The sequence below is a fragment of the Entelurus aequoreus genome, linkage group LG23, assembly GCF_033978785.1.
Source record: "Entelurus aequoreus isolate RoL-2023_Sb linkage group LG23, RoL_Eaeq_v1.1, whole genome shotgun sequence".
Taxonomy (NCBI): domain Eukaryota; kingdom Metazoa; phylum Chordata; class Actinopteri; order Syngnathiformes; family Syngnathidae; genus Entelurus; species Entelurus aequoreus.
Genome location: NC_084753.1, coordinates 41,636,974 through 41,709,062, shown reverse-complemented (window position 1 = coordinate 41,709,062; position 72,089 = coordinate 41,636,974). Strand labels below are relative to the sequence as shown.

General features: G+C 35.3%; 2 protein-coding genes across 4 annotated transcripts in view; both read right to left on the bottom strand.

The window, feature by feature from the left end:
• The window catches only part of LOC133641001 (ubiquitin-conjugating enzyme E2 D3-like), a 36,233-nt gene extending 13,595 nt beyond the window's left edge, over nt 1–22,638 (bottom strand). Inside the window, exons 1-6 of the mRNA XM_062034777.1 lie at nt 22,260–22,638; nt 10,954–11,017; nt 7,370–7,401; nt 7,205–7,282; nt 2,993–3,098; nt 2,713–2,806 (exon numbers count right to left, since the gene is read on the bottom strand). Coding sequence (XP_061890761.1) covers nt 2,713–2,806; nt 2,993–3,098; nt 7,205–7,282; nt 7,370–7,401; nt 10,954–11,017; nt 22,260–22,283 — 398 coding nt within the window. The 5' untranslated portion in view covers nt 22,284–22,638. The remainder of the gene's footprint in view (nt 1–2,712; nt 2,807–2,992; nt 3,099–7,204; nt 7,283–7,369; nt 7,402–10,953; nt 11,018–22,259) is intronic.
• A 13,523-nt stretch (nt 22,639–36,161) lies between these two features.
• On the bottom strand, nt 36,162–69,745 carry LOC133640553 (RING finger protein 145-like). Of its 3 annotated transcripts, none has more exons than XM_062034033.1 (11): nt 69,422–69,745; nt 68,980–69,265; nt 64,030–64,138; nt 63,836–63,927; nt 61,889–62,130; nt 61,618–61,793; nt 61,420–61,560; nt 55,628–55,810; nt 52,819–52,966; nt 52,376–52,732; nt 36,162–40,349 (listed from the first exon to the last, which is right to left on the bottom strand). In XM_062034033.1, exons 2-11 carry the CDS (start codon nt 69,146–69,148, stop codon nt 39,843–39,845), a joined length of 2,124 nt encoding a protein of 707 aa, XP_061890017.1. In that variant the 5' UTR covers nt 69,149–69,265; nt 69,422–69,745; the 3' UTR covers nt 36,162–39,842. The 3 variants fall into 3 exon arrangements, with proteins under 3 accessions (XP_061890017.1, XP_061890018.1, XP_061890019.1); XM_062034034.1 differs by having other exon boundaries at nt 61,895–62,130; XM_062034035.1 differs by lacking the exons at nt 68,980–69,265; nt 69,422–69,745 and adding an exon at nt 64,326–64,652.
• Nucleotides 69,746–72,089: the final 2,344 nt, after the last annotated feature.

Sequence of the window (72,089 nt, the reverse complement as noted above, 5' to 3'; positions counted from 1 at the left end):
TCTGATTGGTTACAACACAGAGCGGTAACAGCCAATCAGCAGTGTGTATTCGGAGCGCTAACAGCCAATCAGCAGTGCATATTCAGAGCGCATGGAGTCAGTGCTTCTGCGTCGTCATGAGCAGGTAGGTGTTTAGCAGGTAAGCATCAGGCAGCGGACTCTCCCCAAATGATAATAAACACCTTCCAGTCAACTACTAGTAACATCACTATGAGCCCGTTGACGTTCTAGAAACATAACGGTAGCTGAGCTCGCTCGCAGTCCTGGCTTGAGGTGAAGGCTAATTAGCTTTTAGCGTAACTTTAGCTCATTTTGCGGTGTGTGTGTGTGTTACGGACAGCAAAGCCCTGTCTGTTATTTCACTTTACCTTTTTCTGTGTTGAAGCAGCAAAAAAGGACATTATGTTAAATGAAGAATTTGTCTCTGATAGTTGATATAATAATGTAACTGCTTCATAAATCCTACATGAACTCCATGGTGTTCAGGGATGAATAGTCTCTCCTATTGCTATTGTACTATTTTTTCAGCTATAGTTACGTTAATCATTAGTAATGGAGCAGCCTAGTTTTGAATGGCAGGGTCCCTGCTATCACATGTTGATAAAAATATAACATTTACATCAGGGGTGTCCAAAGTGCGGCCCGGGGGCCATTTGTGGCCCGCAGTTGATTGTTTACTGGCCCACCACACATTCTGGAAATGATATTGCAAAAATGTAAAAAAACATTTAAAAAAGTGGAATGAGTTGACATCTAACTAGAAAAAGTTGCAATGTTGACACAAAGCTGCCATGCAGGCTGTTTTTCTTTTCTTTTGTCTATCTTTATTTTTTATTTTGTTTGCCATTGCTCAAAAAAAAAAAAAAAAAATCAATGTTATAATGGATTATTGACCTATTCAAGGCTCCAATTATTTCAAATATTTCACTTTAAAATGTTTTATGTGGAAAATATTGCAGAAAATATTGTGAGGTTGCCATACAAAAACATCAACGTTTTCTTTGGATAAAGAGCATAAAACAAACAAAATAATAGTTCAAACGTAAAATGGACAGATATATCTGAAGTTGATCTTGTAACTTAAGTGTTAAAAGTAATTTAAAAAAAACACTAATAAAAATGCATCACTTTCTGAGTGGGGCACCTCTTGGATCCCAAATATATTTAATGGGATTTTACTTATCTTTTCACTGTGATTACTCAAAAATAATAATAAATTAAAATCAATGGTGTCCTGCATTATTGATCTTTTTAAGGCTGTAATTACTTCACATCTAACATTGCTTTCTGAATGTTTTGGGCAGTGGGGGAAATACTGCATATTTCAGTTTTATTATGAAAAAACAAAGTTGTCTTTGACAGAAAAGGCATAAAACCTTTTTTTTTTTTTTTTTAACTTTATATCAACCGGAATTTGATATACTGTAGAGATTTACTGTAAGCGTTAAATAAAAAATGTAATTGTTTTTAACATTTTAATGACTTAGACCCTTTATGGGTCTAAGTCAGACCCCCCGGGAGCCCTAAAGGTAAAAATGTTTTTTAATTTTTTAAATCATATATTTTGTTATTGTTTGAAAATGAAAAACATCAAAATGTGTCTGTTTATCTGTGTTGGCCCTGTGATGAGGTGGCGACTTGTCCAGGGTGTACCCCGCCTTCCGCCCGAATGCAGCTGAGATAGGCTCCAGCACCCCCCGCGACCCCAAAAAGAACAAGCGGTAGAAAATGGATGGATGGATGGATGGCCCTCGCATGTTCTAATTTTTCCGTGTGCGGCCCTCAGTGGAAAAAGTTTGGACACCCCTGATTTACATAATAAAAATCAACTCCAGGCTTCCCAAATGCTGCAATAAATTAAGCATGATGAGTTGACTTGAAACTGTTTAGTGTTGCACTTATTATATGTAGAAGAAAAGTTTTGTCATCTTATTTAATCTGAGCAACAACTTGAGGCAGTTTAATGTTGATTAACGTGGGCAGAATTATTATAGTGTTCCCAATGTTAAAAGGATAAAGCCGTTGTTTACAAATTTTGTTGTTTTCTTACTGTACCGAAAATTAACCGAACCGTAACCTCTAAACCGAGGTAGGTACCGAACCGAAATTTATGTGTACCGTTACACCCCTAATATAAGGCGTTTAGTTTTTTGCGGCTACAAACATATTTGTTTTTTTGTATTTTTGGTCCAATATGGCTCTTTCAACATTTTGGGTTGCCGACCCCTGGCATAGTTGCACCGGGTGCAAGGGCCTTTTCAACGCTGACTTTGACTTTTGTCGTTAGTCCAGGATAAAGATCGCGTCATTCTTTGGACCGGCAATCTAGACCTGCTCTGCAACCTGGCGTGTTCACTAATGGGCGGGGGAAGTAAACTAGGGTTGGGTGTGCGTGTGTGTGCGTGCTCCTTTACCTGAAACTAACTGAAAAAGACGTTGCCGGAGAGCAAATACATGTGCACACACAGATTAGTATCAGTCGCATGTACAAAAAAAATCCATACATATACTTTGTAAACACTTAGTTGTGTAGATTAATCAAATACAAATCAATCCCAGGGCGCCAGCCAAGATGCAGCAGCGCTTACCCCCCTAAAGCATGGCGTACTTGGCTGTCCACTCCTGAGCTAGTTTATTGTACCTGAGAGTGAAAGCATGTTACGTCCCCACACATTTTGGTATTTTTGACATTGGTTTGAAAGAAGTACCCACTTGCAGGTATCTGTTTTGTAGATTCGTGCGATCTCTGGCACTAAGGGGTCATCAGGGTTGGGGTCACATAGGAGTGAGCAAATGGAGAGAAGAACTACATGGAGACAGAGTGGGGAGTGAAAACAATTATTAGCAGGTGTGATCTAAAACACTGACGAGTCATTCCATGAAATGTCAAAACAGTTCCTGGTAGTCGAGCCAACATACTAGCCAATTAAATCATTTGCTGACAAACTTCCTCGTCAAAAGTTTACAAGCAGATGACAGTTGGCGGTCTTACCTTTAGAAATGGTAAGTGCCGGAGACCACTGTGATCTGAGAATGTCCAGACAGATACTGCCGTTACTGTTAATATTTGGGTGGTAAATTCTTGTTGTGAACGCAACCTGCAGAGAGAAAACAAAAAAAGAAGGAAAATTCACGCCGAGCTAGAAGATCTTGATTCTTTTCACACAGTGGAATGTCAGGTATGACAAGGGCAGTTCAGGACAAGTCTCCTGAAAAACATGTTCGCTGTTTTTACAAACTATACTTTAACATTTGAATGTCATGACGCATTGGCCATATTAGGGCTAAACAAGTATGTCAGCATACAAACATCACATGAAAACCTCTTCATTTCAAGGCTGCTGTCCTCTCCTTATGATGGTCGGTGAGCTAGCACGTACCAATGATCCTAGGAGCTACAGTAAGTTGTCGGGGGGACTTCTATCCCCAGAAAAAAAACATGTCCTAGGTGAGGGTCCAGAAAGAAAGCAGCTCAAAAGATCCCTATGAAGTCAAGAAAACATGGACACAAGTTCCCCGCCTTATCTGGAGTCAAGCCTGAATAGTGAGCGTCTGGTGACCGTGGTCACGGGGCAGCCCGAAGAGGCAAGGTGGGCTCACCACTCATGGGAAGGGATATACGGGTCGCGTGTATCGTGAGCTGGGTGGCAGCCGAAGACGGGGACCTGTCCGGTCTGACCCTCAGCTTCAGAAGTTAGCTCTAAAAACGTGGAACGTCACTTCTCTGGGTAGGAAGAATGCCGAGCTGGTGCGTGAGGTGGACAAGTTCCGGATAGATGGAGTCCGACTAACCTTGATGCACGGCCAGGGCTCTGGAACCAGACTGCGACAAGGGATGAACTTACTTCGGCTCTGGCATTGCAGCTAGGGAGAGGAGATAGTTGGGGTGGAAATACTTGCTGCTCCCCAGCTCCCCTACTCAGTGGCCTAGTGGTTCGAGTGTCCGCCCTGAGATCGGTAGGTTGTGCGTTCAAACCCCGGCCGAGTCATACCAAAGACTATAAAAATGGGACCCATTACCTCCCTGCTTGGCACTCAGCATCAAGGGTTGGAATTGGGGGTTAAATCTCCAAAAATGATTCCCGGGCGCGGCAACGCTGCTGCCCACTGATCCCCTCACCTCCCAGGGGGTGAACAAGGGGACGGGTCAAATGCAGAGGACAAATTTCACCACACCAAGTGTGTGTGTGACAATCATCGGTACTTTAACTAACTAACCCAAAGTCTGTACCTTGGAGTTTAGCCCGGTAGACGAGAAGGTAATGTCCCTTTGCCCCTGGTGGGATGGGGAAGGGTCCTGACTGTTTGTGCTCACACACCAAACAGCAGTTCAGAGTACCCGTCCTCTTCGGAGTTCTTATAGTACTGGAAAGTGCTCCCCGACTGATTCCTTTGTCCTGCTAAGGGACTTCAACGCTCACATTGGCAGCGACCGTGAGACCTAGAGAGACGTGATTGGAAGAAACTGCCACCCCGATTCAAACCAAAGTGGTGTTTTGTTATTGGACTTTTGTGCCGGTCGTAGATTGTCCACCATAAACATGTTCAAGCATAAGGGCTTCCATGTGCACCTAGAACCAGGAAAACCGGGGCCGCAATTAGATGATTGACTTTGCGGTTGTGTTGTTGGACTTGCGTCCCATGCCTTGACAGTTCTTTTAAATCAATCGCCACCTAGTGGTGAGTTGGCTCCCATCGTTCGGGGGATACTAGTCAGACTTGACAAGCCCAAAATGTATTGTGGAGGGTCTATTGGGATTGGCAGTCTCCCATCAGAGTTTCAATTCCCACCTCTGAAAGTGTGTCAACCATGTTCCGAGGGAACCTGGACATGGAGTTAGACGAAGCCTTGAAGAATGACATGTAGACAGGTTTGAAAAGATGCTGTCTCAGGAAGGGGAAGGAGTGCACTGTCAACACCGTCTGTGTATGGTGGGGATGGTGTGCTGCTGACCAGGACTTGGAATGTCGTTAAAAAAGGTAGAAGGTTGAAGAGGCCTCAATCCCAAAAACCTGTCTTCCTGAAGAAGCAGTGCCTGGGGATTCTGCTTTTGGGCTCTTCTGTCTCAAAGGCTGAAGTGGCTTGGGTAGTTAAGAAGCCCATTGGTGGCAGTAGGGATAGGAATAGAAAACCGGTTCTTGTTCAAGAAGCGTTCCTTGGAATTGTTTGCCAATTGTTCAAACAATTCCCTTACGATGCCATAGGATAGGGATGATGTAATTACACGTGTATTATCAGCAATTCAACTTCAATGTGAAACTAATGTGATCAACTCATACAAAGTGAGATATGTCAAGCTTTTGGAATTTTGATGATTATAGCTTACAGTTTTTGTAGACCCCACATTTTCTGAGATTTTCAATTCAAGGTTTTTACAAGCTGTAAGCCACAACCATCAAAATTATATTAAAAAGGAGGCTTGAAATATCTTGAGTTGCATGCTATGAGCCTGTCGTACATCACTTTCACCGTGTCAATCTAAACAAACCATTCCAATGCATTGACTTTCACCAATGTATTTTCTAGGAAGACGGAAAAGATTCTCAAGTTTTGAAAATATTACTAAAATGTTTTCAAATTTGTTTTTTACTTTGTTATATTCTACAGAATATTTGTTTCGTATTTATTTTCAAAAGTTATTTTTTCTATGCTATGTTTGTGCCTCTTAAGACCTCAGGTTGCCTCTAAACTTATTGATGTTAATCCACCTTTTGCTTTCTTTTTTATCAAATCAAGAATCGATGAGAACTGATAAAGAACCAAATCGTTAAGCAGAATTGAAAGTGGAGTCGGAACCAGAAAAATCTTATTAATTCCGCCCAGATTTCCTTAAGGTACGGGTCTGGATACTGTGGGGCTGTCTTGGATGACAAGACTCTGCTGCATTGCTTGGACATCAGAGGCGGTGCCTCTGGATTGGTAGTTCCCCTTTAATAAAGGGGTACCGGAGGCTCTGTCCCAACTATTGTGCATCACACTTCCCAGCCTTTCTAGTAAGGTCTATTGCGATGTACTGAGGAGGAGGCTACACCAGATATTAAAACCTTGGATTCAAGAAGGACCAGCGTGGTTTTTGTCCTAGTCGTGGAACTGTGGACAAGCTCTATACTCTCGGCCGGGTCCTTGAGGGTGAAATGGGATTTTTCCCCAAACGTGTCCCTTGGGAAGTCCTGTGGGGAATACTCCAGAAATATGGGGAATCAGGCCGTCTGATTGCGTGCGTCCACTCCCCGTATGATCAGAGTCAGAGCTTGTTCCACATCAGTGAGTCGGACCAGTTTCCAGTGAGAGTTGGACTCTGACAGGGCTGCGCTTTGTCACCCATTTTGTTAACAACTTTTATGGACAGAATTCCCCTAAGGTGGCATCAGGATTAGGTCTCTGCTTTTTGCAGATGTGGTCTAGTTGTAATTTTTAAGTCTCACAAGATCGGTTTACAGCCGAATGCGAAGCGACTGGGATGAGAAACACCGCTTCTAAATCAGAGTCCATGAATTTCGGGGTGGAGTGTCAGGGAAGAGCAAATCGTGGGATCGACAGACTGATCGGTGCGGCGTCGGGAGTGATGCAGACTGTGCTTTGGCCCCTTGTGGTGAACAGGGAGCTAAACAGGAAGGCAGAGCTCTTCATTTACCAATCAATCTAGGTTCCGACCATCACCTACACTCATGAGCGTTGGGTTGTGACTGAAAGGGCCAAGATGGCGGAGATTGAGCTTGAGTCGGGTGGCGGGGCACTCCCTTATAAATAGAGTGAAGCTCCGTCATTCGGGTGGGGCTCGGAGCCAAGTCACTCCTCCTCCACATCGAGAGCCGCCAGATGAAGTGGCTCAAGTATCTGGTAAGAATGCGCCTCGAGACGCCTCCCTGGGGAGGTGTTTAGGGCATGTGGGACCGGTAAGAGGCCACGGGGAAGACCCAGGACACACGAGAGCCAGCTGCCTTGGACGATGTAGCTAGGCAGAGGTCTGGAAGTCTGGCCTTCTCTGCTTAGGCTGCGACCCAAACTTAAAACTAGTTGCCTGACTTGTAAAGGAACATTTTGATGGTGGGAATTTGACCGAGAAACTATTGGACAATGGAACAAAATATTTCCAGGAGAGACTGACATTTTCTATTGCCCTTAAACATCCCACTGGGTGAAAACTGGTCTACATTTCAGAACATAGAGGTTACACTGCATTATGAGTTAATTGTAGCTTACCTTGGGTGGTTTGAAGGGGTAGTCTGTTGGGAAATGAATATTCAGGAAGAAAACACCCCCCTGATATGGACTGTCACTCTGAAAGAAAGACATTTGACACCGTCCACACGTCATGTCAGCAGCTTCACAATGTTGACACTTTAGTGAAGGGACATTGCTACTTACAGGGCCCATGATTGTGGCTTGCCAGTGAAACACTGTGGATAGAAAGAACAATCAAGGGTCATAACAGTGTGTGAAATTTGAAAATGAAACATCCTATGTAATTACTTGAGGAATTTGCAGACAGACTAGCGCAGGGGTCGGCAACCCAAAACGTTGGACCAAAAATACAAAACACAAATCTGTCTGGAGCCGCAAAAAATTAAAAGCCGTATACAAGTCTGATAATTAAATGTCTATATTAGCTATAATAGCTTACAATCAAAATGACTGCGTCGCAGGCTGAAGCAAATCTTAGTTGTCAGAAATTTATTTATTGTACACATTTTTACAACATTAGAAACCATTAGTAAATCAGAGGCTATTCAGAAAGTGAGATAACTCCTGGAAATTAATAGCTTTTATTGGCCAAAAGGTATAGATGTATGTGTCCAAGTTAAAGGCAACGACAGGCTGTCTTCTTTTAATGGATTTATTACAATCTTTGGCAAGCTAGGTAATGTTTGCTGTGGTCTGGAACAACATGGCACAGAAACAACGATCTGACATGCAGCCAATATTACATACAGATAATGCAAAACTAAATTATATACAAAGAGGATAAAAGTAACTGATATTAAATGAGCTCAAATATACCTACAAATGAGGCATAATGATGCAATATGTACATACGGCTAACCTAAATAGCATGTTAGCATCGATTAGCTTGCAGTCATGCAGTGACCAAATATGCCTGATTAGCACTCTAACAAGTCTGTATATAACACCAACAAAGCTCACCTTTGTGCATTCACGCACAGCATAAAACTTTTGGTGGACAAAATGAGCTACATGTAAACAAACTGTTGCGTCACAGTCCACCCTACGGCGAGTCCAAGAACCGCCGAAATTAGTAGGACCAAACGATGTTCACCAAATACTCTCATCAGTGAAACATACACAAAACATATTAAACAAGTGGGCTTTCTAACAATTGGGAAGGTTTGTGTCATGTTTGTCCTCAAACAAAAAACATACTAAAACAAAAAACAATTGCCCGCACCCCCCCCCCCCCCCCCCCCACATATTTCTCCATTTTCAATCCTTTTTTAAAAATGCTAGGGCGGCACTTAAGAGCCGGGGGTTGCTGACCCCCAGACTAGTGGTATGTAACAATGTCAGTCATAGTGCAAACAGCAGAAAGTTATCACATACAGTATGTTCCATAAGTGGTGATGCAACCTTATCTAGTGCAACACATGGACATATAAATTAACGCCTACACAAAAGGACGCCCCTGTCAACAAACGGCAAGGCATGCTGACTAACCCCCAAAACATGACACTTTATTAGCAAGTAATCAGACACTAGCAACAAGTCTTATTAGACACTGAGATGGACATGAACGCATGTATGGCTCGCAGTCTGAGTCTAAAAACGTGTTTGTGATACAAACATTTTTTATTGGAGAATTAATTTGTTATGGTTACTTTTCTATGCATGTATGCAAATGACACAAAGGCCACTAGCACCCACACAAATACATTGCGGTCCTGTGTAAAGTAATCTATTGTTGCCTTTAACCAATATTGTTTTAAAACATCCCTTCCATGAAATGTTTAGGGATGATACTCGAAACCGGTTTTCCCGGTTGCTCGATACGAAAAAAACAGAGTCCTCGGACTCGAATCCTTTTTTGAGAACCGGTACCCGTTATCGAGACCACTATAGTAAAGAAAAAGAGTTGGTTCTTTATTCGAATCCCTGGAATCCCGTCCCGACCAGAAATGCTCCGTGTGACATCACAAGAAATGACGTCATGTAGCTCAGTCATTAGGCGCAGATAGCGAAAGCAGGAAAACAATGGACCGGAAAATGCGCTCCAAAGGTGTAATAAAGTACAAAACAAAAGGTATAATCCAATGAATAACTTTACTGAGAGATTTGAGCAGGGTAAAACACATGACCAACACTTTTACAACCAACCGGAAACATAGCAACCAGGCTAGCAACGCACCTCCTTTACGGCAGCTGTCGCAACGTTCTTAAAGCAACCGCAGCAAATACATATTTATGACATCTCCCTTTTTTAACTTTTGTTTTTCTTTTCTTGTAAACAAAACAAAATCACACTGTATATGTGTTGTCTGTCTAATGACTGAGTTCTTGACATTTACTTTCACAGAGTGCTCATAACCTCATTCTTAGCTGCCGGGTGGCGACATGCAATAACACTACCGCGCATGCTCGTCACTCCCGTTGCTCGCTGGGTAGTGTAGTTGTTATTTTCCCTAGCTCATAACATCACATCTTTCCCCCTATAAAGAAAGATTTTAACTCAATAAAGTGTATTTATTTTTTTAGCTTTAACTTTTCATTTTTTTAGCATTGTAACCACATTTGCAAACAACTTTTCTCTTCATAGAATTTTCTTTCAATAAAGAAATAAAGTGCAAAAATGTCAAAGCATTATAAAAAAAACAGTTATGTCAAATAGCAGCAGAAGTGCACTTTTTGGAGAGCTGTATTATTTTCAGTTATGTGCCCAAGGGACTGATTTTATTTAACACTATATTATTATTTATACACCTATAGTGATCACAGAGACAGCTTGTTTTTGTGTTACTGTATATATTTAGTTTTCTGAAAAATCCCACTTAATATACTTTGGGTAACAACAGTCAATATTTATTTATTTATTTATTAGATTTAATTTTTTTCTTATATAATAAAAGTGAGCTTTTGTTAAACCAAACCTTGTGTGTTTTTTTCCATATACAACAACCTATCTGGACTCGATAAGCAGTGTTTCCCACACATTCATTTATTTGTCGCGGCCTGCCACGAAATAATTACGTCCGCCACAAATAATTAATTTTTAAAAAATATATATAATTTTTTTCCTGTCCAGCTTCTCAGGCAAATCATATAGTTGATGTAGATGCCCATATAGGCTGTTCAGATTTACTTTACAAAAGAAGTGTAGGATACTTCTCTTGTTGCCTTATTTGTATTTGACCACTACTGTTTTCTGTGTATTTGTTATTGACTGTGGCAGGACACCTCTGCCTCTGTTTCACTTTATGTTGCTGGTAAATAATATGGTTGTAGTAGTAGGCTAAAGTTAAATTATTTAGTATGCACTAATTAAAGGGGCAGAGCTTTAAGAGACATTTTAGCTTTTATATTTTATAAGATATATTTTTTGTAAGAACCACAATTAATAAATATATTTCAGTGAATAACTTATTGTTCAAATCTGTATATAAATATGTACATAAAGTGTTGTAATTATATTGTTGGACGAATGGATGGATGGACGTTTAAAACAAAACTGTTAGTATTAATTAGCAAGTATACATTTTTTTAGCCTTTTTAGAGAAAATCATATCATTGTAGCAAATTATGCAAATTACTCGATGATGTCATGGTGACCACGCCCCCACCGCCACAGGTATCTTGGCAGTTTATGGGAAACACTGATAAGAGAATCGATAAGGAATCGGTTCGATAAGAGGATTCGATAATAGGCTTGAACTCGATAATTTCTTATCAAACATCATCCCTAGAAATGTTTGACTGATTTATGAATTAAAAAGCAGACTTACTGTCATCACCCACTGGGCCAGCGGAGCACTGTGCTGGGGGGTCACGAGCCAGGTCATGAAGCTCCTAAAAAGCAATAAAAAATGATTATTAAACATTGATATTGTTTTTCATTTGACAGTGACAATGTCTTTCTGGGTTATGGCTTTATGTACTTCCACCAGTGTTTTTTGGACAAGACTCCAAAAAACAGATCTCAGTAAGATTGTTCAAAGGATACATTTACTAGTGTCAGCAAAATTATGTTCTTAATTGTTGTTGACGAAACTTGAGATGTTGGGAACGTAACAAGTTAAAAAAAACTATTTTGGAGAGGATGCTGGTATTTGCCGTAGTTTAATTCAGTGTTTTTCAACCACTGTGCATAATGTGATACAGTCTGGTGTGCCGTGGGAGATTATCTAATTTGGGTCAAGAATATTTTTTGCAGTAATTATAGTCTGCAAATGATGTAATGTTGTTGAGTGTCGGTGCTGTCGAGAGCTCGGCAAAAAGGTATCTAACGCTTAAACCAAAAATAAACAAAAGGTGAGTGCCCCTAAGAAAAGGCATTGAAGCTTAGGGAAGGCTATGCAGAACAAAACTAAAACTGAACTGGCTACAAAAGTAAACAAAAATAGCATGCTGGACGACAGCAAAGACTTACTGCGGCGCAAAGACGGCGTCCACAATGTGCATCCGAACACGACAGGACAATCAACAATGTCCTCACAAAGAAGGATGAAAACAATTGAAATATTCTTGACTGCTAAAACAAAGTAGATGCGGGAAATATCGTTCAAAAAGACATGAAACTGCTACAGGAAAATACCAAAAAAAAGACAAAAAGCCACCAAAATAGGAGCGCAAGACAAGAACTAAAACACTACACACAGGAAAACAGCAAAAAATTCAGGGTGTGATGTGACAGGTGGTGACAGTACACCTACTTTGAGACAAGAGCTATAGTGATGCATGCTTGGTTATGCTTTAAAGCAGGGGTCACCAACGCGGTGCCCGCGGGCACCAGGTAGCCCGTAAGGACAAGATGAGTAGCCCGCCGGCCTGTTCTAAAAATAGCTCAAATAGCAGCACTTACCAGTGAGCTGCCTCTATTTTTTAAATTTAATTTATTTACTAGCAAGCAGGCCTCGCTTTGCTCGACATTTTTTATTATAAGAGAGACAAAACTCAAATAGAATTTGAAAATCCAAGAAAATATTTTAAAGACTTGGTCTTCACTTGTTTAAATAAATTCATTCATTTTTTTACTTTGCTTCTTATAACTTTCAGAAAGACAATTTTAGAGAAAAAATACAACCTTAAAAATGATTTTAGGATTTTTAAACACATACCTTTTTACCTTTTAGATTCCTTCCTCTTCTTTCCTGACAATTTAAATCAATGTTCAAGTAAATTTATTTTTTATTGTAAAGAATAATAAATACATTTTAATTTAATTCTTCATTTTAGTTTCTGTTTTTTCGACGAAGAATATTTGTGAAATATTTTTCAAAAAGATTCGAATTAGCTAGTTTTTCTCTTCTTTTTTTCGGTTGAATTTTGAATTTTAAAGAGTTGAAATTGAAGATAAACTATGTTTCAAAATGTAATTGTCATTTTTTTGTATGTTTTCTCCTCTTTTAAACCATTCAATTAAGTGTAAATATCATTAATTATTAATAATAACATAGAGTTAAAGGTAAATTGAGCAAATTGGCTATTTCTGGCAATTTATTTAAGTGTGTATCGAACTGGTAGCCCTTCGCATTAATCAGTACCCAAGAAGTAGCTCTTGGTTTCAAAAAGGTTGGTGACCCCTACTTTAAAGTCATATCCAACAATTGCGACGACGACTTTTTACTGTCAACTCAGTTTAGTTTTTTAATGAGATCCGCTGGTGGTGTGCCTCCGCATTTTTTCAACGCAAAAAATGTGCCTTGGCTCAAATAAAGGTTGAAAAACACTGATCTAATTCAATATATACATGTATATATTTTTAATGACACTTTGCAGAGGTCTCATACCGATCTCCCGAGAGCAGGTTTTCACCAAAAACTGAGTCAGGACGCTAAATTGGTCGCAAGTCCATTTTTTATTGTGTCTCTGTTGGCCCCCAGAGTAACAATGCTAATACTGATCATTAGGCAGAATTACTTGAGTGTTATTTGTCAGTTCATGCCAATGTAATAGATTACAATGAAATATTTTTACACAAATTAGAACAGACTACAAAAGTGTGAATTTATGCCTTTGACAGGCAGAAATGATGGGACTAAGGATAATGCTAAACAACGTTGCCAAATAATCGCATTGTGTCGTGCCACTTATTGCTTCTGCAGTATTAGAATTGGAAAGCATATACAGACAATTGTTTACAATTAGGGATGTCCGATAATGGCTTTTTGACGATATCCGATATTCCGATATTGTCCAACTCTTTAATTACTGATATCTACCGATACGATACTGATATATACAGTTGTGGAATTAACACATTATTATGCCTAATTTGGACAACCAGGTATGGTGAAGATAAGGTCCTTTTTTTTTTTAAATTAATAAAATAAAATAAGATAAATAAATTAAAAACATTTTCTTGAATAAAAAAAGAAAGTAAAACAATATAAAATCATTACATAGAAACTAGTAATTAATGAAAATTAGTCAAATTAACTGTTAAAGGTTAGTACTATTAGTGGAGCAGCAGCACGCACAATCATGTGTGCTTACGGACTGTATCCCTTGCAGACTGTATTGATATATATTGATATATAATGTAGGAAGCAGAATATTAATAACAGAAAGAAACAACCCTTTTGTGTGAATGAGTGTAAATGGGGGAGGGAGGTTTTTTGGGTTGGTGCACTAATTGTAAGTGTATCTTGTGTTTTTTATGTTGATTTAATAAAAAAAAAAATTAATAAAAAAAACCGATACCGATAATAAAAAAAACGATACCGATAATTTCCGATATTACATTTTAAAGCATTTATCGGCCGATATTATCGCACATCTCTATTTACAATGTAAACACTGCAGGACTGCTCATTTTCGGCCTAGAAACGGGTGAAGGGTCACAAACAAACGTGCATCGTATGTATCCTCTCACACTACTTAAAAGAGGTAATCCAAATAATTACTTGAGTGCACATCTATTTTTTGTAAGATTGTTAATAGATGTACACAAATGCAATTTTTTTTTTGTCAGAATGTCTGCTGGCGTGGATCAAAACAATAATTTAACATTTTTGTTATGCCGATACATACATGTATTTATATAGAAAACATTTCGCCATCTGATCAAGCCCACTGCCCGTCAATTGGTTCTGGAGACAACCATGAAAGTTCAATAATAAGATACGCTCATCCATCATAACCGATTTAGCTCTGGATTCACAATGATTAATCAATTAGACTTCCTTTTATTGTCATTCAAATGTGAACTTTACAGTAAAGACGAGAACGAAATGTTGTTGCATTAGCTGGTTGTAGTGCAGGATAAAAGAGCAATAAAGGTGCAGATATAAATAAATAGATTACTGTCCAGATAAATATATTGCACTTTTTCATATGAATCCACGTTTATGGATGTATGTTATATTTAGGGATGATACTCGAAACCGGTTTTCCCGGTTGTTTGATAAGAAAAGAACCGAGTCCTCGGACTCGAATCCCTTTTTGAGAACCGGTACCCGTTATCGAGACCACTATAGTAAAGGAAAAGAGTTGATTCTTTATTCGAATCCCGTCCCGACCAGAAATGCTCCGTGGGACATCACAAGAAATGCCGTCACGTAGCTCAGTCATTAGGCGCAGATAGGGAAAGCAGGAAAACAATGGACGGGAAAAAGCGCTCCAAGGTGTAATAAAGTTAAAAACAAAAGCTATAATCCATCCAATAACTTTACTGAGAGATTTGAGCAGGGTAAAACACATGACGAACACTTTTACGACCAACCGGAAACATAGCAACCAGGCTAGCAACGCACCTCCTTTACGGCAGCTGTCGCAACGTTCTTAAAACAACCGCAGCACATACATATATACACAACATATCTCCCTTTTTTAACTTTTGTTTTTCTTTCCTTGTAAACAAAACAAAATCACACTGTATATGTGTTGTCGGTCTAATTATAAATAATGCAGACGAGGCGTGTTGGCTGAGTTCTTGACGTTTACTTTCACAGCGTGGCAACATGCAACCCTTTTCGGGGATACCGCGCATGCTCCTAACTCCCGTTGCATGCTGGGTAGTGTAGTTGTTATATTCTCTAGCTCAGAACATTTTTCCCCCTATAAAGAAATGTTAACTCAATAAAGTGTATTTCTTTTTTTAGCTTTAACTTTTCATTTTTTAGCATTGTAACCACATTTGCAAACAACTTTTCTCTTCATAGAATTTTCTTTCAATAAAGAAATAAAGTGCAAAAATGTCAAAGCATCATAACAAACAGTTATGTCAAATAGCAGCAGAAGTGCACTTTTTGGAGAGCTGTATTATTTTCAGTTTTGTGCCCAAGGGACTGATTTTATTTAACACTATATTATTATTTTTACACCTATAGTGATCACAGAGACAGCTTGTTTTTGTGTTACTGTATATATTTGTTTCTCTGAAAAATCCCACTTAATATACTTTGGGTAACAACAGTCAATATTTATTTTTTTTATTTTATTTTTTTAGGTGGGTAACAGTCAATATTTTTTTATTATATAATAAAAGTGAGCTTTTGTTAAACTAAATATTGTGTGTTTTTTTTCCATATACAACAACCTATCTGGACTCGATAAGAGAATCGATAAGGAATCGGTTCGATAAGAGGATTCGATAATAGGCTCAAACTCGATAATTCCTTATCAAACATCATCCCTAGTTATATTATCTTTATATTCCAGACAGTTAATCCTTTTTTGGGGGGAATTGAGGGAATTATTTTGATGCGTTCAAGAGTCTTATGGTCATTTATGGAGTGTAACTAATCGACATTAATACAATCAGGACCGCATGGAGTGCCCGGAACTTAGTCCAGACATAGCTGTCAGAGGCCTGGGCTGATTTTCAATAAGTCAATTAATTAACCAATGATGAATGAAAATTAAAAATCGGTTAAGTTTTTCAGCGTTGCTAAATCGCCATGTGCATGCATCATTCATCGATTTCACCAGGTGCAAAGAAGGGGGTGAATTCTCTTGTCCTTCATTAAGTATCTTTGACTCTTTGTGAGGCGAGTCCATCTCTTACGCTCGAATCAGAGTTTGTGTTTTTTCAATAAATGTGCGTGTTCAGCGAGTAAGACGATCTGCAAGAGCGGTCACTCTTTTGCGTCGGTTTCTGCGACTACGGGTGTTCGTACTGAGAGATGATGTTCGAAAACCGGTTCTCCCATTTGTTCGATAAGAAAAGAACCGATTCCATGGATTCGAATCCCTTTTTGAGAAAACGGCTCCCGTTATCGCAGCCACTATAGTAAAGAAAAATATTTGGTTCTTTATTCGAATCCCTGGGAACGAATCCCGTGTCACAGGAAACGTCCTGTGGCACGTCACAGGAAACGTCCTGTGGCACGTCACAGGAAACGTCCTGTGGCACGTCACAGGAAATGACGTAGCTCAGTCATTCGGCAGCAGATACAGAAGCAGCAACAATGACGGACCAGGAAAAAAACGCTCCAAGGCATGGTTTCACTTTACTAAGAAATACGACGAGGAAATGGCTATCTGCTATTATTGCCAGGCTTGGCTTTCCTGGAAAGGGAGCAGTACAACAAACATGTTGAAACATGTTCAGGCCGTACATAACCTGAAGGTTAGAGAAGCAGCGACAGAGATGACGAAGCACGCCCCACTTCCTCTGCTTCAACCTGCAGTCCCAGTGATAGTGCCGGTGAGTAACTAACGTTAACTGTTGCCGGTTCATTTCCATATCTGCTCACTTGTAGCCTTTAGGCTAAAATAGCATTACCGAATATGTCAACCAGGACCGCAGTAATGTTAGCTAGACTAACGTTACCTAAGCAGTCAGTGGCTAACTGTAACGCTATCTTGTAGCCTACACCACTCCAGAGTTTGCAGGTCTGTCTAATAAATAATACAAATGAATGCAGGATTTTGCCTGCATGTATTTTTCTGAAGTGGCCCAATTAAAAGGGGCACTAACAGTCAATATCTATTTATTTTATTTTTTTCTTCAAAAATATAAGCGAAGGCTGCCAAAAGTAAATTTCTGTTAAACCAAGTATTGTGTTTTTTTCCATATACAACAACCTACCTGGATCCGATAAGAAAATCGATAAGGAATCGATACTGGCAACAAAATCGCTAATTTCTTAACAAACATCATCCCCTATTCGTACTACAAATAAACGGTAGTAATGACAACCGCTTTAAAACTCCTGACGGTTAGTTTTTACCGTATTAAATGAAAATGATCAAAGAACCGTCATTCATAACTGCACTTTGATACGGACGGACTGAATGCTAACATGTCTTCCCCCATTATCCTGTCTAACCTTGTACAAACAGTACCGTGTCAACAACTGGGGCCGTACTTATCAAGCTTCTTAGAATGACTCCTAAGAAGTCTGCTAAGAGTTGACTTAAGAGTAAATAAATTCTTCGCTGAAAGCTGCACTTAAAAGTTAGTTATCAAGCGTCTTACTCACACTTTCAGCGAAGTGTAGGACTGAATCTTAAGTGTCACACTCAGAGCTGAATTACGACATTACTATGTGCCGTAAACGGAATTTTAGGTGAAGTCATTTCTGTGTCCATAGAAATGACCAATCACAGAAGGGAATCCCCTGTCTAAGAATAAAGAAATATCTTGGAAATATTTAAGTGGACAATGGGAGTGTATATTTTGACAAACTACAAAATAATACAAAACAAACTAGTCCCCGCCGGCACTCACGCTACCGCTCCCTCTCTTCTCTCGCCCACACACTCACTGACGTCACTCACCTCACTGCCACACACATACGCTACTGTCATAACATTTTCTTTCCAATTCATTAATTAGGCAACTAATTTGAAACTGGTGTGGGTGGCTCTATATATACTAGCCCACTGCAGCCACATGCAGAAATCAACAAGGAATCGAAAAGTATTAAATCTGTGACAAAAATAATATCCGCTCTGTCTAAACGATACCGTTTGATCAGCTGCTCGTCATCAAAAAAACCCAAAACATTGTTCCGTTCCCTGAACGTTCGCGCACGTCTCTCTCGCCTCAGTGCCATCCCCTGCTGACAACTCCTAACCACTTAAGACACCTCTGAAGGTCTCTTAAATATCGTGGAGAGTAGGAGTGATTCTTAGACTTAAGAACGTTGATAAAAAGCTTTTATTCTTAAGTTTGAGAGTAGGACTAAATTTCGCAAATTCTCAGGACTTAAGTGTAAAATGGCACTCTAAGAAGCTTGATAAGTACGGCCCCAGATATACAGTATTCTCATTAAACACAAAAGGATGTGCTGTTTTTGCACAAAATTATCAATAAACTCAAAAATGTCAAGTTGAAACAATCTCCGTTCCACAGGAAGGGAACTCATGAGACGTTACATAAACCGGAAGTGAAACAACTGATCACACATTACAATAAAAGATATTTAAAACACACAAATGAAAATAATACATCTCATATGAAGCCAGAACAATATATAATGTTTCCTCTGCCAAGAAAGTATATTTATTTTATTTATTTAAAAAGAATACAACTTGGTTCAAATATTTTAGTTTGTCTAAGTACTTTTTGAGTACATTCAACAATAATCACGATTATTTTGGTCAACATTACTTTATTTAGCCATTTTGTTTAATGTTTTGCTTGTGCATATTTGAGGGGCCCCCATTACTCATTAAAGACAGAACCTATTTTATTGATTTAGATCACACGTGTCAAACTCATTTTCTTTGAGGGCCACGTGTAACAGTGAATAATATACGCATCTTAAATTGCTTCATTACACAATTTTTTGTTATGTATTTTTTACGTACGCCGTAAGAAAAATATGTAGATTTTAGAGTAAAGTTTAGCTGCCCGAAATGTTACCATAAATTGTACCGTGTTTTTCCACAATGTATACTGTAAATCTACGTTTTACAGTGTATTGCTGTAAATGGAAAAGCAATTACACGTTTTGGTTTTGACGGTAAAATTCTGGCAACTGAGCTACCAGTTTTTTACCGAAATAATTTTTACATGGTACAATTTGATGGATAAGTTGCCTCAAAATCAGGAGTCAAGCAGATCTTTAAGTACTTATTGTGACATTCGGGATGTGTGACATCATGTTTGTTGCAATATTAGGTTAAGTTTAAAATATATGACACTGCATTTTTTTCTGTCAAAATAGAAAGTTGACTACATTTAGAAACAAATAGACGCATGGTAATTCCAGGCCTCCGGGCCAGATAAAAATGGCCCCCGGGGCCTTGAATTTGACACCAGCGATTTAGATTTTTTTATTCAAGTGCAACATTTTGCTTACAAAGTAAATTTTATTTGTATTATGTTTTTGTCTTGTTTAACTTGGTATTTAAAAGTCTACATTTTAATTACAATGTTAAAATATAAAAGAAACAAGGACATTTTAAAGGGTATACTATTAATATGTATTGTCATGACATCAGTGGTTAATTTGGTCTCCAAAAAATAATGGCAATAATATTATTTTATCGGCCTTTTTTTTACCCATAAAAGCAGCAGTAATTTTTCCATTTACAGCAATATACACTACATTTTGAGGTGAAATTATTTCAACTAACCATATTTTTTTAATATTTTAATTAAAAAAACGTAATAAAATGCATACAAAAATTGTGTAATAGTATTCATTTACAGTAATAAACTGAAAAATCTACAGTCGTTGATTTGCGGTTAAAAAAAACAAACAAAAAAAACCTGGCAGCTCAAGTGCCAAAATGTTACTGTAAAATTGCATTTTTTGTATTTACAGTAAAAAAACTCATGCAAATTTTACAGTAAAATTGTGGCAACTGACTGCCTTTTTTTTACCCATAAAAGCAGCAGTAATTTTTCCATTTACAGCAATATACACTACATTTTGAGGTGAAATTATTTCAACTAACCATATTTTTTAAATATTTTAATTTAAAAAAAACGTAATAAAATGCATACAAAAATTGTGTAATAGTATTCATTTACAGTAATACACTGAAAAATCTACAGTTGTTGATTTGCGGTTAAAAAAAAAAAACCCAAAAAACCTGGCAGCTCAAGTGCGAAAATGTTACTGTAAAATTGCATTTTTTTGTATTTACAGTAAAAAAACTAATGCAAATTTTACAGTAAGATTGTGGCAACTGACTGCCTTTTTTTTACCCATAAAAACAGCAGTAATTTTTCATTTATAGCAATATACACTACATTTTGAGGTGAAATTATTCAACTAACCATATTTTTTTTATATTTTAATTTAAAAAAAAAAAACGTAATAAAATGCATACAAAAATTGTGTTATAGTATTCATTTACAGTAATACACTGAAAAATCTACAGTTGTTGATTTGCGGTTAAAAAAAAAACAAAAAACAAACCTGGCAGCTTAAGTGCCAAAATGTTACTGTAAAATTGCATTTTTTTGTATTTACAGTAAAAGAACTAATGCAAATTTTACAGTAAGATTGTGGCAACTGAGCTGCCTTTTTTTTTTACCATAAAAACAGCAGTAACAGTAACATACACTCAATTTTGAGGTGAAATTATTTGAACCTACCATATTTTTTGACATTTTAGTTTAAAAAAAATGTATACTAATAAAATGGCCTCAGTGAAAAACCACTTTGACACCTGTCAAAGCAAGTTATCCATCAAATTACGCAATTTAGAAAAGTTGCAATAGATTTCACGGGGAAAACTGAAATTTACTATGGTTTTTACAGTATTTTACTCTAAAGTAAATTTAAAAAAACAACTACTTATTTACTGTAAAATATTGTGGTGTCGTTTCAGCATGTACAGTAATATACTGAAAAATTTGTTATTTGCGGTAAAAGAAAAAAAAAAGTGCCAAAATGTTACTGTAAAATTGCAGTTTTATTATTTACAGTAAAAAAACTAATGGAACATTTTACAGTAAAATTCTGGCACCTGAGCTGCCTTTTTTATACCATAAAACAGCAGTTACAGTAATACACACTCAATTTTGAGGTGAATCTATTTCAACCTACCATATTTTTTGGACATTTTAGTTTAAAAAAAATGTATACTAATAAAATGGCCTCAGTGAAAAATAAATAAAAAGCAAGTTATCCATCAAATTACGCAATTTAGAAAAGTTGCAATAGATTTCATGGGAAAACTGAAATTTACTATGGTTTTTACAGTATTTTACTCTAAAGTATATTTTAAAAAAAACCTACTTATTTACTGTAAAATATTGTGGTGTCGTTTCAGCATTTACAGTAATATACTGAAAAATTGTTATTTGCGGTAAAAGAAAAAAAAATAGTGCCAAAATGTTACTGTAAAATTGCAGTTTTATTATTTACAGTAAAAAAACTAATGGAAAATTTTACAGTACAATTCTGGCACCTGAGCTGCCTTTTTTATGCCATAAAACAGCAGTAACAGTAATATACACTCAATTTTGAGGAGAATCTATTTCAACCTACCATACTTTTTTGGACATAGTTAAAAAAATGTTTTACTAATAAAATGGCCTCAGTGAAAACAACTTTGACACCTCTGGGTTAAAGAAAGCTGAGACATATAAACACACACACACACACACGCCATTTATTTTTAGGCCCCGTCTGCTATTTTAAAGCCAGCTGACCCCACCCGGCTTTTCGGTAAACACATTTCAGCGTTTAAAAGAAGGGACTTCGGTTAGTTGGTCCTCGCTGTGTGTGTACATACACGCACGACAACATACCAGAGACATGTTTCACCATTGACGTGCAAAACACACTCACGCTGAAATATGACTCACGCTTTCTGGGAACCGCGCATGCGTGGACCGTCGCTAGATTGGCCGAACACCAGCGATGTGTTAATTGTGAAATGTACGCAGTGTTTATATAAGAAGCGTCGGGCCTCTTTCTGTTAGTTCGACGCTTACCGACATTTCTACTTTTCACACGGTTAAGTTATAGCGGCGTTTAACGCCACCAGCTAACATTGCTGGCGTTTTTTTGGTTTGTTTTTTTTAAATAACTAACGTGTTTTACGACATACGAACATGTTTTACGACGTACGGGTCGCTAGGGGCGATTTAGCCAGCTAGCCCAGTAAGCTAGCCCAGTAAGCTAGCCCGGGCTAGGAAGCGAGCAAGCGCCTAATGTCGGCAAAGTGTCGGCCTTACCTTGTTAATCCTTTTCAAAGCCATCCTATCTTGTAGTTGTGGTTCCTCTCGGTGAAGGCCAGGCGTGCTGTGCCAGGATGCTTCGTCGGTTAACTGACGCAAGTGTCAACTCGACGGCCTTTCTCCTCGAGCTAGCGCGGTTAGCCTACAAGCTAAAGTAATTACGTATGCGCCTTTAAACCGCCTTGTTTGTCGTTATTATTATTATTATTAGCTGTAGCACAAACCACCGGGTCGTCTCAGTAGTCTTCCCCTAATGGTGGTTTCCTCGGGGGAGGCAGATATATGTGTGTGCCAGGTGGAAAGTACCGGACCACGAAGCTGCTGCGGCCGATGTCGTTAGCCAACTAGCGGTCGTCCGTCTGAGCGAGGCTTTATGACGCGGAGGCGGTGCAGCTGCTCCACGACTGGCCGCCCGGATGTGACTTTTTTTTTTCTTTTTTTTTTTCAAAACTTTATTTTGATAACAGTATAATATAAACCCCTAAGAATTCCAATAACGATAATCAAGTATTTTCCTATGATAACAAGAAGAAACACATATTATTCACATGTGAATAATGCTGTATAATAGTCTGTATTTATGTTATTCACATGTGAATAATGCCGTATAATAGATAATGTGAATAATATAAATACAGTCTATTGTACAGCATTATTCACATGTGAATATATATACAGTCTATTATACAGCATTATTCACATGTGAATAATACAAATAGTCTGTTATACAGTATTATTTACATGTGAATAATATAAATACAGTCTATTATACAGCATTATTCACATGTGAATAACATAAATACAGTCTATTATACAGCATTATTCACACGTGAATAATATGAATACAGTCTATTATACAGCATTACTCACATGTGAATAACATAAATACAGTCTATTCTACAGCATTATTCACATGCAAATAATATAAATACAGTCTATTATTCAGCATTATTCACATGTAAATAACAAATACAGTCTATTATACAGCATTATTCACATGTGAATAACAAATGCAGTCTATTATACAGCATTATTCACATGTGAATAATATAAATACAGTCTATTATACAGCATTATTCACATGTGAATAATATAAATACAGTCTATTATACAGCATTATTCACATGTGAATAACAAATGCAGTCTATTATACAGCATTATTCACATGTGAATAATATAAATACAGTCTATTATACAGCATTATTCACATGTGAATAATATAAATACAGTCTATTATACAGCATTATTCACATGTGAATAAAAAACAGTCAATTATACAGCATTATTCACATGTGAATAACATAATAACAGTGTATTATACAGCATTATTCGCATGCGAATAACATAAATAAATACAGTAAATTATACAGCATTATTAACATGTGAATAATATAAATACAGTCTATTATACAGCAATATTCACATGTGAATAACTGAAATACAGTCCATTATACAGCATTATTCACATGTGAATAACTGAAATACAGTCCATTATACAGCATTATTCACATGTGAATAACATAAATACAGTCTATTATACAACATTATTCGCATACGATTAACAAATAAATACAGTAAATTATACAGCATTATTAACATGTGAATAATATAAATACAGTCTATTATACAGCATTATTCACATGTGAATAACAAATAGTCTATTATACAGCATTATTCGCATGTGAATAACATAAATACAGTCAATTATACAGCATTATTCACATGTGAATAATATAAATACAGTCTATTATACAGCAATATTAACATGTGAATAACTGAAATACAGTCATTATACAGCATTATTCACATGTGAATAATATAAATACAGTCTATTATACAGCAATATTCACATGTGAATAACTGAAATACAGTCCATTATACAGCATTATTCACATGTGAATAACATAAATACAGTCTATTATACAGCATTATTCGCATGCGAATAACAAATAAATACAGTAAATTATACAGCATTATTAACATGTGAATAATATAAATACAGTCTATTTTACAGCAATATTCACATGTGAATAACTGAAATACAGTCCATTATACAGCATTATTCACATGTGAATAATACAAATATAGTCAATTATACAGCATTACTCACCTGTGAATAACATAAATACAGTCTATTATACAGCATTATTCACATGTGAATAACAAATACAGTCTATTATACAGCACTATTCGCATGTGAATAACATAAATAAGGTCAATTATACAGCATTATTCACATGTGAATAATATAAATACAGTCTATTATACAGCAATATTAACATGTGAATAACTGAAATACAGTCCATTATACAGCATTATTCACATGTGAATAACATAAATACAGTCTATTATACAGCATTATTCACATGTGAATAACAAATAGTCTATTATACAGCATTATTCGCATGTGAATAACATAAATACAGTCAATTATACAGCATTATTCACATGTGAATAATATAAATACAGTCTATTATACAGCATTATTCACATGTGAATAATATAAATACAGTCTATTATACAGCATTATTCACATGTGAATAACTGAAATACAGTCCATTATACAGCATTCTTCACATGTGAATAACATAAATACAGTCTATTATACAGAATTATTCGCATGCGAATAACAAATAAATACAGTAAATTATAGAGCATTATTAACATGTGAATAATATAAATACAGTCTATTATACAGCAATATTCACATGTGAATAACATAAATACAGTCTATTATACAGCATTATTCACATGTGAATAATATAAATACAGTCTATTATACAGCATTATTCACATGTGAATAATATAAATACATTCTATTATACAACATTATTGACATGTGAATAACATAAATACAGTCTATTATACAGCAATATTCACATGTGAATAACATAAATACAGTCTATTATACAGCATTATTCACATGTGAATAACTGAAATACAGTCCATTATACAGCATTATTCACACGTGAATAACATAAATACAGTCCATTATACAGCATTATTCACATGTGAATAATATAAACAGTCTATTATACAGCATTATTGACATGTGAATAACATAAATACAGTCTATTATACAGCATTATTCACATGTGAATAACATAAATACAGTCTATTATACAGCATTATTCACATGTGAATAATATAAATACAGTCTATTATACTGCATTATTCACATGTGAATAATATAAATACAGTCTATTATACAGCATTATTCACATGTGAATAATATAAATACATTCTATTATACAGCATTATTGACATGTGAATAACATAAATACAGTCTATTATACAGCATTATTCACATGTGAATAATATAAATACAGTCTATTATACAGCATTATTGACATGTGAATAACATAAATACAGTCTATTATACAGCATTATTCACATGTGAATAACATAAATACAGTCTATTATACAGCATTATTCACATGTGAATAATATAAATACAGTCTATTATACAGCATTATTCACATGTGAATAATATAAATACAGTCTATTATACAGCATTATTCACATGTGAATAATATAAATACATTCTATTATACAACATTATTCACATGTGAATAACATAAATACAGTCTATTATACAGCAATATTCACATGTGAATAACATAAATACAGTCTATTATACAGCATTATTCACATGTGAATAACTGAAATACAGTCCATTATACAGCATTATTCACACGTGAATAACATAAATACAGTCCATTAAACAGCATTATTCACATGTGAATAATATAAACAGTCTATTATACAGCATTATTGACATGTGAATAACATAAATACAGTCTATTATACAGCATTATTCACATGTGAATAACATAAATACAGTCTATTATACAGCATTATTCACATGTGAATAATATAAATACAGTCTATCATACTGCATTATTCACATGTGAATAATATAAATACAGTCTATTATACAGCATTATTCACATGTGAATAATATAAATACATTCTATTATACAGCATTATTGACATGTGAATAACATAAATACAGTCTATTATACAGCATTATTCACATGTGAATAATATAAATAGTCTATTATACAGCATAATTGACATGTGAATAACATAAATACAGTCTATTATACAGCATTATTCACATGTGAATAACATAAATACAGTCTATTATACAGCATTATTCACATGTGAATAACATAAATACAGTCTATTATACAGCATTATTCACATGTGAATAACATAAATACAGTCTATTATACAGCATTATTCACATGTGAATAATATAAATAGTCTATTATACAGCATAATTGACATGTGAATAACATAAATACAGTCTATTATACAGCATTATTGACATGTGAATAATATAAATACAGTCTATTATACAGCATTATTCACATGTGAATAACATAAATACAGTCTATTATACAGCATTATTCACATGTGAATAATGCTGTATAATAGACTGTATTTATATTATTCACATGTCCATCCATCCATTTTCTACCGCTTGTCCCTTTCTGGGTCGCGGGGGGTGCTGGAGCCTATCTCAGCTGTACTTGGGCGGAAGGCGGGGTACACCCTGGACAAGTCACCACCTCATCACAGGGCCAACACAGATAGACAGACAACATTCACACTCACATTCACACACTAGGGACCATTTAGTGTCGCCAATCAACCTATCCCCAGGTGCATGTCTTTGGAGGTGGGAGGGGCCTATCCCCAGGTGCATGTCTTTGGAGGTGGGAGGGGCCTATCCCCAGGTGCATGTCTTTGGAGGTGGGAGGGGCCTATCCCCAGGTGCATGTCTTTGGAGATGGGAGGGGCCTATCCCCAGGTGCATGTCTTTGGAGGTGGGAGGGGCCTATCCCCAGGTGCATGTCTTTGGAGGTGGGAGGGGCCTATCCCCAGGTGCATGTCTTTGGAGGTGGGAGGAAGCCGGAGTACCCGGAGGGAACCCCCGCAGTCACAGGGAGAACATGCAAACTCCACACAGAAAGATCCCGAGCCCAGAATCGAACTCAGGACTACTCAGGACCTTCGTATTGTGAGGCACATGCACTATCCCCTGTTGCACAGTGCTGCCCCTATACTATATATTATACAGCATTATTCACATGTGAATAATGCTGTATAATAGACTGTATTTATATTATTCACATGTGAATAATGCTGTATAATAGACTGTATTTATGTTATTCACATGTGAATAATGCTGTATAATAGACTGTATTTATGTTATTCACATGTGTATAATGCTGTATAATAGACTGTATTTATGTTATTCACATGTGAATAATGCTGTATAATAGACTGTATTTATGTCATTCACATGTGAATAATGCTGTATAATAGACTGTATTTATGTTATTCACATGTTAATAATGCTGTATAATAGACTGTATTTATATTATTCACATGTGAATAATGCTGTATAATAGACTGTATTTATGTTATTCACATGTGAATAATGCTGTATAATAGACTGTATTTATGTTATTCATATGTGAATAATGCTGTATAATAGACTGTATTTATATTATTCACATGTGAATAATGCTGTATAATAGACTGTATTTATATTATTCACATGTGAATAATGCTGTATAATAGACTGTATTTATGTTATTCACATGTGAATAATGCTGTATAATAGACTGTATTTATGTTATTCACATGTGAATAATGCTGTATAATAGACTGTATTTATATTATTCACATGTGAATAATGCTGTATAATAGACTGTATTTATGTTATTCACATGTTAAAAATGCTGTATAATAGACTGTATTTATATTATTCACATGTGAATAATGCTGTATAATAGACTGTATTTATGTTATTCACATGTGAATAATGCTGTATAATAGACTGTATTTATGTTATTCATATGTGAATAATGCTGTATAATAGACTGTATTTATATTATTCACATGTGAATAATGCTGTATAATAGACTGTATTTATATTATTCACATGTTAATAATGCTGTATAATAGACTGTATTTATGTTATTCACATGTTAATATTGCTGTCTAATAGACTGTATTTATGTTATTCACATGTTAATAATGCTGTATAATAGACTGTATTTGTTATTCACATGTTAATAATGCTGTATAATAGACTGTATTTATATTATTCACATGTTAATAATGCTGTATAATAGACTGTATTTATATTATTCACATGTGAATAAAGCTGTATAATAGACTGTATTTATATTATTCACATGTTAATAATGCTGTATAATAGACTGTATTTATGTTATTCACATGTTAATATTGCTGTCTAATAGACTGTATTTATGTTATTCACATGTTAATAATGCTGTCTAATAGACTGTATTTATGTTATTCACATGTTAATAATGCTGTATAATAGACTGTGTTTGTTATTCACATGTGAATAATGCTGTATAATAGACTATTTATGTTATTCACATGTTAATAATGCTGTATAATAGACTGTATTTATGTTATTCACATGTGAATAATGCTGCATAATAGACTGTATTTATATTATTCACATGTTAATAATGCTGTATAATAGACTGTATTTATGTTATTCACATGTTAATAATGCTGTATAATAGACTATTTATATTATTCACATGTGAATAATGCTGTATAATAGACTGTATTTATATTATTCACATGTGAATAATGCTGTCTAATAGACTGTATTTATGTTATTCACATGTTAATAATGCTGTATAATAGACTGTATTTATATTATTCACATGTGAATAATGCTGTATAATAGACTGTATTTACGTTATTCACATTTGAACAATGCTGTCTAATAGACTGTATTTATGTTATTCACATTTGAATAATGCTGTATAATAGACTGTATTTACGTTATTCACATCTGAACAATGCTGTCTAATAGACTGTATTTATGTTATTCACATTTGAATAATGCTGTATAATAGACTGTATTTATATTATTTACATGTGAATAATGCTGTATAATAGACTGTATTTATGTTATTCACATCTGAATAATTCTGTATAATAGACTGTATTTATGTTATTCACATGTGAATAATGCTGTATAATAGACTGTATTTATGTTATTCACATGTTAATAATGCTGTATAATAGACTGTATTTATATTATTCACATGTGAATAATGCTGTATAATAGACTGTATTTATGTTATTCACATGTTAATATTGCTGTCTAATAGACTGTATTTATGTTATTCACATGTTAATAATGCTGTATAATTGACTGTATTTATGTTATTCACATGTGAATAATGCTGTATAATAGACTATTTATGTTATTCACATGTTAATAATGCTGTATAATAGACTGTATTTATAATATTCACATGTGAATAATGCTGTCTAATAGACTGTATTTATGTTATTCACATGTTAATAATGCTGTATAATAGACTGTATTTATGTTATTCACATGTGAATAATGCTGTATAATAGACTATTTGTTATTCACATGTTAATAATGCTGTATAATAGACTATATTATTCACATGTTAATAATGCTGTATAATAGACTATTTGTTATTCACATGTTAATAATGCTGTCTAATAGACTGTATTTATGTTATTCACATGTTAATAATGCTGTATAATAGACTGTATTTATATTATTCACATGCGAATAATGCTGTATAATAGACTGTATTTATGTTATTCACATGTGAATAATGCTTTATAATAGACTGTATTTATGTTATTCACATGTAAATAATATAAATAATGCTGTGTTGGTTTTTTTGACCGACTGGATGTGATGTCACAAGCCGGGCTACCAACGCTACGTCACGCCGGGGGTCGGACCTCGCCGGACCGGACCCGCCACTCTCTGCGGGCGCGTGTTGTCATAGGCGTTTGTTGATTTGTTTTTGTTTCATTTTGTTTGTGCGCAACTTCCTCTTTACAGTTTCTAAACGCGTCTACGTGGACAGGTGTTGTTCTCGCCACACCCTGACGTGAATACATTTTTTGGATGACAAGACACACCTTAATGACGCCTTAAAAATCCAATTGTTTGTTCCATTTTGTATCGTTGAACCAGTTTTCGTCCAGTTTCAGTGGGAAACTATCGCAATATATTATTTGGATGTTTTTAAAGAGACGCTTTTTTTTTGTATTAAAGTTTTATTTTATGAACTGGTAGACCAAAACTGTAGGAAAATGGGAATAACTCACGTTCTACAATCATTTTATTGTGTTTATTATCGTGAAAACAAGACCGGTTCTGTTCCGGTACAATCACTTAATAACTTGTTGAAAAATGTGACAAATTAAAGAAAACTACCACAATAAATTCAAAGAACAATATTTTGCTCCTCTAGATCAGAACCTGCTAGAATTAACTTAAAAGAGCGCTGCACTTTATTTTGGAATTTTTCCTATAATTCCTGATCCTTATTGTAATAATAATAATAATAATACCTGGGATTATATAGCGCTTTTCTAAGTACCCAAAGTCGCTTTACATGTTAAAAACCCATCATTCATTCACACCTGGTGGTGGTAAGCTACTTTCGTAGCCACAGCTGCCCTGGGGTAGACTGACGCATTCTAACTTGTAAATAAAAGTTAGCTTTATGACGTCATAAACCCGACAATATTCAGGTCTGGAAATGTTATTATAAGCGCTAACGTTAAGCAACTGCTTTTACCTGAATAGTAAAACGTGGACATAAACTGAGACGTTGGTACACTCCGACAGCCCATTTAGACCCAAAGATGGTAAGAAAGACCCGAAAAGACGTCTCGTTCCATCCCCTTTTTTGTTCACCAGGATTATGATTGATTTTTTTTTTTCATTTAAACTTCCTAACAGTTGGGATCCCGGTGACAGCAGACATTGTACAGTAAGTGATGTTTAAATTAGGGATGTCCGATAATGGCTTTTTGCCGATATCCGATATTCCGATATTGTCCAACTCTTTAATTACCGATACCGATATCAACCGATACCGATATCAACCGATATATACAGTCGTGGAATTAACACATTATTATGCCTAATTTGGACAACCAGGTATGGTGAAGATAAGGTACTTTTAAAAAAAATAAAATAAAATAAGATAACTAAATTAAAAACATTTTCTTGAATAAAAAAGAAAGTAAAACAATATAAAAACAGTTACATAGAAACTAGTAATGAATAAAAATGAGTAAAATTAACTGTTAAAGGTTAGTACTATTAGTGGAGCAGCAGCACGCACAATCATGTGTGCTTACGGACTGTATCCCTTGCAGACTGTATTGATATATATTGATATATAATGTAGGAACCAGAATATTGATAACAGAAAGAAATGGGGGGAGGGAGGTTTTTTGGGTTGGTGCACTAATTGTAAGTGTATCTTGTGTTTTTTTTGTGGATTTAATTAAAAAAAAAAAAAACATAAACGATACAGATAATAAAAAAAAACGATACCGATAATTTCCGATATTACATTTTAACGCATTTATCGGCCGATAATATCGGCAGGCCGATATTATCGGACATCCCTAATTATTATGCCTAATTTGGACAACCAGGTATGGTGAAGATAAGGTACTTTTTAAAAAAATGAATCAAATAAAATAAGATAAATAAATAAATAAAAATTTCTTGAATAAAAAAGAAAGTAAAACAATATAAAAACAGTTACAAAGAAACTAGTAATGAATGAAAATGAGTAAAATGAACTGTTAAAGGTTAGTACTATTAGTGGAGCAGCAGCACGCACAATCATGTGTGCTTACGGACTGTATCCCTTGCAGACTGTATTGATATATATTGATATATAATGTAGGAACCAGAATATTAATAACAGAAAGAAATGGGGGGAGGGAGGTTTTTTGGGTTGGTGCACTAATTGTAAGTGTATCTTGTGTTTTTTATGTTGATTTAATAAAAAAAAACCAAAAAAAAAACCGATACAGATAATAAAAAAACCGATACCGATATATAACGTAGGAACCAGAATATTGATAACAGAAAGGAATGGGGGGAGGGAGGTTTTTTGGGTTGGTGCACTAATTGTAAGTGTATCTTGTGTTTTTTATGTTGATTTAATTTAAAAAAAACGATACAGATAATAAAAAAATCCGATACCGATATCGGCAGGCCGATATCGGACATCCCTAGTTTAAATATGTCTGCAGAGAGGAGTCATCAGTGATGGTCTCCAAGGAAAAACTTAGACTTCCTTTTATTTTATTAAAAAGCGACCATTTTTGAAATGAATGCTTAAAATGCGAAAAATAGGTAAAAATGAGTAAATATTAGGTAATTATGAATATGCCTACATTACATATAAACTTACAGCGTGTATACATGACCTTGATGTAAGTGTTTGGATGTTTTTTTTATGTCTTATAAATCAGAATAGAGCAATTTATTGTGTGAACGCTCTAAAGATTTCCAGGGTTTTTCCGGGACATTTTTCCCATTCAAAATGAAATGTCCATTTTTCAAACTTCCACCATTTCCACATTTTGAACCGATTCAAAGCATTCCACCTTCAACATATTCCACTCATCCTGCACATTCAAACTATCATTTTTCCAAGTTTAAAAGAATTTCCAGGAATTCCTAGAATTCTCGGTTTTCCAAACCCTATTTTAGCCCATTTTTGTGGCGACTACTCCTTCCACATTTTTCAACCGTTCCACCGTCAAAACGTTCCTCTTAGTCAGGACAAAAAACAAATTTTTTTAAACTGGAAAAATACCTGGTTTTCTCGAAATTCCAGGAACTCCGTAATACCATTTCTCAATGAAAAAATGTTACAACTTCAACATTTCTCGACCGATTTTTAAAATTCCAACACCAACCATTTTAGCATTTTCACAACAATTCCCTATTTTCCCGGAATTCCCACATTTTCAGGAAATTCCCATTTGAATTAATAGGACATTTTTCAAAGTTCCACAACTCCCGCATTTTTCATCTGATTCTCACCGCTCCAACTTCAAAATATTCAACCTGTTCAGGAATTGTGTGCGCCTTTTCAACAATTAAAAAAAAAAAATTCCCAGGTTTCCTAGAATTCCCAGTTTTTTTGGGAGATTTTCCCCCATTCAAAATGAATTGTCCATTTTTCAAACTTCGACAATTTCCAAATTTTTCAACCGATTCAAACCATTCCACCTTCAACATATTCCACTCATCCTGCACATTCAAACTATCATTTTTCCAAGTTTAAAACATTTCCAGGAATTCCCAGAATTCTCGGTTTACCAAACCCTATTTCCACCCTTTTTTCTGGTGAGTACTCCTTCCACATTTTTCAACCGTTCCACCGTCAAAACATTCCTCTTAGACAGGACAAAAAACTAATTTTTTTAAACTGGAAAAATACCTGGTTTTTCCCGAAATTCCAGGAACTCCGTAATACCATTTCTCAATTAAAAAATGTTACAACTTCAACATTTCTCGACCGATTTGAAAAATTCCAACACCAAACACTTTAGCATTTTCACAACAATTCCCTATTTTCCCGAAATTCCCAAATTTGCATGAAATTCCCATTTTAATTTATAGGACATTTTTCAAAGTTCTACAACTCCCACATTTTTCATCTGATTCACACCGCTCCAACTTCAAAATATTCAGCCCGTTCAGGAATTGTGTGCTCTTTTTCAACAATTCTAAAAAAAAAATTCCCCGGATTTCCTAAAATTCACAGTTTTTTGGGGGAGATTTTCCTCCATTCAAAACTTCCACAATTCCCACATTTTCAACCGATTCAAACACTTTCTCAAGTCCCAAACCAAATGCTAGTTTTCCTGGAAATTCAAACTCTTCAACATTCCAACTATTCTTACATTCATACTTCATTCTGTCAGCATTTCAGTTCTACTTCAGCATTGGAGCATTCACACGCAATTCCTCCAGGAATTGCCTCATCTAGTTTAACTAGTCAAAGTGCGTTAAAAAAAAAGAATGACATCTATGTTTTACATAAGGATTGTGAATAATAGAAATCCCCCCCAAAAAAGTGCAGTTCCACATGTAGTTTTTACAGTGAATTTATGACGGTTGCATGTGTTTTTTTGTCAAATAAACGCAAGCACATCCATGAGTGTCCACAGACTGCAGAAAATGCAGATATATATAGAAATTCTCTGTACGTTGGGGGCATTCAAGGCAATCATACTTGTGCAAAAAAAAATGTATCCCCACATCATCCTCGTCAAAAAGATGTTGAAAAACGATTTCTCGGATGGTAGCCTCGAAAAAGTCATCCCTAACAACAACATCAACAACAAAAATGAAGAATTGGATGAAAAGGACGCTCATAATCAAATCAGGAGACCTTCGCTGAGGGATGAATTGTTTTTGTTGGGCACACAAGATTTCATAGGACAGGACTCGAGTAGAAAAAAATATATATAAAAGCATTTTTTGTTCTTAGTTAGTCCATTTGTTAGTAAGCACCTAACTTCCTGTTCCACAGAGAAAGCCATAAGGCTTCTTGGACGGAAACTGTGGCAAGAAACTACATTCCTGTGTGCGCACCTTTACAAGCAACTTCATGCTTCCTCGCTTCCTTTAATACATTTTGAACGCAAACATGTCAAATAAGACAACCAAGAGAAGTATCCAACATTTCTCTGTTCTAAAGTAAATGTGTACTGCAGATATAGATCATCTACATCAGTGGTCCCCAACCACCGGGCCGCACAAGAAAATAAAAAAAATAAAAAAATAAAATACGTTTTTTTTTTTTTTAATTTTCTTGTGGTTGGGGACCACTGATGTAGATGATCTATATCTGCAGTACACATTTACAACCTTTTTGTAGCTGCGGACTGGTCAACGCTTGAAAATTTGTCCCACGGACCGGTGGTTGTTAAAAAAAAAAAAAAAAAAAATATTTTTTTTTTTTTACATAAATAAATACAATCTTGTGTGCTTACGGACTGTATCCCTGCAGACTGTATTGATCTATATTGATATATAATGTATATATTGTGTTTTTTATGTTGATTTCATTAAAAAAAATAAAAAAAAAAATAAAAAAATTATGAAATCAACATAAAAAACAATATATACATTATATATCAATATAGATCAATACAGTCTGCAGGGATACAGTCCGTAAGCACACATGATTGTATTTATTTATGTAAAAAAAAAAAAAAAAAAAAAATTTTTTTTTTTACAACCCCCCCGCCCCCCACCGGTCCGTGGGACAAATTTTCAAGCGTTGACTGGTCCGCAGCTACAAAAAGATTGGGTACCACTGATCTACATCACAGGTGTCCAACTCAAGTCCCCGGGGGGGCCAATTCTTCCCCGCCACATTATTTTATTAAAGCCTGATAAAAATGGGCTTCAATAAAATACTTTTTATTTATTTTAATAAATGCATTTGTTCTTTCAATTTTGACAGGGAAAAAAAAAGCCTATTTTAAAACCTCTAAAGCACAGGTGTCAAACTCAAGGCCCGGGGGGCCACGTGTGACCCGCCCTTCATTTTATTTGGCCCTGGAAATAATATGTATATAAAAAAAAAAAAAAGACTAATTTTTCTTACTAAATGTATTCTTTCTTTCTTTTTTGGGGGAAAATACTCCATGCAATCGCAAATTCTTAACTTAATTATGTAAAAATATGTCATCAAATATTCAAACCATTTTTTTATAGAAATAAATACTAATAATAAATGATTTCAAAGCAAGTTATCCATCAAATCAAAGTAGCAATGGATTCAATAAAAGTGTGAAATTTACTGTGGTTTTTACAGCATTTTTCTCAAAATTATATAAAACCAGTACTTTTTTTACTGTAATACACTGTGGTGCCGTTTTGGCAAACTGGCAACTCAGGTGTCAAAATTTTACTGTAAAATTGCATTTTTTAAATTTACAGTAAAAGACAAAAATGTAAATTTTACAGTAAAATTCTGGCAACTCAGCTGCCTTTTTTCTTTTTTTTTTTTTTTTTTTACCATAAAAACAGCAGAAGTGTACTGCAACTTACCATATATTTTTTTACATTTTAGTTTTTTTAAACATTTACTAATAAATGCATAAAAAATAGTGTAATAATTAGGGATGTCCGATAATGGCTTTTTGCCGATATCCGATATGCCGATATTGTCCAACTCTTTAATTACCGATACCGATATCAACCGATACCGATATCAACCGATATATACAGTCGTGGAATTAACACATTATTATGCCTAATTTGGACAACCAGGTATGGTGAAGATAAGGTACTTTTTTTTTAATTAATAAAATAAAATAAATAAATTAAAAACATTTTCTTGAATAAAAAAGAAAGTAAAACAATATAAAAACAGTTACATAGAAACTAGTAATTAATGAAAATTTGTAAAATTAACTGTTAAAGGTTAGTACTATTAGTGGACCAGCAGCACGCACAATCATGTGTGCTTACGGACTGTATCCCTTGCAGACTGTATTGATATATATTGATATATAATGTAGGAAGCAGAATATTAATAACAGGAAGAAACAACCCTTTTGTGTGAATGAGTGTAAATGGGGGAGGGAGGTTTTTTGGGTTGGTGCACTAATTGTAAGTGTATCTTGTGTTTTTTTATGTGGATTTAATAAAAAATAAAATAAAATAAAAAATAAAATAAAAAACGATACTGATAATAAAAAAAACGATACCGATAATTTCCGATATTACATTTTAAAGATTAAAAGATTAAAGTACCAATGATTGTCACACACACACTAGATTTAACGCATTTATCGGCCGATAATATCGGCAGACCGATATTATCGGACATCTCTAGTAATAATAGTATTCACTGTTAGAAGTGGCCCTCAGGGGCCAAACATAAGTGCGATGTGGCCCTCAGTGAAAACCACTTTGACACCTGTCAAAGCAAGTTATGCATCAAATTGCTCAATTTAAAAGTAGATTTCATGGGAAAATTGTGAAATTTAATATGTTTTTTACAGCATTTTTCTCTAAATTATTTTTAAAAAAAGTACTTATTTTTATTGTAAAATAAGGCCACGCCATTTTTCATCCCGCTAACTTTTCAAAGGGATTTAAATTTTGAATTTCCTATGGTTCAAGGACATGTTTTATCATTTATCATGTCCACAAAGTCCGGTGAGCAGGTTGTTATGTCTGTTTGTCTTTTGACATTTTGTGTTGGGTGCATTTTTTATTTTATTTTTTGCACTATGACTAGGGAAGGTTGTTTGCATTGGGTCATATAAGTAAATGCTGTGCATGAATATTCAAGCGTAATTAAAAGCTCTAAAGGCTTAGTGGCCACATGCGTTGTCAGAACCTTTTAGCTCTCATTTCCAAAATTGTGTACACTACTGAATTGGGGTCTTATGGCCGCTTATGTGGACACTTATACTGCCATCTGGTGGTGTCAGAAGAGTATAACATACAATGGAATTTGGAGAAAAAAAAAAGTGTAAAAATAAGAATTAGCATGTCATTAAACATGAAGTACACGTTTGTGTACTTATGGACTAAGTACATCATATCAAAAGATGATTCTTAGTTTTTATTCAAACTAGGGTCCAATAAGCCCAAATAGCAAAGAGAAATAAAATAAAAAGCATGTAAACAAACAGCTTTAATATTATCTGATCATGCCAATTATATTATTATATACTGTATTGCAAGACTATTTTTGTGAGATAAAATCAAATAGGTACATATCTGCTTGTCACCTTTATTTATGATTTTAAAGCAAGTTATACATACAAAAAAAAAAGAAATAATAAAATGAATATGCATTTCGATTAATCATGATTAATCATGATTAATCACAGGTTTTTACCCGCATGCATAATGTAAATTAATTTTAAAAAAGCGGCCCTTTGAAATCAGCCATTACTGCGACGTGGCCCCCAATGAAAATGAGTTTGACACCCCTCCTCTATATCAAAAATACGATTTGCCTAAAAGGCTGAATAGGACATATTAAAACAATATTTAATCGACTAAGAATAGCGGTTCATCTGAATTTTTTTTTTTTTTGACATCCCTAATAAATGCTTCAGAGGGTTTTGTGTAAATCAGTTTTTTGATAACTAGCAAAAAAACAAAAAAAAACAAACCCTTAGATTTACAAAAGGAAAAAGCTGAAGTATGTGGACAAAAAGGCCAAAATTTTAAAAAATGAGTTTGACACCCCTCCTCTATATCAAAAATATGCTTTGCCTAAAAGGCTGAATAGGACGTATTAAAACAATATTTAATCGATTAAGAATTGTGGGTCATTTGAAAATCTTTTTTTTTCTGACATCCCTAATAATTGCTTCAGAGGGTTTTGTGTAAATCAGTTTTTGCTAAGTAGCAAAAAAACAAACCCTTAGCTTCACAAAAAAGAAAAAGCTGAAGTATGTGGACAAAAAGGCCAAAATTTTAAAATAGCGGCCCTTTGAAAGCAGCCATTACTGCGACGTGGCCCCCAATGAAAATGAGTTTGACACCCCTCCTCTATATCAAAAATATGATTTGCCTAAAGGGCTAAATAGGACATGTTTTAAAAAAAATTAATCGACTAAGAATCGCGGTTCATTTGAAAATGGATTTTTTTTGGCATCCCTAATTGCTTCAGAGGGTTTTGTGTAAATCTAGCAAAAAAACAAAACAAAAAAAACAACCTTAGATTCACAAAAGGAAAAAGCTGAAGTATGTGGACAAAAAGGCCAAAATTTAAAAAAAGCGGCCCTTTGAAAGCAGCCATTACTGCGACGTGGCCCCCAATGAAAATGAGTTTGACACCCCTCCTCTATATCAAAAATATGATTTGCCAAAAACGCTAAATAGGACATATTTAAAAAAAATGTAATCGACTAAGAATCGCAGTTCATTTGAAAATAGAAAATGTTGACATCCCTAATAATTGCTTCAGAGGGTTTTGTGTAAATCAGTTTTTTGCTAACTAGCAAAAAAACAAAACCTTAGCTTCACAAAAGGAAAAAGCTGAAGTATGTGGACAAAAAGGCCAACATTTTAAAATAGCGGCCCTTTGAAAGCAGCCATTACTGCGACGTGGCCCCCCAATGAAAATGAGTTTGACACCCCTCCTCTATATCAAAAATATGATTTGCCTAAATGGCTAAATAGGACATATTAAAAAAAAATGTAATCGACTAAGAATCGCGGTTCATCTGAAAATAAAAAATGTTTTGACATCCCTAATAATTGCTTCAGAGGGTTTTGTGTAAATCTAGCAAAAAAACAAAACAAAAAAAACAACCCACAAAAGGAAAAAGCTGAAGTATGTGGACAAAAAGGCCAACATTTTAAAATAGCGGCCCTTTGAAAGCAGCCATTACTGCGACGTGGCCCCCAATGAAAATGAGTTTGACACCCCTCCTTTATATCAAAAATATGATTTGCCTAAAAGGCTGAATAGGACATATTAAACAATTTTTTAATCGACTAAGAATCGCGGTTCATTTGAAAATCTTTTTTGACATCCCTAATAATTGCTTCAGACAGTTTTGTGTAAATCAGTTTTTGCTAACTAGCAAAAAAACAAACCCTTAGCTTCATAAAAGGAAAAAGCTATGGACAAAAAGGCCAAAACTGATGAGAAAATGTTAAAAAAAAAGGTGCCAAAAGTGGGAAGTGGAGGTGTTTTGTGTCTCTCAGAGCTTCCCTGAGTCCAGTTCTGAACGTGTGCGGGTGTGTCCTGAAAGTTCTGTGCCGTTCGGACATGATTGGACGGACCCCTGGTGGCGGTCACCACGGAGACCGTCATCGGGATTGGTGTCTCCTGTGGACTGACCGCACCCCGCTGACGTCTCCATGCCCTTTACCCCACTGTCCCCGCAATTCTGGGAGCTGTCCTCCTTCCGGGCCGACGGTCCTGAACCCGAGTCGCCACCGGGGCTAAAACACGGACCCCGGACCGTCTCCTCGCCGGAGTCGTTCGCCACCATGTTACCTGTCTCCTCGGCGGGAGTGTCACCGCCATCGTCCACGTTGGGTTCCCCCTCCCGAGGACCCGGGTCCGCGGGGCCGAGGTCGGCCCGCATAGCGGGCCGGACCGTCTGGTGGCACATGGGGCAGGTCTCCTGCACGTAGAGCCACTTGCGGAGGCAGTTGCCGTGGAAAAGGTGGCCGCAGTACGTGATGACGGCGGCGCTCATCTCCTGCCGACAGAGACCCCGGGGGGTTAGAGAGTGGTTGCTGATACGATATATTATATATTTTAGCAGACAAAATCAAGCAGTGCAGGTGAAGTTTGCTATGTTACTTCTTGGAAGGGAATTATGGCTAAAAACAAGCCAGTAGACAACAATTCATTCATGTTCAAGACATTTTCAATAAAAGCCACATTTTAAGTGTAGATTTACCTGTGACTTCAAAATAAAACAATACACGTTCAATAGAAAAAATAAAGTGCAACCAACATCTCTTCGGTAGGTTTACTATTGTTTTTCATGTATAAATAACAACAAAAAAAAAGAATACAAAATATTTTCAGGTTAAATAAGAAGTGGTTTGATCTGCTACTACTCTCATTTTAATAAACAGTCACGGTAACAACTGTAAGCCAACTAGGGTTGTCCCGATAGAGGTCTTGTTAAAAGTGGATTTTCAAGGCAAAAAATGATTTTCAAGTAAAAAAATGATTTTCATGATAAAAAATGATTTTCAAGGTAAAATTTGATTTTCAAGGTAAAAAATGATTCTCAAGGTAAAAAATGATTTTTATGATAAAAAATTATTTTCAAGGTAGAAAATGATTTCAAGGCAAAAAATGATTTTCAAGGTAAAAAATGATTTTCTAGTCAAAAAAAATGATTTTCATGATAAAAAATGATTTTCAAGGTAGAAAATTATTTTCAAGGTAAAATTTGATTTCCAAGGTAACAAATGTTTTTCATGATAAAAAAGATTTTCAAGGTAAAAAATGATTTAAGGTAAACAATTATTTTCATGATAAAAAATGATTTTCAAGGTAAAAAATGATTTTCAAGGTAAAAAATGATTTTCATGATAAAAAATGATTTTCAAGGTAGAAAATGATTTTCAAGGTAAAATTTGATTTCCAAGGTAAAAAATGATTTTCAAGGTAGAAAATGATTTAAGGTAAACAATGATTTTCATGATAAAAATGATTTTCAAGGTAAAAAAATATTTTCAAGGTAGAAAATGATTTAAGGTAAAAAATGATTTTCATGATAAAAAATTATTTTCAAGGTAGAAAATGATTTTCAAGGCAAAATTTGATTTCCAAGGTAAAAAATGATTTTCAAGGTAAAAAATGATGTAAGGTAAAAAATGATTTTCATGATAAAAATGATTTTCAAGGTAAAAAATGATTTTCAAGGTAAAAAATGATTTAAGGTAAAAAATGATTTTCATGATAAAAATGATTTTCAAGGTAAAAAATGATTTAAGGTAAAAAATGATTTTCATGATAAAAATGATTTTCAAGGTAAAAAATGATTTTCAAGGTAAAAAATGATTTTCATGATAAAAATGATTTTCAAGGTAAAAAATGATTTTCAAGGTAAAAAATGATTTTCATGATAAAAAATGATTTTCAAGGTAGAAAATGATTTTCAAGGTAAAATTTGATTTCCAAGGTAAAAAACGATTTTCAAGGTAAAAAATGATTTCCAAGGTAAAAGTTGATTTTCGAAGTAAAAGTTGATTTTCACGGCCAAAAATGATTTTCAAGGTAAAAAATGATTTTCTAGGTAAATGTTGATTTTCAAGGTAAAAGTTGATTTTCAAGGCAAAACATTTTTTTCAAGGTAAAAAATTATTTTCAAGGTAAAAAATGATTTACAAGGTAAAAAAATTATTTTAAAGTAAAAAATCCATCCATTTTCTACCGCTTGGGGGGTGCTGGAGCCTTGAATTTAAAAAAATAATACATATATATTAGGGCTGCGAATCTTTGGGTGTCCCACGATTCGATTCGATATCGATTCTTGGGGTCACGATTCGATTCAATATGGATTCTTGGGGGTCACGATTCGATTCAAAATCGATTTTTTTCGATTGAACGCGATTCCCGATTCAAAAAGGATATTTTCCCGATTGAAAAGGATTGTCTATTGATGGAATACATAGATGTCAGCAGGATCTACCCCAGTCTGCTGACATGCAAGCAGAGTAAAAAGCTTTTATAATTGTAAAGGACAATGTTTTATCAACTGATTGCAATAATGTACATTTGTTTCAACTATTAAATGAAGCAAAAATATGACTTATTTTATCTTTGTGAAAATATTGGACACAGTGTGTTGTCAAGCTTATGAGATGCCATGCAAGTGTAAGCCACTGTCACACTATTGTTCTTTTTTAATAAATGTCTAATGATAATGTCAATGAGGGATTTTTAATCACTGCTATGTTGAAATTGTAACTAATATTGATACTGTTGTTGATAATATTCATTTTTGTTTGACTACTTTTGGTTTGTTCTGTGTGGTGTTTGTGTCTCCTCTCAATTGCTCTGTTTATTGCACTTCTGAGTGTTGCTGGCTCGGCTTTGCTTTTGGAATTGGATTGCATTGTTGTGTGTTGTTTTGTTGGATTGATTAATTAAAAAATTAAAAATTAAAAAATCGATTATGGAAAAATGAGAGTCGATACTGAATCGCACAAAGTGAGAATGGTGATTTGAATTTGAATCGATTTTTTCCCACACCCCTAATATATATATATATATATATATATATATATATATATATATATATATATATATACACACACATATATATATACATACACTAGGGTTGTTCCAATACCAATATTTTGGTACCGGTACCAAAATGTATTTCAATACTTTTCGATATGTTTCGATACTTTTCTAAATAAAAGGGGACCACAAAAAATGGCTTTCTTGTCTTTATCAATCAACAGAATTTTAACGCATAAAACAGTAGTAGTTTTTTTTTCCAATTTACAGTAATATGCTTTTTTAACATTGGTTGTGATTTTTATTTAAGTGCACAATTTTTCTAACAGACAAAGTATATTTTATTGTTACTGATGTTGTGGCTTCTGTATTTGTTGTGGCTTTTGCAATCGTGCTGTAGCGGAAAGTTGCTGCGATATTAATTTACGATCGTTTGGTGCGTTTGCATTTGTTGAGACCTTTCTCACACATTTTTCAACCCACTTCAACCATTCCACCGTCAAAATGTTCGTCTTAGTCAGGACAAAAAACTCATTCTTTTTTAAACTGGAAAAATTCCTGGTTTTCCCGAAATTCCAGGAACTCCGTAATACCATTTCTCAATTAAAAAATGTTACAACTTCAACATTTCTCGATCGATTTGAAAAATTCCAACACCAACCACTTTAGCATTTTCACAACAATTCCCTATTTTCCCGGAATTCCCAGTTTTTTATGAAATTCCCATTTTAATGAATAGGACATTTTTCAAAGTTCCACAACTCCCACATTTTTCATCTGATTCACACCGCTCCAACTTCAAAATATTCAGCCTGTTCAGGAATTGGGTGCTCCTTTTCAACAATTCTAAAAAAAAATTCCCGGATTTCCTACAATTCCCTTTTTTTGGGAGATTTTCCCCATCCAAAATAAATTGGCCATTTTTCAAACTTCCACCATTTCCACATTTTTCAACCGATTCAAACCATTTCACCTTCAACACATTCCACTCATCCTACACATTCAAACTATCATTCAACTATCAAAACCAATAATTTTTCCAGTCAAATTTATTTATTTTTTTGTCCTGACTAAGAGGAATGTTTAGACGGTGGAACGGTTGAAAAATGTGGAAGGAGTAGTCGCCAGAAAAAAGGGTGAAAATAGGGTTTGGAATTCTGGGAATTCCTGGAATTTTTTTAAACTTGGAAAAATGATAGTTTGAATGTGCAGGATGAGTGGAATGTGTTGAAGGTGAAATGGTTTGAATCGGTTGAAAAATGTGGAAATTGTGGAAGTTTGAAAAATGACCAATTTATTTTGAATGGGGAAAATCTCCCCAAAAAACTGGGAATTCTAGGAAATCCGGGAATTCTCGGTTTTCCAAACCCTATTTTCACACGTTTTTCTGGCGACTACTCCTTCCACATTTTTCAACCGTTCCACCGTCAAAACGTTCCTCTTAGTCAGTACAAAAAATTTAAAAAAATGTAACTGGAAAAATTCCTGGTTTTCTGGGAATTCCTGGACATTTTTTTAAACTTGGAAAAATGATAGTTTGACTGAGTAGGATGAGTGGAATATGTTGAAGGTAGAATGGTTTGAATCGGTTGAAAAATGTGGAAATGGTGCAAGTTTGAAAAATGGCCAATTCATTTTGAATGGGGAAAATCTCCCAAAAAAACTGGGAATTCTAGGAAATCCGGGAATTCTCGGTTTTCCAAACCCTATTTTCACCCTTTTATTTGGCGACTACTTCCACATTTTTCAACCGTTCCACCGTCAAAACGTTCCTCTTAGTCAGTGCAAAAAATTTTAAAAAATGTAACTGGAAAAATTCCTGGTTTTCTGGGAATTCCTGGACATTTTTTTAAACTTGGAAAAATGATAGTTTGACTGTGTAGGATGAGTGGAATGTGTTGAAGGTGGAATGGTTTGAATCGGTTGAAAAATGTGGAAATTGTGGAAGTTTGAAAAATGGCCAATTCATTTTGAATGGGGAAAATCTCCCAAAAAAACTGGGAATTCTAGGAAATCCGGGAATTTTTTTTAGAATTGTTGAAAAGGAGCACACAATTCCTGAACAGGCTGAATATTTTAAAGTTGGAGCGGTGTGAATCAGATGAAAAATGTGGCAGTTGTGGAATTTTGAAAAAATACCTATTCATTAAAATTGGAATTTCATGAATATTTGGGAATTCCGGGAAAATAGGGAATTGTTGTGAAAATGCTAAAGTGGTTGGTGTTGGAATTTTTCAAATCGGTCGAGAAATGTTGAAGTTGTAACATTTTTTAATTGAGAAATGGTATTACGGAGTTCCTGGAATTTCGGGAAAACCAGGAATTTTTCCAGTTTAAAACAATTAGTTTTTTGTCCTGACTGAGAGGAACATTTTGACGGTGGAACGGTTGAAAAATGTGGAAGGAGTAGTCGCCAGAAAAAAGGGTGAAAATAGGGTTTGGAAAACTGAGAATTCTTGGAATTCCTGGAAATTTTTTAAACTTGGAAAAATGATAGTTTGAATGTGCAGAATGAGTGGAATATGTTGAAGGTGGAATGGTTCGAATCGGTTGAAAAATGTGGAAATTGTGGAAGTTTGAAAAAGGGCCAATTTATTTTGAATGGGGAAAATTTCCCACAAAACTGGGAATTCTAGGAAATCCGGGAATTTTTTTTTTAGAATTGTTGAAAAGGAGCACACAATTCCTGAACAGGCTGAATATTTTAAAGTTGGAGCGGTGTGAATCAGATGAAAAATGTGGGAGTTGTGGAATTTTGAAAAAATACCTATTCATTAAAATTGGAATTTCATGAATATTTGGGAATTCCGGGAAAATAGGGAATTGTTGGGAAAATGCTAAAGTGGTTGGTGTTGGAATTTTTCAAATCCGTCGAGAAATGTTGACGTTGTAACATTTTTTAATTGAGAAATGGTATTATGGAGTTCATGGAATTTCGGGAAAACCAGGAATTTTTCCAGTTTAAAACAGTTTTTTTGTCCCGACTAAGAGGAACGTTTTGACGGTGGAACGGTTGAAAAATGTGGAAGGAGTAGTCGCCAGAAAAAAGGGTGAAAATAGGGTTTGGAAAACTGAGAATTCTGGGAATTCCTGGAAATTTTTTAAACTTGGAAAAATGATAGTTTGAATGTGCAGAATGAGTGGAATATGTTGAAGGTGGAATGGTTTGAATCGGTTGAAAAATGTGTAAATGGTGGAAGTTTGAAAAATGGACAATTCATTTTTAATGGGGAAAATCTCCCAAAAAACTGGGAATTCTAGGAAATCTGGGAAGTTCTTTTTAGAATTGTTGAAAAGGAGCACACAATTCTTGAACAGGCTGAATATTTTGAAGTTGGAGCGGTGAGAATCAGATGAAAAATGTGGGAGTTGTGGAACTTTGAAAAATGTCCTATTCATTAAAATGGGAATTTCATGAAAATGTGGGAATTCCGGGAAAATAAGGAATTGTTGTAAAAATGCTAAAGTGGTTGGTGTTGGAATTTTTCAAATCCGTTGAGAAATGTTGAAGTTGTAACATTTTTAATTGAGAAATGGTATTATGGAGTTCCTGGAATTTCGAGAAAACCAGGAATTTTTCCAGTAAAAAAAAAGTTTTTTGTCCTGACTAAGAGGAACATTTTGACGGTGGAACGGCTGAAGTTGAAAAATGTGGAAGGAGTACTCGCCAGAAAAAAGGGTGAACATATGGTTTGGAAAACCGAGAATTCTGGGAATTCCTGGACATTTTTTAAACTTGGAAAAATGATAGTTTGAATGTGCAGAATGAGTGAAATATGTTGAAGGTGGAATGGTTTGAATCGGTTGAAAAATGTGGAAATGGTGCAAGTTTGAAAAATGGCCAATTCATTCTGAATGGGGAAAATCTCCCAAAAAACTGGGAATTCGAGGAAATGCGGGAATTCTCGGTTTTCCAAACCCTATTTTCACACGTTTTTCTGGCGACTACTCCTTCCACATTTTTCAACCGTTCCACCGTCAAAACGTTCCTCTTAGTCAGTACAAAAAATTAAAAAAAATGTAACTGGAAAAATTCCTGGTTTTCTGGGAATTCCTGGACATTTTTTTAAACTTGGAAAAATGATAGTTTGAATGTGCAGGATGAGTGGAATGTGTTGAAGGTGAAATGGTTTGAATCGGTTGAAAAATGTGGAAATGGTGCAAGTTTGAAAAATGGCCAATTCATTTTGAATGGGGAAAATTCCCAAAAAACTGGGAATTCTAGGAAATCCGGGAATTTTTTTTAGAATTGTTGAAAAGGAGCACACAATTCCTGAACAGGCTGAATATTTTAAAGTTGGAGCGGTGTGAATTAGATGAAAAATGTGGCAGTTGTGGAATTTTGAAAAAATACCTATTCATTAAAATTGGAATTTCATGGATATTTGGGAATTCCGGGAAAATAGGGAATTGTTGTGAAAATGCTAAAGTGGTTGGTGTTGGAATTTTTCAAATCGGTCGAGAAATGTTGAAGTTGTAACATTTTTTAATTGAGAAATGGTATTACGGAGTTCCTGGAATTTCGGGAAAACCAGGAATTTTTCCAGTTTAAAACAATTAGTTTTTTGTCCTGACTAAGAGGAACGTTTTGACGGTGGAACGGTTGAAAAATGTGGAAGGAGTAGTCGCCAGAAAAAAGGGTGGAAATAGGGTTTGGAAAACCGAGAATTCTGGGAATTCCTGGAAGTTTTTTAAACTTTGAAAAATTATAGTTTGAATGTGCAGAATGAGTGGAATATTTTGAAGGTGGAATGGTTTGAATCGGTTGAAAAATGTGGAAATTGTGGAAGTTTGAAAAATGGACAATTCATTTTGAATGGGGAAAGTCTCCCAAAAAAACTGGGAATTCTAGGAAATCCGTGAATTCTCGGTTTTCCAAACCCTATTTTCACCCGTTTTTCTGGCGACTACTCCTTTCACATTTTTCAACCGTTCCACCGTCAAAACGTTCCTCTTAGTCAGTACAAAAAATTTAAAAAATGTAACTGGAAAAATTCCTGGTTTTCTGGGAATTCCTGGACATTTTTTTAAACTTGGAAAAATGATAGTTTGACTGTGTAGGATGAGTGGAATGTGTTGAAGGTGAAATGGTTTGAATCGGTTGAAAAATGTGGAAATGGTGCAAGTTTGAAAAATGGACAATTCATTTTGAATGGGGGAAAATCTCCCAAAAAAATGGGAATTCTAGGAAATCCGGGAAATTTTTTTAGAATTGTTGAAAAGGAGCACACAATTCCTGAACAGGCTGAATATTTTAAAGTTGGAGCGGTGTGAATCAGATGAAAAATGTGGAAGTTGTGGAATTTTGAAAAAATACCTATTCATTAAAATTGGAATTTCATGAATATTTGGGAATTCCGGGAAAATAGGGAATTGTTGTGAAAATGCTAAAGTGGTTGGTGTTGGAATTTTTCAAATCGGTCGAGAAATGTTGAAGTTGTAACATTTTTTAATTGAGAAATGGTATTACGGAGTTCCTGGAATTTCGGGAAAACCAGGAATTTTTCCAGTTTAAAACAATTAGTTTTTTGTCCTGACTAAGAGGAACGTTTTGACGGTGGAACGGTTGAAAAATGTGGAAGGAGTAGTCGCCAGAAAAAAGGGTGGAAATAGGGTTTGGAAAACCGAGAATTCTGGGAATTCCTGGAATTTTTTTAAACTTTGAAAAATTATAGTTTGAATGTGCAGAATGAGTGGAATATTTTGAAGGTGGAATGGTTTGAATCGGTTGAAAAATGTGGAAATTGTGGAAGTTTGAAAAATGGACAATTCATTTTGAATGGGGAAAATCTCCCAAAAAAACTGGGAATTCTAGGAAATCCGGGAATTCTCGGTTTTCCAAACCCTATTTTCACCCGTTTTTCTGGCGACTACTCCTTTCACATTTTTCAACCGTTCCACCGTCAAAACGTTCCTCTTAGTCAGTACAAAAAATTAAAAAAATGTAACTGGAAAAATTCCTGGTTTTCTGGGAATTCCTGGACATTTTTTTAAACTTGAAAAAATGATAGTTTGACTGTGTAGGATGAGTGGAATGTGTTGAAGGTGAAATGGTTTGAATCGGTTGAAAAATGTGGAAATAGTGCAAGTTTGAAAAATGGACAATTCATTTTGAATGGGGGAAAATCTCCCAAAAAACTGGGAATTCTAGGAAATCCGGGAAATTTTTTTAGAATTGTTGAAAAGGAGCACACAATTCCTGAACAGGCTGAATATTTTAAAGTTGGAGCGGTGTGAATCAGATGAAAAATGTGGAAGTTGTGGAATTTTGAAAAAATACCTATTCATTAAAATTGGAATTTCATGAATATTTGGGAATTCCGGGAAAATAGGGAATTGTTGTGAAAATGCTAAAGTGGTTGGTGTTGAAATTTTTCAAATCGGTCGAGAAATGTTGAAGTTGTAACATTTTTTAATTGAGAAATGGTATTACGGAGTTCCCGGAATTTCGGGAAAACCAGGAATTTTTCCAGTTTAAAACAATTAGTTTTTTGTCCTGACTAAGAGGAAAATTTTGACGGTGGAACGGTTGAAAAATGTGGAAGGAGTAGTCGCCAGAAAAAAGGGTGAAAATAGGGTTTGGAAAACTGAGAATTCTGGGAATTCCTGGAAAAATTTTTAACTTGGAAAAATGATAGTTTGAATGTGCAGGATGAGTGGAATATGTTGAAGGTGGAATGGTTTGAATTGGTTGAAAAATGTGGAAATTGTGGAAGTTTGAAAAATGGCCAATTTATTTTGAATGGGGAAAATTTCCCACAAAACTGGGAATTCTAGGAAATCCGGCAATTTTTTTTTTAGAATTGTTGAAAAGGAGCACACAATTCCTGAACAGGCTGAATATTTTAAAGTTGGAGCGGTGTGAATCAGATGAAAAATGTGGGAGTTGTGGAATTTTGAAAAAATACCTATTCATTAAAATTGGAATTTCATGAATATTTGGGAATTCCGGGAAAATAGGGAATTGTTGGGAAAATGCTAAAGTGGTTGGTGTTGGAATTTTTCAAATCGGTGGAGAAATGTTGAAGTTGTAACATTTTTTAATTGAGAAATGGTATTACGGAGTTCCTGGAATTTCGGCAAAACCAGGAATTTTTCCAGTTTAAAACAATTAGTTTTTTGTCCTGACTAAGAGGAACATTTTGACGGTGGAACGGTTGAAAAATGTGGAAGGAGTAGTCGCCAGAAAAAAGGGTGAAAATAGGGTTTGGAAAACTGAGAATTCTGGGAATTCCTGGAAATTTTTTAAACTTGGAAAAATGATAGTTTGAATGTGCAGGATGAGTGGGATATGTTGAAGGTGGAATGGTTTGAATCGGTTGAAAAATGTGGAAATTGTGGAAGTTTGAAAAATGGACAATTCATTTTGAATGGGGAAAATTTCCCACAAAACTGGGAATTCTAGGAAATCCGGGAATTTTTTTTTAGAATTGTTGAAAAGGAGCACACAATTCCTGAACAGGCTGAATATTTTGAAGTTGGAGCGGTGTGAATCAGATGAAAAATGTGGGAGTTGTGGAACTTTGAAAAATGTCCCAGTCATTGAAATGGGAATTTCATGAAAATGTGGAAATTCCTAGAAAATAGGGAATTGTTGTGAAAATGCTAAAGTGGTTGGTGTTGGAATTTTTTTAATCCGTAGAGAAATGTTGAAGTTGTAACATTTTTAATTGAGAAATGGTATTATGAAGTTCCTGGAAGGAGTAGTCGCTTGAAAAAAGGGTGGAAATAGGGTTTGGAAAACCGAGAATTCTGGGAATTCCTGGAATTTTTTTAAACTTGGAAAAATGATAGTTTGAATGTGCAGGATGAGTGAAATATGTTGAAGGTGGAATGGTTTGAATCGGTTGAAAAATGTGGAAATGGTTCAAGTTTGAAAAATGGCCAATTCATTTTGAATGGGGAAAATCTCCCCAAAAAACTGGGAATTCTAGGAAATCCGGGAATTCTCGGTTTTCCAAACCCTATTTTCACCCTTTTTTCTGGCGACTACTCCTTCTACATTTTTTAACCGTTCCACCGTCAAAATGTTCCTCTTAGTCAGGACAAAAAATAAAATAAAAATGTAACTGGAAAAATTCCTGGTTTTCTGGGAATTCCTGGACATTTTTTTAAACTTGGAAAAATGATAGTTTGACTGTGTAGGATGAGTGGAATGTGTTGAAGGTGAAATGGTTTGAATCGGTTGAAAAATGTGGAAATGGTGCAAGTTTGAAAAATGGCCAATTCATTTTGAATGGGGAAAATCTCCCAAAAAAACTGGGATTTCTAGGAAATCCGGGAATTCTCGGTTTTCCAAACCCTATTTTCACCCGTTTTTCTGGCGACTACTCCTTCCACATTTTTCAACCGTTCCACCGTCAAAACGTTCCTCTTAGTCAGTACAAAAAATAAAAAAAAAATGTAACTGGAAAAATTCCTGGTTTTCTGGGAATTCCTGGACATTTTTTTAAACTTGGAAAAATGATAGTTTGACTGTGTAGGATGAGTGGAATGTGTTGAAGGTGGAATGGTTTGAATCGGTTGAAAAATGTGGAAATGGTGCAAGTTTGAAAAATGGACAATTCATTTTGAATGGGGAAAATCTCCCTAAAAACTGGGAATTCTAGGAAATCCGGGAATTTTTTTTAGAATTGTTGAAAAGGAGCACACAATTCCTGAACAGGATGAATATTTTAAAGTTGGAGTGGTGTGAATCAGATGAAAAATGTGGGAGTTGTGGAACTTTGAAAAATGTCCTATTCATTAAAATAGGAATTTCATGAAAAATTGGGAATTCCGGGAAAATAGGGAATTGTTGAGAAAATGCTAAAGTGGTTGGTGTTGGAATTTTTCAAATCCGTCGAGAAATGTTGACGTTGTAACATTTTTAATTGAGAAATGGTATTATGGAGTTCCTGGAATTTCGGGAAAACCAGGAATTTTTCCAGTTTAAAAAAATTAGTTTTTTGTCCTGACTAAGAGGAACATTTTGACGGTGGAACGCTTGAAAAATGTGGAAGGAGTAGTCGCCAGAAAAAAGGGTGAAAATAGGGTTTGGAAAACCGAGAATTTTGGGAATTCCTGGAATTTTTTTAAACTTGGAAAAATGATAGTTTGAATGTGCAGAATGAGTGAAATATGTTGAAGGTGGAATGGTTTTAATCGGTTGAAAAATGTGGAAATGGTGCAAGTTTGAAAAATGGCCAATTCATTTTGAATGGGGGAAAATCTCCCAAAAAAACTGGGAATTCTAGGAAATCCGGGAATTCTCGGTTTTCCAAACCCTATTTTCACCCGTTTTTCTGGCGACTACTCCTTCCACATTTTTCAACCGTTCCACCGTCAAAACGTTCCTCCTTCAGGACAAAAAAACAAAATTTTTTTAACTGGAAAAATTCCTGGTTTTCCCGAAATTCCAGGAAGTCCGTAATACCATTTGTCAATGAAAAAATGCTACAATGGCGGTTGAAATGATGAAGAAAAGGGAAAGAGAAAAGTAGAGCGCCTATGTTTGGTGTTCAGGATGTGGCCACCGACCTGGAAGCAGATGGCGCAGACGTCGTCGTGCCGCTGCAGCTGCTGCGCCGTGGCTCTGGGCAGGGAGTTGATCTTCTTGGCCGCTTCCTGTCGCAGCAGGAAGCTCCGCCAGCCCGACTGCGCCCGCAGCCAGACGTTGAAGTAGGAGTGGATGATGATGACGGAGGCGCCCATCCAGCTCCACTCGCCAAACAGGGACTCCCAGGTGCCGTACGCCACCACGCACAGCGCCACCATGAACTCCAGCACCCGGCTGACGGCGTTGACCCAGTAGATCACCTCGTCCAGGTTCTCGATGGGCTCGCTGCGGAAGAGCTCCGCCATGAAGAGAGAGTAGACAAGCAGCGTGCCCGTGACCTGGAACACCGAGAGCGTAGCTTTTTTTTACAAAAGTCGGTCAATTATTCCGAGCTTTTTTTGGGGGGGGGGGAGCGCGGAGCCACCTGAAGGGACGTCAGCACGCAGCTGGACACCAAAATAAGGAGCCAAAAGTCCATGTGGAAGAACTGGGAAATTTTGTAAGCCATGAAGACTGGGAAGACCAGCAGGAGAAGACACATGCTGAGGCCACAGAAGTGTCTCCAGAAACTCCTGGGAGGGAGAAAAAACTTCAACTTGTTTTTGAACTTCCAAAACTACAAAAGCAGTGAATGGTAAATGGTAAATGGTAAATAAAAAGACAATACAACAAATCCTTTTCAACTTATATTCAATTGAATAGACTGCAAAGAGAAGATATTTCACGTTCCAGCCGTTGTGTTTAGATGGAGACAGGTGTGGACAATATTGGAGACACACTAAAAGTGTACAGCAAAGGAGAAAACTATTTGATGTTGCTTTAATGTTCTCAGTAGAGCGTATTGAGAACATTCAACGGTAAACGTTGTTATTTTTTGCAAATATTCGCACATTTGGAATTTGAAGCCTGCAGCATGTTTAAAAAAAAAGCTGGCACAAGTGGCAAAAAAAGACTGAGAACGTTGAGGAATGCTCGTCAAACACTTATTTGGAACATCCCACGGGGGAACGGGCTAATTGGGAACAGGTGGGTGCCATGATTGGGTATAAAAGCAGCTTCCGTGAAATGCTCAGTCGTTCACAAACAAGGACGGGGCGAGGGTCACCACTTTGTCAACAAATGCCTGAGCAAATTGTTTAAGGACAACATTTCTCAACCAGCTGTTGCAAGGAATTGAGGGATTTTACCATCTACGGCAGGGGTCACCAACGCGGTGCCCGCAGGCACCAGGTAGCCCGTAAGGACCAGATGAGTAGCCCGCCGGCCTGTTCTAAAAATAGCTCAAATAGCAGCACTTACCAGTGAGCTGCCTCTATTTTTTAAATTGTATTTATTTACTAGCAAGCTGGTCTCGCTTTGCTCTACATTTTTAATTCTAAGAGAGACAAAACTCAAATAGAATTTGAAAATCCAAGAAAATATTTTAAAGACTTGGTCTTCACTTGTTTAAATAAATTCATTAATTCTTTTACCTTGCTTCTTATAACTTTCAGAAAGACAATTTTAGAGAAAAAATACAACCTTAAAAATGATTTTAGGATTTTTAAACACATATACCTTTTTACCTTTTAAATTCCTTCCTCTTCTTTCCTGTCAATTTAAATCAATGTTCAAGTAAAAAAAATTTTTATTATTGTAAAGAATAATAAATACATTTTTTAATTTAATTCTTCATTTTAGCTTCTGTTTTTTCGACGAAGAATATTTGTGAAATATTTCTTCAAACTTATTATGATTAAAATTCAAAAAAATTATTCTGGCAAATCTAGAAAATCTGTAGAATCAAATTTAAATCTTATTTCAAAGTCTTTTGAATTTATTTTAAAATTTTTGTTCTGGAAAATCTAGAAGAAATAATGATTTGTCTTTGTTAGAAATATAGCTTGGTCCAATTTGTTATATATTCTAACAAAGTGTAGATTGGATTTTAACCTATTTAAAACATGTCATCAAAATTCTAAAATGAATCTTAATCAGGAAAAATGACTAATGATGTTCCATAAATTCTTTTTTTAAGTTTTTCTCTTCTTTTTTTCGGTTAAATTTTGAATTTTAAAGAGTCGAAATTGAAGATAAACTATGTTTCAAAATTTAATTGTCATTTTTTTTATGTTTTCTCCTCTTTTAAACCGTTCAATTAAGTGTAAATATCATTAATTATTAATAATAACATAGAGTTAAAGGTAAATTGAGCAAATTGGCTATTTCTGGCAATTTATTTAAGTGTGTATCAAACTGGTAGCCCTTCGCATTAATCACTACCCAAGAAGTAGCTCTTGGTTACAAAAAGGTTGGTGACCCCTGATCTACGGTCTGTAATATCATTAAAAGGTTCAGAGAATCTGGAGAAATCACTGTACATAAGCCGTGATATTACGCACCTTCGATCCCTCAGGCGGTACTGCATCAAAAAGCGACATTAGTGTGTAAAGGATATCACCACATGGGCTCAGGAACACTTCAGAAAACCACTGTCAGTAACTATTGGTCGCTACATCTGTAAGTGCAAGTTAAAACTCTACTATGCAAAGCCAAAGCCATTTATCAACAACACCCAGAAACGCCGCCGAATTCGCTGGGCCCGAGCTCATCTAGGATGGACTGATGCAAAGTGGAAAAGTGTTCTGTGGTCTGACGAGTCCACATTTCAAATTGCTTTTGGAAAACTGTGGACGTCGTGTCCTCCGGACCAAAGAGGAAAAGAACCATCCGGATTGTTCTAGGCGCAAAGTGTAAAAGCTAGCATGTGTGATGGTATGGGGGTGTATTAGTGCCCAAGACATGGGTAACTTACACATCTGTGAAGGCACCATTAATGCTGAAAGGTACATACAGATTTTGGAGCAACATATGTTGCCATCCAAGCAACGTTACCATGGACGCCCCTGCTTATTTCAGCGAGACAATGCCAAGTCAAGTGTTACAACGGCGTGGCTTCGTAGTAAAGCAAGAATGGGAAAGAATTCCACTTCAAAAATGTGTCTCCTCAGTTCCCAAACCTTTACTGAGTGTTGTTAAAAGGAAAAGCCATGTAACACAGTGGTAAAAATACCTTTTTTGCAATGTGTTGCTGCCATTAAATTCTAAGTTCATGATTCTTTGCAAAAAAAACATGAAATATCTTGTCTTTGCAGTCCATTCAATTGTATATAAGTTGAAAAGGATTTGCAAACCATTGTATTCTCTTTTTATTTACCATTTACACAACGTGACCAAATCGGCGCCGTGGGTACCTGTTGCGGGACGCTCCCAGGGCCAGGATCACCGGGTCGGTGATCTCAATCATGGACTGCAGCGTGGACGTGACCACGATGAAGAGGATGATGCTGAGGAGGAAGGTGCGCTGCGCGGCCTGCATATCCAGCAGGCCCGTCTGCAGGGCCAGCAGGAGCAGCGTCACGCCCTCGGTCACACCCCTGCAGACAAGAGTGGCATTGTGAAGTGAATTATATTTATATAGCGCTTTTTCTCTAGTGACTCAAAGCGCTTTTAAATAGTGAAACCCAATATCAAAGTTACATTTAAACCACTGGGAGCAGGTGGGTAAAGTGTCTAGAATGGCGGAAGCGGGGGTCGAACCCAGAACCCTCAAGTTGCTGGCACGGCCACTCTACCAACCCGAGCTATACCGCCCGGTATAGATAACACAGTCTGCACATTTGCATACACATGCAAACGCTACTGGGGCGGTATGGCTCGGTTGGTAGAGTGGCCGTGCCAGCATCTTGAGGGTTCCGGGTTCGATCCCCGCTTCCGCCATCCTAGTCACTGCCGTTGTGTCCTTGGGCAAGACACTTCACCCACCTTCTCCCAGTGCCAGCCACACTGCTTTAAATGTAACTTTGATATTGGGTTTCACTATGTAAAAGCGCTTTCAGTCACTAGAGAAAAAGCGCTATATAAATATAATTCACTTCACTTAAAGCTGCAAGCAGCAATGGTCGGGTCCGCATCTTGGCTGGTGCTAGTCCTAGTTGCTGAAGGATGTCAATTTATGAAATGTAGGTCTAAGTGAGACCTACATAGACGTTTTTGTTTCATGTCTCTAAGACGTTCCTACCGGAAGTTACAAGCAGTTTTGTCTGTGTGGTGGCCTCCGAGGAGCAGTTTTGTCTGTGTTTTATTCCTAGGGGGCGCTAGAGCGCAATTTTGAGTTTTGGGGTTCGGTTTTTTTATTAGATCGCAATTTCCGCCAGTCCTGATGTGTGTAAAAAGTTTGGTGAGTTTTGAAGTATTTTAAGGGGGTCAAATTACAGCTGAAAGAGGCAAAAATGAGTGTTTTTATGAAACTTTTGTTTTGAAGGGGTGATTGCCAACTTCCTGTTGATTTTTGCTGAAGGACGTCAGTGTATGAAATGTAGCTCTAAGTCAGACCTACATAGAAGTTTTTGTTTCATGTCTCTACGATATTCGTACTGGGAGTTAGAGGAAGTGTTGTCTGTGTTTTTTTCCTAGGTGCCGCGGCACAGTGGTTGTTTTCTTTGAAGGCTCGTAAAAGCACAGCAGCAGAGCAGCAGCTTTAGCGCAGCCGGTCTTTGAAAGCTCGTAAAGTCAAAACGGTAGCACTTATCAAAACGCTTTCGTCAACTTTTAATCAGAAGGGTTCAATCTCTCTCCTGTAGTAGTTTGAAGCCGAAACGACAAACGCGCTCAGAGTAGATAATGTTTGATGTTTGGTGACCGGTTTTAACAAAAATTTAGTTTTGAAGGAGGGATTGCAAACTTCCTGTTGATTTTTGTTGAAGGATGTCAATCTATGAAATGTAGGTCTAGGTGAGACCTACATAGAGGTTTTTGTTTCATGTCTCTAAGACGTTCCTACCGGAAGTTACAAGCAGTTTTGTCTGTGCTTTCCTCTGAGAAGCAGTTTTGTCTGTGTTTTATTCAAAAATCGCGCTAGAGCGCAATTTTGAGTTTTGGGATTCGGTTTTTTTTTAGATCGCAATTTCCACCAGTCCTGATGTGTGTGAAAAGTTTGGTGAGTTTTGAAGTATTTTAAGGGGGTCAAATTACAGCTCAAAGAGGCAAAAATGAGTGTTTTTAGTCATTTTTTGTGTTGAAGGGGAAATTGCCAACTTCCTGTTGGTTTTTCCCCCGAGGATGTGAAATTATGAATTGTAGGTCTACGTGAGACCTACATACAGGTTTTTGTTTCATGTCTCTACGACCTTCCTAGTGGAAGTTAGAGGCAGTTTTCTTCCTAGGGGGCGCTAGAGCGCATTTTTGATTTTTGGGGTTTGGTTTTTTGACTAAAGAGTTTTGTTCGCGTTTTTTTACTGCCTTTCCCCAGCTCTAATAGAAGACTTAAACATGAAATGTCCCCCTCGCAGGAAATACAACCAGCAGGAAGCCACTCGATGGCTGTAATTATATTGTAAATAGAAATAAATGATTAAAAAATACAGTAGCGTAAATTCCGGATGACAAGCCGCTACTTTTTTCCTGCGCTTTGAACCCTTCGGCTTAAAAAAATGGTGGGGCTAATTTATGGATTTTTTTTTTTTAATTGATGTTTTTAAAAAAACAAACAAACTGACTGTGTGTGTTATTGTTTGTGCTGTGGCGCCACCTTTTGGACGAGTCCACTTGTTGCAGGTTCTCCAGTGCTGCATTCTGTTATGTCTAGTGTTGTTCGGTCTTCTAGCTATCCATAGCGCTTATACTCGTATGGGTTCTTCGTTCATTTACGATATAACTAAAGCAATTCCTACTTACTAAACCGTCCCTTGTGTGATGTCTGTAGGAGTGTTTCCATGCATGTTTGTACTTTATTAGCATTAGCTACCACGTTTACAAGTGTCTTTGTTAGTATTACTAACTCGCAACGGCATTCTTTTTGTATTGTTTCAGTTTCGTAAATGCACCAAGACGCCACCGTGGAGTCATTGAGTCCGTTTAGCGCAGGGGTCACCAACGCGGTGCCCGCGGGCACCAGGTAGCCCGTAAGGACCAGATGAGTAGCCCGCCGGCCTGTTCTAAAAATAGCTCAAATAGCAGCACTTACCAGTGAGCTGCATCTATTTTTTAAATTGTATTTATTTACTAGCAAGCTGGTCTCGATTTGCCCGACATTTTTAATTCTAAGAGAGACAAAACTCAAATACAATTTGAAAATCCAAGAAAATATTTTAAAGACTTGGTCTTCACTTGTTTAAATAAATTCATTAATTTTTTTACTTTGCTTCTTATAACTTTCAGAAAGACAATTTTAGAGAAAAAATACAACCTTAAAAATGATTTTAGGATTTTTAAACACATATACCTTTTTACCTTTTAAATTCCTTCCTTTTCTTTCCTGACAATTTAAATCAATGTTCAAGTAAAAATTTTTTATTTTTTATTGTAAAGAATAATATATACATTTTAATTTAATTCTTCATTTTAGCTTCTGTTTTTTCGACGAAGAATTTTGTGAAATATTTCTTCAAACTTATTATGATTAAAATTCAAAAAAATTATTCTGGCAAATCTAGAAAATCTGTAGAATCAAATTTAAATCTTATTTCAAAGTCTTTTGAATTTATTTTAAAATGTTTGTTCTGGAGAATCTAGAAGAAATAATTATTTGTCTTTGTTAGAAATATAGCTTGGTCCAATTTGTTATACATTCTAACAAAGTGTAGATTGGATTTTAACCTATTTAAAACATGTCATCAAAATTCTAAAATTAATCTTAATCAGGAAAAATTACTAATGATGTTCCATAAATTATTTTTTTAAGTTTTTCTCTTCTTTTTTTCAGTTGAATTTTGAATTTTAAAGAGTCGAAATTGAAGATAAACTATGTTTCAAAATTTAATTGTCATTTTTTTCATGTTTTCTCCTCTTTTAAACCGTTCAGTTAAGTGTAAATATCATTCATTATTAATAATAACATAGAGTTAAAGGTAAATTGAGCAAATTGGCTATTTCTGGCAATTTATTTAAGTGTGTATCAAACTGGTAGCCCTTCGCATTAATCAGGACCCAAGAAGTAGCTCTTGGTTTCAAAAAGGTTGGTGACCCCTGGTTTAGCGGGTTGGAGAGCTGGCTTCTGCAACTAGTGGGTCCACGACCATGACTTCTGTTTTGTTTGATCAGCCGTTTTACTGCCGTGTTAAGACGCTGTTTGGAAATAATTAAGGTATGTAAATTAACATTTACAAAATCTTTCTGTGCAAATATCTCATTTCACAAGGTATATACAGTATCTGCGACTTATAGTGCGGCTAATATATAGAAAATATTTGTTCTTCTAAAATTTAGTGGGTGCACTCTATAGTCCGGAAAATACAGTATATATAATTCAAAGTGCAAGTTACTATATACAGTGTATATCATCAGCAAAATATTATATGAATGTATTGGCTTCTACCTCAAATCTATGACACAGGCGCTCGGATACAAGAGTCCAGCTCCAGTTAACGTCTAAATGTCCTTTTCTTGTATTTTGCGAAGTAGTCTACAAAAGGTAAACATGGCAGGCTAAAGGCTACTTGGAGCTAGCAGCTACACAGCAGCAACGCACACACAAGAACGACCTTAATTGAACAACATTGCAGTCTAAAACAGCACATTTGTATCAAATAATCATATTTGCAAATTACTTCCAGAAGGAAAGTATTTAAGGCAGAAGAGTATTAGAAAGTATCCAGTAACAAAGGTGTCTGCATTATTCAACACACTGCGTAATGAGATTCGCAGTCAAATTTTTCGAAGCAAAAAAATATGTTTGAAAATTGTCTATATTTTACACTAATTTCTTTAAAAAAAAAAAAAAAAAACTCCCAAAATTTGGAGATACAGTGTATATATTTTATGGAAATGCCCCCCTCTACCTCAAAGAACTGCTCACCCCCAAATCCTCCACACGACACCTCCGCTCCGGGCAGGCTAACCTCCTCCAACCTCCGAGGACAAAGCTACGGACAATGGGAGACCGGGCTTTCTGCTCCGCCGCTCCCAGTCTGTGGAAGGCTCTCCCTGACCACCTGAGGGCACCACAGACTGTGGATGCTTTTAAAAAGGGCTTAAAAACCCTTCTTTTTAAAAAAGCCTTTTTTTTTTTTTTAGATATATGCATATTAGTTTTAGCTATTTGGCTGTTCTAGTTTTTATTTTATTTCTTTTAATACACTGTAGCACTTTGAGGTTGTTTACTCAATGTAAAGTGCTTTTTACAAATACAATCTATTATTATTTGTATTATTATTGCTTACAGCTAGGGATGTCCGATAATGGCTTTTTGCCGATATCCGATATGCCGATATTGTCCAACTCTTTAATTACCGATACCGATATCAACCGATACCGATATCAACCGATATATACAGTCGTGGAATTAACACATTATTATGCCTAATTTGGACAACCAGGTATGGTGAAGATAAGGTACTTTTAAAAAAAATTAGTAAAATAAGATAAATAAATTAAAAACATTTTCTTGAATAAAAAAAGAAAGTAAAACAATATAAAAATAGTTACATAGAAACTAGTAATGAATGAAAATTTGTAAAATTAACTGTTAAAGGTTAGTATTATTAGTGGAGCAGCAGCACGCACAATCATGTGTGCTTACGGACTGTATCCCTTGCAGACTGTATTGATATATATTGATATATAATGTAGGAACCAGAATATTAATAACAGAAAGAAACAACCCTTTTGTGTGAATGAGTGTAAATGGGGGAGGGAGGTTTTTTGGGTTGGTGCACTAATTGTAAGTGTATCTTGTGTTTTTTATGTTGATTTAATTAAAAAAACAAAACAAAAAAAAACAAAAAACGATACTGATAATAAAAAAACAGATACCGATAATTTCCGATATTACATTTTAACGCATTTATCGGCTGATACCGATCATTTCCGATATTACATTTTAACGCATTTATCGGCCGATAATATCGGCAGACCGATATTATCGGACATCTCTACTTACAGTGATACATTTTGCTTTGCCATACCTGCAGGCAACACCTGGTGCTCTCTGCAGTTGAGTAAAATAGATTCTGCATTCTAGTGTCAGGACGCAAACAGAACATGTCACCTGTGCATGACGTTCTCGTTCTGCAAGGCGGCGTAGCCCCCCAGGTAGAACTTGCACAGGTTGAGCAGTCCGAGGGCCAGGTAGGAAACCACGAAGGTCAGACCCAGGAGAGAGTACGGTGTTGCGCAACATTCCGAAACACTGTTGAGCAAGGATTTATCAAAAAAACATGTCCATCCGTGCAAATTAAGTCCGCACCTTGTGAGCAGGAAGAACGTGATGCCCTGGTGCAAGGTGGAGGCGGAGCCTGACATGGCGTCGGAGCACAGGTGGACGACGAAGAGAACAAACCAGAAGATGCTGAAGAGCACCGGGACTGCGAACTGGTTCCACAGGGAGATTCCCACCGCCAGAAGCCTGTACAGCTCCAGCACCTGAGGAAGAAGACGTTCAAAAAACACATCTAGTGAATTAAAAAACAAACAAAAAACTCCCTTTAGACCGGAGAGCTCAAATAAAATCCGTCCACCTCGACCTGAAGCAGTTGTGAATACGCGGCCTTGGCGAGGCGGTATGGCACAAAGAGGTTGGCGAGGAGGAAGACGGCGACGGCGGTCCCCGTCAGTCCCGAGGAGAGGACGTTGAGCGTGAGCAGCGTGGAGGGTGCGGCGGTGCACAGTCTGGCCAGCAGGGGGAGGAAGTGAGCGGAGAAGAGCCACAGCTTCCTGGTCTTCATCAGGAAGGCACACAGCGTGCTGAGAATGATCTGACCTGAGCGGCGCACAAAAGGAACAAGCAGTGACTGTCAACATTTGGACTCATGAGATGCACCCCAGGAAGTTGCAAATGATAAGGGGAAAGAAAATATGATCGTGGAATGTTTGACACTCCAGTTCATGCACTTTACTGGCATGCTGAAGTCAGAGAATGATCATTAGTTGCCGATAGGAAGGAAATATTCTTGCAACTACTGCTCGGCAATATGGACAAAAATATAGATTCCATTTTAAACAAGGTGGGGAAAAAATTAAGGTGAAAAAAAATTCTCAAGGTAAAAGTCAATTTTCAAGGTAAAAGTCAATTTTCAAGGTAAAAGTCAATTTTTAAGGTAAAAGTCAATTTTCAAGGTAAAAGTCAATTTTCAAGGCAAAAAATTATTTTCAAGGTAAAAGTAGATTTTCAAGGTAAAAAATTATTTTCAAGGTAAAAGTCAATTTTTAAGGTAAAAGTCAATTTTCAAGGTAAAAGTCAATTTTCAAGGTAAAAAATGATTTTCAAGGTAAAAGTAGATTTTCAAGGTAAAAAATGATTTTCATGGTAAAAAATGATTTTCAAGGTAAAAGTTGATTTTCAAGGTAAAAGTTGATTTTCAAGGTAAACATTTATTTTCAAGGCAAAAAAATGATTTTCAAGGCAAAAAAATGATTTTCAAGGTAAAAAATGATTTTGGTAAAAAATGATTTTCAAGGTGAAATTTTTTTTTCAAGGTAGAAAATGATTTTCAATGTAAAAAATGATTTTCAGGGTAAAAAATGATGTTCAAGGTAAAAAATGATTTTCAAGGTAAAAGTTGATTTTCAAGGAAAAAAATGATTTTCAAGGTAAAAGTTGATTTTCAAGGTAAAAGTTGATTTTCAAGGTAAAAAATTATTTTCAAGGTAAAAAAAATTATTTTCAAAGTAAAAGTTGATTTTCAAGGTAAAAAAATATTTTCAAGGTAAAAGTAGATTTTAAAGGTAAAAAATTATTTTCAAGGTAAAAGTCAATTTTTAAGGTAAAAGTCAATTTTCAAGGTAAAAGTCAATTTTCAAGGTAACAGTCAAATTTCAAGGCAAAAAATGATTTTCAAGGTAAAAAATGATTTTAAAGGTAAAAGTTGATTTTCAAGTTAAAAAATTATTTTAAAGGTAAAAGTTGATTTTCAAGGTAAAAAATGATTTTCAAGGTGAAAATTTTTTTTCAAGGTAGAAAATTATTTTCAATGTAAAAAATGATTTTCGAGGTAAAAAATTATGTTCAAGGTAAAAGTTGATTTTTTTTTACCTTGAAAGTCATTTGCCTTGAAAATCAACTTTTACCTTGAAAATATTTTTTTACCTTGAAAATCAACTTTTACCTTGAAAATAATTTTTTACCTTGAAAATAATGTTTTACCTTGAAAAAAAATGTTCACCTGGAAAATCATTTTTTACCTTGAAAATCATTTTTTACCTTGAAAATCAACTTTTACCTTAAAAATCATTTTTTACCTTGAAAATCAACTTTTACCTTGAAAACCATTTTTTACCTTGAAAATGATTCTGATCATTTTAATGGGTGGCCAAATACTTTTGGCAATATAGTGTATGTGTGAATGTTTTGGAGCATTCACACATACATAGTTTGTAAGAAGAAGTAAAACATGAGTGGTGATATTGGTTGACGACACGGGTGGAGAAGAGTTACAAACATAAAGACATTGTTTTTAAGGACTCACTTGTCAGCGCAGACACAAATCTGTTGAAGGCCAGAGAATGGAGGTACACCGCGCCTTCGTAGCCAGACTGCATCTCCTCACGAATATACTCCCTGTGACATTGACAGACGCACAATATCACACGGTGACATCTCAGGGAAATGGAGGGATGGGTCGGCGTGTTATCTTAAGAAGCAAAAAAGAGCGTGTCTGACTTGGAGATCTGGTGGCCCATGTAGAGCAGCATGGCGGCCAGGACGTGGAGGTAGAGCGTCACGATGTGTCTCAATGGCAGCACCAGCACCACCGCGTTGATCACGTGACCTTTGAAGACCAAGATATTTACCACTGTGCCTTAAAGAGCTCATTTTTCATTGACATTGTCAGAGAGGTACAGTGGCGGTCAAAAGTGTACATACACTTGTAAAGAACATGATGTCATGGCTGTCTTAAGTTTCGAATCATTTCTACAACTCTTATTTGTTTGTGATAGAGTGATTGGAGCACATACTTGTTGGTCACTAATAGGGATGATGTTCGAAACCGATTCTCCCGGTTGTTCGATAAGAAAAGAACCGATTCCATGGACTCGAATCCCTTTTTGAGAACCGGTTCCCGTTATCGAGGCCACTATAGTAAAGAAAAAGAGTTGGTTCTTTATTCGAATCCCTGGGAACGAATCCCAAATGGGCAATGGTATGCCCATTTGATTGTAGACTCTTACTGACACCCTGTGGCGATAGGAAAATACTAAGCGTCATTAGTTTGGGCACTTCCGGGTTGGCGACGTCAGTTCAGTTCATGAGACAATTGAGAAGTAGACAAGTTGTGTTAGCTCTTACAAGCCTTGGAAAAGATAAGTCTGTAAGTAAACTGTTTAACTTGTTTATGTAACTCAATATTAAGGTAGAAAGTGGTAAAGTTTGATACTAATTTTTGTGCACTGTTTCAATGGATGTTTTGAGGACTTAAAATGGCTGCCAGTCATGTATTTTCACCATCGAAATAGTTTCAACACTCAGAAGTATTTGTTTGATGATAGTACTGTATATTTGTGCGAAGCTAATATTTACATATTGTGTATTACATTTCAGTATGTTAATTGAATCACATAGCTTATACATTTGTCATTGTGTGTATTTCAGTTAAAAAAATAAATAAATAAATAACAGTCCAGTGCAAGACAAAAGTAAAGATAGGAAAAGACAAAGCAAGATCAACAACAATAAAGAGCCTAAATGGATTAATCTGCTTTGGAACTTTATTAGACGTCTTGGATTGTTTGTTAGCTGTCTGCCTGTGTGTGTAGTTAGTATGTTCCAATAGCAGCAGAAGTGCACTTTTTGGAGAGCTGTATTATTTTCAGTTTTGTGCCCAAGGGACTGATTTTATTTAACACTATATTATTATTTATACACCTATAGTGATCACAGAGACAGGTTGTTTTTGTGTTACTGTATATATTTGTTTTTCTGAAAAATCCCACCTAATATACTTTGGGTAACAACAGTCAATATTTATTTATTTTATTTTTATAGGGGGGTAACAGTCCATATTTATTTATTTTATTTTAGTTTTTTCTTATCAAATAAAAGTGAGCTTTTGTTAAACCAAATATTGTGTTTTTTTCCATATACAACAACCTATCTGGACTCGATAAGAGAATCGATAAGGAATTGGTTCGATAAGAGGATTCGATAATGGGCTCGAACTCGATAATTTCTTATCAAACATCATCCCTAGTCACAAAAAACATTCATGAAGTTTGCTTCTTTTATGAATTTATTATGGGCAGTGTTGGGACTACTTACTGTAACGCCGTTACTTTCGGCTGTAACTAATAATCTAACGCGTTATTTTTTTATATTCAGTAACTCAGTTACCGTTACTACATGATGCGTTACTGCGTTATTTTACGTTATTTTTTATGTAGTATTGGCTAGAAACTGAGAAGATCTGAGTGTGTTTTATTGGAGCGCTGCAGAAGAGGCGACCGGAAAAGAGCTGTGTGCGTGTCTGTGTTTACATCATGGCGGAGCCAGAAGTCGAGTTTCTTAACATGGAGATATTCTCACTACTTTTCTTTTGTCGACCACAAAGAAAAGAACATTTTAGTTAAATGTAAGTTGTGTCTTGGATCTAAGATCCTATCCTCGCAATTCAAATCTGCTGAAACAGCTACAAAAGCAACATGCTTCGACGAAGCTAGTAAAGAGAGACACACTTCACCTCCTAAGCAACAGCGGCTGGATTTTAACGAGGCACTGCGCACTGAAGGTACACACACTCTGTCAATTCTCTTATATACTCTTTCATTCTAGACTTCTAGAGTGTTTGATTATCACATTACTGTAAATGTATAGACCAGTGGTTCTTAACCTGGGTTCGATCGAACCCTAGGGGTTCGTTGAGTCAGGCTCAGGGGTTCGGCGGAGGTCAAGACACACCCGACTCATCGCGTAAATAAAAACTTCTCCCTATCGGCGTATTACGGATACGGCAACAGCAGAAGTCATACTGATTTGCAGGTGTGTAATTTGTTGTGAGTTTATGCACTGTGTTGGTTTTGTTCTTTGAACAAGGTGATGTTCATGCACGCTTCATTTTGTGCACCAGTAATAAAACATGGTAACACTTTAGTATGGGGAACATATTCACCATTAATTAGTTGCTTATTAACATGCAAATTAGTAACATATTGGCTCTTAACTGGTCATTATTAAGTACTTATTAATGCCTTATTCGGCATAGCCTTATTATAACCCTAACCCTCTAACCTTGGCCCTAACCCTAACCAAATAACTCTAAATTAAGTCTTTGTTACTTAGAATATGTTCCCCATACTAAAGTGTTACCAAAAACATACAACTTTGTCTTGAATTTGAAAAAAAACATTTTATTTTTCACTAAAGAAGGGTTCGGTGAATTCGCATATGAAACTGGTAGGGTTCGGTACCTCCAACAAGGTTAAGAACCACTGGTATAGACTATAAAGTTCACAAACATAAAGAGGGATGCTAGGGGGCCAGGCCAATCTTTCCTTATCTCTAAACTAAAACTGTGGAAATGTGTAGAGTGTTCTAGGCTTCAGACATGATTTTATTTCACAATTCCTTGAGAGAAAAAAACGCCTTGTTAGGCTTTGTGTATGTAGTGCAGGGGTCACCAACCTTTTTGAAACCAAGAGCTACTTTTTGGGTACTGATTAATGCGAAGGGCTACCAGTTTGATACACACTTAAATAAATTGCCAGAAATAGCCAATTTGCTCAATTTACCTTTAACTCTATGTTATTATTAATAATTAATTATATTTACACTTAATTGAACAGTTTTAAAGAGGAAAAAACACGAAAAAAATTACAATTACATTTTGAAACATAGTTTATCTTCAATTTCGACTCTCTAAAATTCAAAATTCAACCGAAAAAAAGAAGAGAAAAACTAGCTAACTCGAATCTTTTTGAAAAAATTAAAAAAATTATTTATGGAACATCATTACTAATTTTTCCTGATTAAAATTAATTTTAGAATTTTGATGACATGTTTTAAACAGGTTAAAATTCAATCTGCACTTTGTTAGAATATATAACAAATTGGACCAAGCTATATTTCTAACAAAGACAAATCATTATTTCTTCTAGATTTTCCAGAACAAAAATTTTAAAAGAAATTCAAAAGACTTTGAAATAAGATTTCAATTTGATTCTACAGATTTTTGAGATTTGCCAGAATAATTTTTTTGAATTTTAATCATAATAAGTTTGAAGAAATATTTCACAAATATTCTTCGTCGAAAAAACAGAAGCTAAAATGAAGAATTCAATTAAAATGTATTTATTATTCTTTACAATAAAAAAAATTTTTTTACTTGAACATTGATTTAAATTGTCAGGAAAGAAGAGGAAGGAAATTAAAAGGTAAATAGGTATATGTGTTTAAAAATCCTAAAATCATTTTTAAGTTTGGATTTTTTCTCTAAAATTGTCCTTCTGAAAGTTATAAGAAGCAAAGTAAACAAATTAATGAATTTATTTAAACAAGTGAAGACCAAGTCTTTAAAATATTTTCTTGGATTTTCAAATTCTATTTGAGTTTTGTCTCTCTTAGAATTAAAAATGTCAGGCAAAGTGAGACCAGCTTGCTAGTAAATAAATAACATTTAAAAAATAGAGGCAGCTCACTGGTAAGTGCTGCTATTTGAGCTATTTTTAGAACAGGCTAGCGGGCTACTCATCTGGTCCTTACGGGCTACCTGGTGCCCGCGGGCACCGCGTTCAGAGTTCAGTGATGCAAATGCATGTCAAGTTGATCAACAGCTTGTATTATTCTCCAGTGCAATAACAGTACTGAAATGAAGGATAAAAGGGCATTAAAGGGGGCCTTAAAAAAAAATATATATATATACACTACCGTTCAAAAGTTTGGGGTCACATGTAAATGTCCTTATTTTTGAAGGAAAAGCACTGTACTTTTCAATGAAGATAACTTTAAACTAGTCTTAACTTTAAAGAAATACACTCTATACATTGCTAATGTGGTAAATGACTATTCTAGCTGCAAATGTCTGCTTTTTGGTGCAATATCTACATAGGTGTATAGAGGCCCATTTCCAGCAACTATCACTCCAGTGTTCTAATGGTACAATGTGTTTGCTCATTGGCTCAGAAGGCTAATTGATGATTAGAAAACCCTTGTGCAATCATGTTCACACATCTGAAAACAGTTTAGCTCGTTACAGAAGCTACAAAACTGACCTTCCTTTGAGCAGATTGAGTTTCTGGAGCATCACATTTGTGGGGTCAATTAAACGCTCAAAATGGCCAGAAAAAGAGAACTTTCATCTGAAACTCGACAGTCTATTCTTGTTCTTAGAAATGAAGGCTATTCCACAAAATTGTTTGGGTGACCCCAAACTTTTGAACGGTAGTGTAAATAGTTACTTTTCACAGTAAAGCATTACTTTTTGGTGTAAGTAACTGAGTTAGTAACTGCGTTACTTTTGAAATAAAGTAACTAGTAACTGTAACTAGTTACTGGTTTTCAGTAACTAACCCAACACTGGTGGTCCGCCACAAATAAATGAATGTATCCGGACAACGTCGAGCAAAAATGAACATTATAGCAACCGTAAAAGGCGGGACTTTAAAAAGGTGTGTCACTCACCAAGGTAGTACATGTTCCAGATGACATATTTATATTTGAAGAGCATGTCTTGGTTTTTGGCCTTGAGGTGCTCCGTTAGGCTGTCTATGTCACACTTGTAGAGCAGGTCCAGGGCCAAGATGCTGGGCACCCTGAGGGCCACGTTGGCCAACTCCTCCAGACGAGGCATCCTAAATGAAAATGCACAAATAAGACTCCTTTTTAGGGGAGGGCGGGGCTGCTGAGCAGTGGGTCACATTCTCATTTTTTACGACAGTTTCGTCAGTTTGCGTCATCTTTTGGTCACCTGAAAGACAAAAAAACCAAAACTTCTCAGCGTTTTTAAGTCATAAACGACAACTGTTTACTTGAGCAATGAAACGACATTAATATCTTATGTTCAATGGGTGTTGTATAACATTGTCAGCGCCACTCAAACTGTTCAGTTTGAACGTAAACTTACGTTGCACAGTGACACAGCAGCAGTATGCTAGCGACATGTTTTTAAAACGCAGTACGTCAAATGTTTTACATTTTTAGCAACTACTGGACGAAAGTAAAAAAAAACAAGCTACGACGACCCGGCGCGTAAAAGTGTGAGATATGAGACGATAGAAGGACGTGTAGTTAGAGTTCCATGCAATGTTATGGTTTCGGTAGCTTGCGTGCACACTTCCTGTATACGTCATAGCCAAGCGAGCCAATCAGATTGAGGAAATGTCCTTTTAAAAAAAAAAAAATCTTTTTTTTATTGAAAAAATAAAATTAAAAAAAAGATTGAAGGAATTGTGGGTAAAAGTTAATTGAAAAATTAATTTCACTTTAATTGGTAATATTTGCTGAAATAAATATTATTACAAAAATACACAATTTAGACTCGCAGACTCGAGATTTAAGAGTAGCTGGGGTGCACACTTTCTGTATACGTCATAGCCAAACGAGCCAATCAGATTGAGGACATGTCCTTTTTTTATTTATATATTTTTTTATTTTATTATCTTTTTTTTATTGGAAAAAAAAAGATTGAGAGAATTCTGGCTAAAAGTTAATTAAAAATGAATTTCACTTTAATTGCTAATATTTGCTAAAAATATATATATATATTATTAAAAATTACACAATTTATGTAAATATGCATCTTTTTCAGTCAAATTTATTCACCAGAATAAATAAGAAAAGTGCGTTAGTCCTACAGTCACAAAATAAAATAAAAAAGAGCCTTTTTAGTAATATAATCCTTCATTTTTTTCATTTTTTTTTAGATGAATATCTCGACGTAGACTCTAGATTTAAGAGTAGCTTGCGTGCACACTTCCTGTACACGTCATAGCCAAACGAGCCAATCAGATTGAGGAAATGTCCTTTAAAAAAATAAATGTATTATCTTTTTTTTTTATTGAAAAATAAAATAAAAAATTGAGGGAATTGTGGCTAAAAATTAATTTAAAAATGAGTTTCACTTTAATTGCTAATATATGATGAAAAAAATATTATTAAAAACGACACAATTTATGGAAACATGCATCTTTTTCAGTCAAATTTAATCACCAGAATAAATAAGAAAAGTGCGTTAGTCTTACTGTCAAAAAAAAATAAAATAAAAAAGAGCCTATTTAGTAACATAATCCTTAATTTTTTCATTTTTTTAGATGACTACCTCGACGTAGACTCTAGATTTAAGAGTAGGTTGCGTGTACACTTTCTGTACATGTCATAGCCAAACGAGCCAATCAGGAAATGTCCTTTTTTATTTATTTATATTTTTGTATATTTTTTCTTTTATTATCTTTTTTTATTGGAAAAAAAAAAAGATTGAGGGAATTCTGGCTAAAAGTTAATTAAAAATTAATTTCACTTTTAATTGCTAATATTTGCTGAAATAAATATTATTAAAAATTCCACAATTTATGGAAACATGTATCTTTTTCATTCAAATTTAATCACCAGAATAAAAAAAGAAAAGTGCGTTAGTCTTACTGTCAAAAAAATAAAATAAAAAAGAGCCTATTTAGTAACATAACCCTTCATTTTTGTCTTTTTTTTTTTTTAGATGAATATCTCGACATAGACTCTAGATTTAAGAGTAGCTTGCGTGCACACTTCCTGTACACGTCATAGCCAAACGAGCCAATCAGATTGAGAACATGTCCTTTTTTTAATTATATATATTTTTTTTTTAATTTTTTTTTTTATTGGGAAAAAAAAACATGTATCTTTTTCAGTCAAATTTAATTACCATAATAAATAAGAAAAGTGCGTTAGTCCTACTATCAAAAAAATAAAAATAAAAAAGAGCCTTTTTAGTAACATAAGCCTTCATTTTTGTCTTTTTTTTTTTATAAATAAATAATAAATAGATGAATATCTCGACGTACACTATAGATTTAAGGGTAGCTTGCGTGCACACTTCCTGTACACGCCATAGCCAAACGAGCCAATCAGATTGAGGACATGTCCTTTTTTTATTTATATATTTTTAGTATTTTTTTTTTATTGGAAAAAAAAAAAAAACGATCGAGGGAATTTTGGCAAAAATTTAATTGAAAAATGAATTTCACTTTATTTTGCTAACATGTGCTGAAAAAATATGATTATAAATTAAACATTACACAATTTATGGAAACATGTATCTTTTGAGGTAAAAATGTACTCACCAGAATAAGAAAAGTGCGTTAGTCCTACTGTTAAGAAATAAAATAAAAAAACAGCCTTTTTAGTAATATAATCCTTAATTTTTTCATTTTTTTAATGACTATCTCGAAATAGACTCTAGATTTAAGAGTAGCTTTCGTGCACACTTCCTGTACACGTCATAGCCAAACGAGCCAATCAACATGTCCTTTTTTTATTTATATATTTTTTTGTATATTTTTTCCTTTTATTATCTTTTTTTTAATTGAAAAAAAAACTGATTGAGGGAATTTTGGCTAAAAGTCCCTTAAAAATTAATTTCACTTTTAATTGCTAATATTTGCTGAAATAAATATTATTAAAATTACACCATTTATGGAAACATGTATCTTTTTCAGTCAAATTTAATCACCAGAATAAAAAAGAAAAGTGCGTTAGTCTTACTGTCAAAAAAAATAAAATAAAAAAGAGCCTATTTAGTAACAAAATCCTTCATTTTT

What these genes read in the sequence shown, in the direction of transcription:
- LOC133640553 (XM_062034033.1), bottom strand. Translation starts at nt 69,148, where the DNA reads ATGCCTCGTCTGGAGGAGTTGGCCAACGTGGCCCTCAGGGTGCCCAGC. An exon ending in GCGTGCTGACGTCCCTTCAG is followed by an intron (nt 52,733 to 52,818) that starts GTGGCTCCGCGC and finishes TCGGTGTTCCAG; the next exon opens with GTCACGGGCACGCTGCTTGT. An exon ending in TCTGCGCCATCTGCTTCCAG is followed by an intron (nt 40,350 to 52,375) that starts GTCGGTGGCCAC and finishes CTCTGTCGGCAG; the next exon opens with GAGATGAGCGCCGCCGTCAT.